Below are 72089 nucleotides of genomic sequence, written 5' to 3' on the forward strand. Positions count from 1 at the left end.
ATATATTCGCCAGTTCTTTTGGCATTCAGGGGTGTCAGTGTAATATACTTGGATAAAAAGACTGAAAAGTCATATCTGCTATCTCACAAATCAGAGTGTACTTCTAGGAATGAGAGCATTAGTGATAAACTGTCCCTGTGTTGCCAGCCACTATGAAAAACACATAACAGAAAAGGGCCCTGGAGCCTTTGAAGAATATCCTTGATAAATTTTGCAAGTTCTAATTTTCATCTTCTTGAGAAATAGTGCCATGTTCCCTCTGAATCACCGGGATAAGCTGTTACCAGTAAATTCAAGCAGCCATTTTATCTACTTGAGGCCAAAGGTTAAAAGGCAGGCATCCAAACTGCAAAATGGCTGTGTTTTTCTTCTGAGGCCATGCTGCTGAATTTTTGTTCCTGAAAACAGGATGCAAAGCTATAGAGAAAATGGCATTGGTTTATTCGTCCATGGTTCTCACCTTCAGGGAAAGCTGAGCTTTCCTGGGAGAGGCTTCCAGGGATTGAGGAGAAGCAGCAAGAAAGAAGGGGAACTGAGAGCCTTGGAATCCTGACACAGGACTTAAAACGTGTGCCCGTAAGAAATTGATTTATTTAATTTCTCTCTGCTTTGGTTTCACCCCCTTTAAAACCGGGATATTGGGCTTACCTTGAAGGTCAGTGTGTGATATAAAGCCTGTTGCCCGGCTCATAAAAAGCTCAGGGAATTTTGTTTTGTGGCTGAGTCATGGAGTCCCTGCAAAAACAGTGGTAGTGGTGTGGCAAAGGGGATCCTGTCTCATTCGGTCGGTAAGATGGACCGAGATGGCGTTGTTACTCCCCTTTAACAGAATTGGAAAGTGAGATCCAGAAACATTAAGTTATATACCTAAAATCACAACCCTACTACTTATAGGTAGATCTGAAAGCTTTCAGCCAAGTGTGCTGACTGACACCTAAGATGGAACTAAACTGTATACAGGTCACTGGACTTGGGTTTGATCAATTCACGTCTTACTGGTAGAGGTCTGGTTTTAACAGCAAGAAAAATGAAAAACTATGGTGTTTTCCAATTGGATAGTAAACACACACACGCAATACACACACATAATTTTGGACACATCGCTTAGCCACTCTGAGCCTCAAAGTTCGCACTTGTAAAATGGAGATAATAGCTTTTTACATGTAAAGATCTAGGTATGCATCTAGAATCAGAGCACAGGGCCCAGAACCTGCAGAAAATGCATGGCAGCCATCGGTTTTAAAGACAACATGGACAGAAACAACTAACCGTAGCAGTCACAGTTGCATCGTAATGGAAACCAGAAGAACAAGCACATAAGTAGGAAGCTGTGGAGGGGCTGGGAGTGAAGGAGCAACCAAAGTTACAGCAGCCATGGATATGGAGCCACAGCCAGCACAGCCGTCACTAGGTGCCCTCTCTGAAAGGCCACCTAAGCTTCTCTGCTCTTCTAAATTCTTTTCTCCAAAGCCCAGCTCTAAGCCATCTATTCCTTGAAGACTCTGGGTTGAATGATTTTTTTTTTAAACTCTATTTTTTTCCCCAAGAAGATACTATCATGTTTCATGCTCTCTGCCAAGGTGTTGGTTAAGCAGCGGTGCAGAAAGACCCACAGGCCCTTGCTTCTCTCCTGGATCTTACAATCTAGTAACCTTGACAGCATGTATCTTCCTTTGCCAGTTGAAACTCCTGTACTCCACTCCTATTCTGACTAATTCCTCCTTATTCTTTAAGAATCATCTTAGAGGCAAATTCTTCCACAAAACCTTTCTTGATGTCTTACTACCCCTCTCCTATTCCCAGTTAGGTGTTGGCTGTGATGGTCAGTTTTATGTGTCAGTGTGCTTTGGCTGTAGTCCTCCGTTATTCAGTCAAACACTATTCTAAGTGTCATCATGAAGGTATTTTGTAGATGTGATTAACGTCCACAATCAATTGACCTCCAGAAGATTATCCTAGATAATCTACGTGGGCCTGATTCATGTAGTTCTTTCAACCAATTGAAAGAACTAAACAGCAGAGCTGGGGCTTCCCTGTGAAAGAAGAAATGACACCTGTGGATAGCAGTGTCAGCCTGTGATTGAGAGTGTCAGCGAGTCCCTTCCTGGTAGCCTCCTCTGCAAATTTCAGATTCGCCTTGCCTGCCCTGACAATTGTTTGAGCCAATTCCTGTCAATACACACACACATACGTACATACGTACATACATACATACATACATACGTACATACATCCATCACTGAATCAATGAATGCGACAACCAATGAATCAATGAATATTAATAATTCTCTGGTTGAACACTGATTGATACAGATGTCTCTGGGTTATCTCTAACATAGTATTTAGTATTTATAATTGCCTCTATTACAATTACTTTTTTGGACGTATAATAGATAAACTCTCCTTGATAGGAGAACACCTGCCACGTAGTAAATACTCAATGTGGATTTGCCTAATTTAATTACTCAACTGTTAAGAGTAAATGTCTTCTAATGATTACGCCTTCAGGTATTAGACTTAGGTAGATGTGAATTTCGGTTCTGTCTCACTCACAGTGGGACTCTGGGTAAGTTATCTAATGCATTTAATTTTTAGTCAGAAGGCAGGAGTAAGGAGCTCTCTGAGATCTGTTTTATGAGAGCACTAATGCCATTCAGGAGGGCTCCATCTTCATGACCTAATCGTCTCCCAAAGACCCTATCTCCTAACACCATCACATCACCTTGGGCGTTAGGATTTCAACCTAAGAATTGGTGGGGGGAGGGCATAAACATTTAGCTCTTTACATTCACCTCCCATTCCGAGAAAAGGTACTGATCATAATAGTATCTGCCATATAGAGTTGTTTTAGGAGACAGAGGAGTAAGTATATAAAAGTACCTTAGCATACAGTCATGTATTAAAATTTAATAAATACTTGCTATTCTTGTTCTTGTTATCATCTGAAATTTAGAACAACTCTCTGTAGCCTTCCCTTGAGAATTATCCAATTAAATATCCAAAATCATTAGTCTTCACACCTTAACCTCATTCCTGATGCCGAATGCCTCAGGGAGTAGCAACTTCGCTTGGGTGTAGTGCCTACTGACCTAAACCTCTACAGTGGACAGCTGGTAAATAAAAGGTGCTGATCTCTCCTCCAGAACACTCTCACACACAGAGGCATATGGAGCCCAAAAAATCTCAAATGGGTACCTTCAACTTTTCATAACAATACCAAATCCATACAAGAATATGCAATATATGGCTAACTCAGTTCTTCCCTGCAAAAGTCAGGAATGACAAAACACTACCACCAAGGGCTCCCATATCAAGTGACCCTATCCCTTCAAAGCACTCTACTATAAAAGATCTTCCTTGATCCTCACAGAAATCCTATAAAGCACGTAGGGAATTTACAGTCTCCCTTAGACAACTGATGAAACTAATTATTTGTATATCACTATATCAAATATGTAAATAAATTTAGAATCCATGTAGCCTGGATAAGGTCTGGGACACACCTCCCACTTATAGACTTCGCTCCTGAGAACTAGATTTTACATATTCCAAAGGTTTTCTGGGAGCCCCAGAAACAGGAACAAAATATTTCCTTTTCTTTTCAAGTCCCAACTCCAACATTATGAGTTGCACATCTTGTGCAATTCACTTAACCTTTCTGAGCCTCAATTTCTTTAACTATAAGGTTGACAATAGTAATACCTCCCTTTGAGGATTGTGAGGAATGCAAGTAATAACACAGGAAGTAGCTCATAGAACACTTCCAGGAAATGTTAGAAACATTCATTCTCTTTCAAGAGGTCATCATTTCATGTAAGAACAGATTGACCCAAATACCTATTCCACAACTGAGTTCCATAGGGACATACAGGCTGACATATCAAGCAAAACAGCTCAATAGTGAATAAAGGATTGTGTCAACCTTCAACCTCCATGCTGTGAAAAGGGCATGATGGCTGAGTTTCATTTCACCCACTTTCATCCGTGATTAAGGAAAGCAAAATGTACCTTGTTTTTCTTCCGCCAATATCAGTCTCTACTCTTGGGGTCCAAATGCTGAATGTAGAGTAAGTAATCTGCCAGGAATATTATTAGCAAGAGAGTTTTAAGATAATAATAAAAATCATCAAATGTAAGAATTTTATTTATTTATTACATCTCCTAAATTATCTTTTTTTCTCAAAGAATAAAAGCTCTGATATAGTATTCATAGACATAAAAGCATATTTAACCCTTTTCATGCTAAAAATATAACCAGCAACTCCTCTTGCTGAATTTACTTCTCCATCTTACATCCGACCTGAAATCTGGGCTCTAAATGACCCAATAAAAAATGATTTAAAATTTAAGTTGATGTTATTAAAATTATAATATGCAGAGTTTCTTAAAGCCCAAATCTAATTAATGCTTTTCTTTATTCCCAGGAACTAAACACATTAGGGTCATTTTAACTTCTTTTACTCTTGTATTTATATGCTATTGTTATATATTTTATTTCTATGTGTCTTGAAAACATAAATGATAATTTTTATTAAATTATTATTTTAATAATTTAAAAGAAATATTTTTAAACATTAAAGAACAAGCAATACAGAACTGTGATTCCTTAGAGAGGGGACATGAGTGAGGTGAGACCTATAATAGCCCCGGCTTTCTGCCTATGGATACTTTCAGGACTGCAAGATAAAGAGAAGAAATCCAAACAGAGTATGGTTGATCTCACACAGTGAGGAAATAAAATCAGCATTTGGACAGACTGAGGTGACTCAGTTTGCACAGAAGAGTAGCGAAAAGAAGGAGGAAATTATGCAGAGATGGAGTTCTAGAAATCCAAAGAACCCATTGAATACGTTGATGAGTGCAAAGCTATATGCATAGGGAGAGAATCCATGGAGCTGGGGGGACAGGAGTTACTATAAAAGTGCTATAAATAAAATAACTTCCAGAAACACAGAGATTGAAATGTTCACATTCCATCTAACCAAAATATGTAGACATTATTGAACTCCTGACATATGGGCATACTTTCGTTGTAAGAATAAATTACCACCAACAGTATAGGAGGGTTCCTTTTTCTCCACAGCCTCTCCAACACTTGTTATTATTTTTCTTGTTGATGATAGCCATTCTAACTGGGGTGAGGTAATATCTCATTGTGGTTTTTATTTGCATTTTTCTGATGATTAGTGATGTTGAGCATCTTTTCATATGTTATGGAAGGCAGTGTGGAGGTTCCTCAAAAAGTTAAGAATAGAATTACCATATGACCCAGCAATCCCTCTCCTATTTACCCCAAAAATTTGAAAACATTTTTGCATAAAGATATATGTGCTCCAATGTTCATTGAAGCTTTATTTACATTGGCCAAGACATGGAAACAATCAAAATGTCCTCCGATAGATGATTGGATAAAGAAGATGTGGTATATATACACAATGGAATACTATTCCGCCATAAGAAAAGATAAAATTGTGCCATTTGCAACAACATGGATGGATCTTGAAATTATTATGCTAAGCGAAATATATTACACAGAAAAAGTCAAGAACCACATGATTTCACTGATATGTGGAATATAAAACTGAAAGCAACAAAGGAAGAAGACAAAGAAACAAAAACTCATAGACACAAACAATAGTTTAATGGTTACCAGAGGATACGGGGGGAGGGGGGTAGAAGATGAGGGTTAATGGGGTCAAATATATGGTGATGGAAGGAGAACTGACTCTGGGTGGTGAACACACAATGTGATATATAGATGATGTATTACAGAATTGTACACTTAAAACCTATGTAACTTTACTAACTATTGTCACCCCAATAAACTTTAATTTTTAAAAAAAAATAATAATAAATTAGCCCTAGAATAAAGGGTACTCTAGACCTCTCCAAACAAAAATTAAAAAACAAACCTCAAAAAAAAATCAACCTAATCCACATGTAATTTAGCTATTTATAGAACAAAATCCAACATCCTTTAAAGATAACAAAATAATAACAAACTGAATACAGATATACATATATTATAAAAATATTATATACTATATATATAGTAAAATACATGATTAAGTGAGGGGAATAGAAGGTTTATTTATTATATGAAACTGTAATTTATCATATTGACAGAATTGGGGGGGATGGATTGTGTCAATATATACAAAATAAGCATTTCAGGAACCAAAATGCCATTCTTATGCTCAATCCTTCAAATCTGGCCTTCTCCCTGGGAGCTATTAGTTTCTTCTCTTCAATGCTGGAACTTTAAATTTTCACAAGGATTTGCTTAAGCGTAAGTCTCTTTCATCCATGGTTGCAATCACTTACTGGACCCTTCCACTATAGAAACTCATATCCTTCAATTCTGGAAACTTTTGTACTACTCTTTCTTTGGTATATACCTCCTTCTTTAAATCTGTTCCACATTTATGAAACAATAGTTATTCTAACGCTGCCCTTTCTGGATGAATTTCCAATTTTCATAACATTCTCCCCCAACACCCATCTAATTTATCTACTTTTGACAAATATTCCTTGATTTTTATCTTCTAACACTTAAGGAATTTGTGGGAACAACAGGAATAAAGGAGACCCCAGGCTCAAGAGTGTCTTCTTATAAGAGGGACTCTTCTACAGAAATGATTTTTTAAAAGAACAGAATTTTTAAAAATTTAAGAGAAAGGATTTAGGAGAAATTAACATAAGTGGAATTGGATTCTCAGAAGAAAATGAAAGAAAGGGAAAGTACTAGAAGCATTACTTGATGTTTAGTGCCTTAGAATTTTCCAAAACTGATAAAAGCCGCTATTTCACAGATACAAAACCTCAGAAAACCCTGAGCAAGATAAATACAAAAAATGAAAAATATATTTTTTTAAAAAAAACATAGACATATTTTCAAACTGTTGAAAAAAAAACACAAAGAATTTTCAAAAGTAATAGAAACACATCACCTTCAAAGGGGCAAGGGAAAGACTGATATTTTTTAACAGAAACTACAAAGCCAACCAACAAGGTAATGGTATTTTTAAGAAATATAATTGGCATTTTGAAAGAACAATAATTGTCATAATAGAATCCTGTATCCTATAAAAATATCCATCAAGAAAATGAAGGTAAACTAAACATTTTCAAAGACACAGAATCCTAGAGAAATTGTCACTTAAATGCTTGAACTAAAAGTAATAATGCAGAGAATTCCTTAGGCTCAAGCAAAACGATGTCAGATGGATGCACAGAACTGTTAAAAGGGTAAATGTTGACACACTGCAATCTCCAACACATTTTAGATCTGTTTGTTCATTGATGATACATGATAGTTGTAAAACCAGAGCAGCCAAAGATTTTGACTCTTTGCTGTATTTCATAATAGTATATGACGAGACCTTCATGAGCTGTCCTTCCAAAAAAGCATGTGGCAGAAATGAAGTTGACTGTCACATGCTTTATTGTAACAAAGGCTCCATTACTGCATGGGGATGCAGCCTGCTTGTAAAAATCATCTGAGTAGCTGTCCCCACTCTTCCACCCCTCCTCCTTACGGCTGTCTCCTTCCCTGCCGCAGCGCCTTTTCTGCAGAAGTTAAGGAAGGACCATGAGAATGACTGCCAGAGATGCTGTGTTTCAATCTGGACACTGCCCCAGGGATAGGGACCCACTCAGTCACCCCCACCCAGTATAGGAAGATTTGGGCTCTCATCCAGGTTCCACTATCTCCTATGGGATGTGATATGTGGAAAATCACTTTACTCACTGAGCTTCAGACTTCCCCCTCTGTAAAATGAAGGTAATAAAAGTAGGTACAGCGCAAGATTATTGTAAAACACAGAGAAAGGGTTTGGTCTTTGCACATCCCAAAGCTCTGGGTCCCAGGTTCTGGACTTTCACAGTTTAGGGATACCCAAAGAAACAAGAAAGGGTATGCTTGAATTGACTCTTGTGAGGCCCTCACCCATCCCCCACCGTAGTTGTTAGACAGGGAACTGTAAAGAGGGCCATCCATGTTCAGGTGCATGACAGCACTGGGACCTTGGGGGACTTGGCAAGCACACAAGAGACCTAAGGTTTCCAGATGACTTGGTGGCTGGAATGGGAATTAATTGCTACACTGCGTCTGAAAAAAGACAACTGATAGAAATCAGATGTTCATTGGTGACAACACTGCCTTAACAATCACATCAGCTACCTCTACAAATGCTAACAAGATTCACGGTAGAAGAGGAAGTGGGGAACTATGGGAGTGCTGTATATATCAGTCACCCTGAAGGAGCGGGACAGAAACCTTATGAGGAAAGAGCTTTCTGTGCTCTCTGCAATAGAAGGGAGCTTCTTCGGAATCTGATATCCACATGCTTTTTCCTTTAAATGCTGCTTCTAGTCATTCATACAGACTGTGAAGTCTGACTCAACCCTAGATCCTATGGTCTTAGCTTTAAACTTCACCACTTGCCCTTAACAGACTAGCCATACCAATGGTTTTTGGACAGTTCCTCATTGTTGGCATTTGTTAATATTTGGCTCCTCATACATTTTTATGTATAATGTATTTCTAAAAAATTCTTTGATACTGAAATAAAATGAGAAATGGGATTTATTCTTCAGCACTATTGTCATCAACAAATATTTATCGGATACCCTCTCTGAGCCGAGAACTATAAGGAAAACAAAATATAAGGTATCCCTTTATATGCTTCTCTAGTTAGGGGCATAAAAGTTATAGTCTCATGTGTATGCTTTGGTACAAAGAAATAAACACTAACCGTAAGTGGGTGGAATAGATGAGTGGTTCCTGAACGTGACTGTTAATCGAATCATCTTGCTGGTTTAAATTTAAGAAGCCTGAGTCCAACCCCCAAAGACTGTGAACAGTAGGATTGAGCTGCTGCCTAGGCATTGGACTGTGTGTATAATTTTAATATAATTTTCGAATACATTATTTATACATGCAACGTAAAATTTAAAAATTAAAAGAGGATAATAAGATAGAAGGTTTTCTTGCAACCTGTTCCTTTGTTTGCCTTCTCAGAAGCAGCCACTCTTACAAGCTTTTTTATCCCTCTGGGAACACACACACACACACACACACACACACACACACACACTTTTTAAAGTGTTAGCATTATGTACACATTGTTATATATTTTGCTTTCTCACTTAATAGAACTTGAGATTGTTTTATATCCTCGGGGGGAAAAAGTCATCTGGACAAAGTGTGTCAATATTGAGACCATTCCTTTTATGTAAGTATTCAGGAACAGATTACCACGCTGAAACGATCGCTCTTAAAATACCAGACATACCAAAGTCCATCAATTTGCAATTTTCAACAACAACAAAATGCCATTGCCAATATGGATATAACCATTCTGTTATGGATATGAGACTGGATACAGATATGGAGGGAAGTATTGAGTAGACTTCCCTCAAAATGAGAAGTTATTTTCTACCTCTTTATTTCGTATTATGATTCCCATAATAAGACCCTTTCGTTAACTGTAACACTCTTGCTTATAGCCAAAACTGAAAGGATGCAAAAATATGGTTACATCTAAAGAAAAGGAAACCTGCAGTATTTGAAATAGAATATAAAATGAATCATAGCAGTATTTAGCCTGAAAAATTGGAAGATTGTGGGCTCTCCTACACTGAAGGCAGTGATCAATGAAAACTGAATTTCATTTCTTTCTAGTTGGCACAATATAGTTTTCTTAGTCTTTGAGTTTTGAAATAAAAGTCCATTTCATCTGAGAGGCAAATAATGATGTTTTCATTATTACTTTAGACTTTAGACACAATTCTTGCAGAGAATTGAAGAAAAGTAAGAGTTAGGGATCACATTAAGGGAATTGGCAGGAAATCCCACCTTGATTTATGTAAATTTACCAACAGAATCCTAACTGATAGAGAAAATGGTGCAAATGTAATGCTTTTAACAGGACAGACATATATGTGGCATGCAGAATAATTCATTTTTCTGCCATAGTTTTAGTTTTCTTTTCTAAAATTTTGAAAACTTGGACTAGATCACAAAACCATGGCTCATGATCCAAATCCAGCCTGCCACCTGCCTTTGTATATAAAGTTTTATTGGAACACAGCCACATTCATTTGTTAACATATTCTTTATGGCTGCTTTTATGCCACTATGTCAAAATTGAATAGTTGCCGCTAAGACCATATGGCCACAAAGCCAAAAATATTTACAGAAGTTGACAAACCCCTGAACTACATAATAATGACTAATAAAACTTCACATTTGTGGAGCTTCTACTGTATGCCATGTACTGTGCTAACAACTATACGCATTATTCATTTACATTTGTAAAAACATATAAAATAGGTACCAACTTTAGAGTGATCTCAAAACTCACCTTGAGGGAACAAATACAAACTGGGGTATGATGATGTTAGAGTCCCAGCTCTAACACCGTAAAGGTTCCATCTAGCTCTACAGACTAGATATATTTGTGGAATGTGTATAGCATATAAGATCCGAAGGACTTGAGAAGTAAAATCCATCAGAAAAATGCAGATCTGTTAAATAGGTTATCTGAGGACAGGCATGATGGCTTCCTTTTTGTTTCCCTAGTAATTATCACAGAACTGTAATACAGTTGGCACCTACTACAAATTGTATGAATGTGTGAAGTCTATAGGCTTAAAGAACCTTAATATTGTATGAGATTGGAAAAGACAAAATACAACCATGACAGAAGTCAGATATATTATGTATGGAGTACTCCCCTAAATTACATAAGAAAAGTAAAATGTGCTATTCGAGGAGGGAGCAATCAAACTTGATGCCACCCATGATGACTTTGACTGGGGGAATAAGTAAAAGTGGAAAGAAGCTTAAACTGAGCTGCAGAAACTGCCTTCCAGAGTACATCTTGCAATTCCAGTTTATTCTCTGAGGCATATAATACTTTCATACATCAAAACAGAACTGGGAATACAAGTTCTAACTACTCTTTCTGCAGACTTTCTCCTGTGAGGAGACCATCTAGACAAGCTGTTCCTTTTCTAACTAGAAAATAGTACGATTTATTCCTCTGGTCACACCTCATTCAAAAACACTTGTTTGAATAATTCCTAACTTCCGATATTAAGGCAATCTCAGAAAGATCAGTTTCTAACCCGCAAGGTAATTGAGTGATGTCACAGAGGCGTTGTGTATTAGAGCGAGAGATACCCAAAACAACTAACAGAATCCAAAGATTGTCAGGTTAACTGCCTCCTTTAGTGTGTTCTCTAGTTCTACACACCTTTCACTTGGAAACTGCTCAGAAATTGAAGGTATTTGACCCCATCTGCAACAGGAGCTCTTTAGTGACCTAAAAACTGTTTACCCTTTAACCCTGACCCAATTCAGCTCAACCCTTGTAGAGGCATATGTTGTGACCAAGGTGTTACAGAAAGACTCAGGTAAAGGCCACTTATTCTCCTCTGTCCAATCTCAAGAATTTACCTTTATATCAACTAGCCCATGTTGGAACAAAGGCCAGTTGTGATTAAACTACTATGAGTTATGGACGGAAGAACTATGATGAGGAGCCAACCATCCAGTGATGATATGCTGGGATCATCAAAGCCTATTGTCTTGAAGGCAGAATGGTCTGTTTTTCAACTATTATACATATGAACTGAAGATAAGGCAAAAACAAAAGAAAACAAAACAAAAAAAAACAGAGCCATGTAACTCAGAAGCCAAAATGCCAAGTGACAGACAATAACTTTCTACAAGACCATACATTTGAATAAGAATGCGGAAGACCTTCATTCCTAATATCCTGAGATAATAGAGGTCTTAGATTTCATAAAATAAAACACAGCCAGGTACATTATATATACTTTGGTTTAAAAAAATGCTTATTCAATAAAGTTCTAGGCTTATTTCAAATCTTTGCATGCTCCTGAAACATATTCAAAATTGACTTTCTTTCTAATTGATCTCTCTCAAACCCACATGCCACCCCAATGGCTCCAGAGTCCTGACAACAAAATGGCATTCTCCATCCTATGCATTTAATTGTGAGAACTGAGGCCACTTGAATCCACACAGCTTTAACTATTGGAATTGAGATCTGAAGCCACTTGTGTCAACCTGACTTCCTATTTATTCCAGGAGATTCTTGGCCAGGAATTAATGCTGTAAACTAACAAATAATCTCACTATTACTTTCAGAAATTTCCTAAAAGCCAATGAATTTAAATGAATAGTTTGTTCATCTGGACAAACAGCCCCTGCTCTGGGAACAATGAGTTGTTCACTTGGCCAAACATCACAATTATCAAGCAGCTATTTGTCTAAACTCCTTTCATGACTCCTCTTTCACTATGTTCACCAAACCAAAAATACTTCAGCATAAACTTTACCCAATTGGATAATCCCAATCAGATATGTGCATTGAAAGACCTGCCTTAAATGACTTGATCTCAGAGCCCAAACTCTTACAAATATCTGACCTCTCTTTTCTGAGACACTGCTAAGACCATCAAGATGATAGTTCTCTCTTACTGCAATAGGTTTAATGAACTGGTTTTTGTTGTTGTTGTTTTACTAACAGCCTATTCTAATAGTCTTTTGAGGAGTTGATAGTCAATTCTCCCCATCTATACCAGTCCACTGCACTCTTTCCTGATGGGTAAACCCTAATAATCACCGTGAGAATACAGAAGGACAAGCTACTGAGGAAGTACGAATGGAAAACTTAGTACACCTTCAGGCATTTGAAACTAGCTTGTCAAAAACAAATAGGCCTTTATCTTCCTAAGCTTTTTAGCGGAATATGTTGAACACTTCTGTTTCATGGTCAAGACAGGATCAGAGGCCATGGGTACTGACAACTGATGTGTCTGTTTTATTCTGTCTTTTTCCATGACAATAACAACTCCCTAGTCTTGATTTATAAGCAAAACATGAAAAACCTATAAAACTATGTTTTGTGGTTTTTCTAAGGATAATACAGAAAATATTGCTATTATTTTTGGTGAAGAAAATCAATTTTGTATAGTTTATTTCAACTGAAATAAAATGAATTTTGTTTAAAAAAATAAAACAATTTTATATATAATGTCTATAATCAAAAAATGGATTTTGTCATATATATGTGTATTCATAAATCACCAAGTACCTTAAAAAGGCAATGGTGAGAATTTCTGATTCACACTTCAGATTTTTTAAATAAGTGATAATATCTGAAGAGGAGAGACAAAAGCTATTCCAAGCACAACTTTGGAATGCACATTTTGTTGTTCCAAATGGCTCCTCAACCCTCATTCCCCTAACCCCTCCATTCCCTTTCTTCTTCTATTGGTAAATGACTTTAATCGACATTCAGGTGTCCAATAATGCTGCCCATGTTATTTGGGGATGTTCAATCCTCCTCATCACCCCAATGTTGGCTCAGTTTTATCAGCCAGAAATTTTCCTTCTTTCCTTGCTCCCTTCCTCCCTTCATTTCTTCCTTATTTCCTTCCTACCTTTCTTCCATCAGTCTTTTTCTTTTTTCTTTTCTTTCTTCCTTTTTCCTTTCTTTCTTTCTTCCTTCCTTCTTTCCTTCCTCCCTTTATTTCTGTTTGATCTGCCTCTTCAGTTGCCTACAATATATAAATACTTCTTATGATGCTATATTATCTTATATGAATGATTACCTGGAGATGTTATATAAAATATACAGCATTATAAATAGTACATTGATACAAAAAGCCATTTTTTTAATTTTCTGCTCATTTGTGCTTATGTCATTTGGTCTCACCATCTAATACCACCTATTCTCATGGTAGTCATATACTTTGAGTCTTTCTAAAGGTTTTCATTTATTACTGATTGATTGATTATTCATTTAAGTCTTCCTACCCAATCCAAACTGTGGAATTAACTATGATTTAATTGTAGTTGTTCAAAAGAATGACTCATATAAACATGTTGGCATTACAATTTTTGTTTGTGTTTTAAAATGTAGATTTTACTATTATTAAGGTTTTGTGAAGCTAACAGATCTATAGATTAATGACATTGAAAAGGTAGTTTGTTACTCACAGTTCCCTAGATAAGGGTGTGTGCCATGCCACACAGGGCCACCTGAGGAAGCACAAAGCTTCCTCAAAACCCATACGGAGTAAAGGGAAAGCCAAGTCAGGAGCTCTTCTTGTGGTTTCCATGGGAAAGGAGAGGCACAGCAGGGGTAAGCGGGCTGAGGAAGGGCTCAATGGAATAATTGCTGTGTACAGCCCCTCTGGGGTACAGGGGCTGTCTCTCTTGTCTGGTACCTGGCCCTGGGATGATTAGAGCAGAGGAATCTTGTCTCCTGGAGTATAAAAGCCAAATAAAAGACATGGTTCAGAGTACGGGCTCTGGAATGGTTAGTTTTCATATGACAGTCATACTCCTGCGCCAATCATTTGCTATCTCTAAGAACTAGAACAGTCTCTCTCCTGTCAGTGAGAGTTCAGGTGCTAGAGCATCAAAAACATAGAAAATAAGAAAATATAGTAAATGCACAACATATGTTTTATTGTTAGAACTTACAGTAAAATAAACAAATAGTAAGTGTACAGCATAATAAATTGTTTATATCTGTATAAACCCATATAATCACCACCCAAATTAATGTTAAAACATTGCCATTACTCCAAACAATTCCAAAAGATTTCCTTCAGGTTAATACCTGCCTCTCCCAGAAAGGTAAGCATTATTGTGACTTCTGTCTTCAGGAACTAGAATTGTCTGTCTTGAATTCCAAGTAAATGGAATTGTATATTACAAACCCTTTTATGTCTCTCTTATTCCACATTCTCTTTCTGGGATTCATCCCTGTGGTTGCACTTATCCAAACTGGTTACTTTTTATTGTTGTAAAGTATTCCTAATGTGAATGTATTGAAACATATTTACCCATTCTCTAACTGGGCTGCTGTGAGTATCCTTCTATGTGTCTTTCATGTACATATGCACTCATTTTTCTTGGGTGTATACCTAGAGATAGAATTGCTGAATAATAGAGTTGGTGTTATCTCTAGTTTCAGTGGGTGCTGCCAAAAATTTCTCCAAAGTGGTGAAAACAAAAAACCATCCCATTAATATATGAAAGTTTCTATTATTCTACATTCTAGGCAACATTTTTATTTAACAGTCTTTAATTTTACCATGTTGGTGGTATGTAGTGGTTTTTTAATCATGGTTTTGTGTCCATTTCCCTGTTGTGCAATGATGGTGAACACTTTTACTTATACTTGTTGATACTTCTTCAAGACTTTTTGCCATTGTTTTCATTGAATTCACTATAATCTTCTTATTTGATTTGTAGAATTTCTTTATCTATCCTGGATATTAGTGTTTTGTCAAATAAATATTTTGAAAATATTTTCTCCTACTCTGTAGCTTGCCTTTTACCTTTTTAACTAATGTCTTGTGATTAAGCAGAAGACCAATTTATCATTTTTAATTTTATGGTTAGTGCTTTTTGAATCATGTTTAGAAATTTTCACTAATCCTGAGGTTATGAAGATATTCTCATTTTCTTCTAAAAGTTTTATTCTTTTACCTTTCAGGTATAGATCTGTGATTCACATTGAATTAATATTTGTGAACGATGTGAAAGAGAGTTCTCAATATCACCCAAACTTTCTGCTTATGCTTATAGTATTAATGAATATCAAAAAAAGGTTGTAAACTTCTTTGTGCCACAGCTCCAATAGTTTTGATGGTTAGTGAAAGTCAAGTTTAAAATTTTATAATCACAATTTATGCATGCCATTCAGAATAAACCCAACAAATATGCTTAGGAAAATCAACCCCACACAACCTAAATGTAGGATTCAGATAAGCTGACACATCTAAACCACCAAGGCTAAACCCCGCTCTTTCTTAAAAGATCCGTTTGGAGTTCCTTAACATAGTTGTCTACATTAAGTCTAGGTTTTGTTTTGTTTTATTTTACATTTTGTTTAGACAAACTGCTATGTAAACCCCAAATCTATACACCTTCTTCAACATACTCAAAAGTTATGCATCTCATTCACTTCATGCCATTTAAGCCAAACAGTCCCACAAAGATGCCCACTTAACTGTCATGAGACAAACTTTGGAAAATCTACCCACATTGCCTTGTTAGTGTCGAAGAAAATAACGAAAGTAAAATTATGCTAATGGAAAAAATGCAAAGTTGTTTTTCATTACAGAACATGAGATTTACCCAGTCTTCTGAAATGGATGGTGATTCTTATAGTAAGTTCTCCCTGAAATCCAGAGGTGGATAGTATGACTTCTGAATTTTGTTATTAGACAGACTCTTTGGCAAGGACTAAATGTGGTTGATCCGAATAATATAATAACTGCAAAATAAACTCCACATCATTTTTTGATATATACAGAGGGTGCCAAAAAAATGTATATGCATTTAAAGAAAGGAAAAAACTATTAAAATTGTAATACTCAATATATACTGATAACAAAAGATGAATACAAGTCACGTTTGACTTCTGCAATTATAAGAAGTACTCAAAGTGGTTACCATCAGTTTCCAAACAATTCTGATTATGGCGAACTACTGTTTGAACAACAGTGATCAAAGTGTCCACTTATATACATTTTTTGGCCACCCCAGTGTATACCGGAGGGTGCCAAAAAAATGTATACACATGACTTGGATTCGTCTTTTGTTATAGGTATATATTATTACAATTTTAATACAGTTTTTTTTCCTTTTTAAAATGTGTATACATTTTTTTGCCACCTACTGTATATATTGAACACTTAATATGTAATTTTGGACTGTAAAGCTAAACAAGAAGTCATGGTCTTAGACTTCATTGACTTTCTATTGCAGTAGGATAAATATGTCAAACCACAAAAAAAATAACTGCAATTTATAATGAGCAGAATGAAGATAAAATGCTTTGATAGAGAAGAAAGGGGTCAGGCAGACCTTCAGATGATTATAGATTGAGCAGGGAAGGCCTCTGGCAAGGAAGTACAGAATGTCCAGAGAAACATTAAGCCAGCCCTAAAAACCACCCAGACACCTCACATGCAGATTGCTCACTGAGACAAGTGTGAGAGCAAACTGACATGAGTCGATTACTTAGTTGGCTTATTTATCTGTTTTTGGAAATTGTGCAGACAAAAGGTCACATGAGCAGATCCCTAAAATAATGCGAGTGAAACCCCAAGGTGACCTCACGCAGTGGTTCTCCATAGGATAAGCATGAATGCCAGTATCACCAGGAGTCCTCTAAGCCTGCTTGTACCTACTAACACTAATATATAAAATATAGTTTATTCCTAGTGGGCAACAGAGACCCAGCTCACACACTGAGAGAAAATGGCCAGTGATCAAGAGAGAATGCTTGGCCTTGCAGACTTTGATCTGGCTGACCTGGAATCATGGGACATAAACTATTCCATTTTCACTCTATTCTCTCTGGCTGAAGTTTATTTTAGCTTTTGACATTGATGTGGTTTATTATTTTTAACAGTGTTCCATGCAAGAGTACAACATATTCCTCAGACAGAGCCTCGGTTTACTCCACAAAGAAATTCTACTTCTTCAGGAGATTCTGAAACATTCTCAACTAATAAAAAGAGCTTTGATATCTGGCACATTGCATTATCATCTAAACAGTTCATATTCACAGTTTATAGGCATTTTCCTCTAGCAGAGAAAACACCAATTTTTTTCTTTCTCTTTTATTAGGTCTAAGATAGAAAAAAGAAAAAAAACTTCTAAGGAATATATTTTTATCTTCTTCGATTTTTTTTCTGTGAATATTCTATGTTTCTTCTCTCACAATTAAATAGAACACACAGCACATATATTTTCTGTGAAGGATCTGGATTCTTTTCATCAAGGATACTCTGAACTTGATGGGTTTCAGCAGGTTGAGATATATAAATTAGGATTTCTAGTGACAAGATCTTGTGCCTTTGTGATCAAAACACAACAAAAAATGTACACAACCTGTTTGGTAAGATGGTATCTTGGGGTCCAATATCCAGCTGTAACATATAGAAAGAATACTAGATATTTTTTCCTGTTCCCTTCCTCAAGGGTAAAACTAGAAGCATCGTCATTAAATAGATACTGTTCTTTCAAGATGACACGCTCAGCAAAGACTTGAAATCGCTCCTACAAAATGAAAAACAAGTGTCTCCAAGAACGCAAGAGGAGATATTGCAAAATGTGTATATGAGGCTAAAATCAAAATTTGAATTACTTAATCCTCTGCTTGTTGGAGAGATAGATGATAGATAGATAGATAGATAGATAGATAGATAGATAGATAGATAGATAGATAGATAGATAGACAGACAGATAGATAGGAGAGAGAGAGAGGAGTATGGGATGAATTGTTTTTTCCTCAAAATTCATATGCTGAAGTCCTAACCTCAGAATCTTTAAAAAGGTAATTAAGGTTACATGAGATAATTGGGTTACACCCTATTCCTACATGACTGGTATCCGTGTAAGAAGATGAGATTAAGACACAGACAAGTGCAGAGGAAAGACCATATGAAGAAACAGGGAGACGACAACCATTGGCAAGCCAAAAAGAGACAATTCAGAGGAAACCAATGCTGCCGACAACTTGATCTAGCCACTAGAACTGTGAGAAAATAGATTTGGGTTGTTTAAGCTACCAGTCTGTAGTATTTCTTATGGGAGCCCTAACAGATTAGATAGATGATAGATAGATGGATGGACGGACGGACGGACGGACGGATGGATGGATGGATGGATGGATAGATGATAGAGATAGATATAGATAGGTATCTTCAATACAAATATCTACAACCTATGCAATAGCTATAAAAATTGTCTTTTTTTTAATGGTGATGCTAGATGAACAAAATTTATGAGTAATATCAATTAAATATCTGTTACAGCATATGTGACAGCTACTATGGCATTCCAAATATAAACAAAGTGTGCGAAAAAAATGCATATACATTTTAAGAAAGGAAAAAACTGTATTAAAATTACACTGATGGTAACCACTTTGAGCACCTCCTGTAATTGCAGAAGTCAAATATGACTTGTAATCATCTTTTGTTATCGGCATATATTGAGTATTACAATTTTAATGCAGTTTTTTCCTTTCTTAAAATGTGTATACATTTTTTGGCACCGTATGTATGTGTGTGTGTGTGTGTGTGTGTGTGTGTATCTCCATTCCTTTCATAATGTTCAAGTTACTACATATTGTTTTGTAACAAACTACTTTGAAACTCAGTGACATAAACTACAATTTTGCTGTGTTCATGAATTCTGTGGGTCAGAGATTTGGACGGGGCACCGCAGGGGTGTTTTGCTTCTGTTTAACAATGCCTGAGGCCTCGGCTAAAAGGACTCTAATAGTCTAATAGTTGGGGGTGACTCCAAGGGATGGGAACTAGAACAATTGTGACTGAAAGGTCCACTTCTAAGAAGACTTCTTCACCCATGTGTCTGGAATCTGGCTGAGATGACATGAAGGCTGGTCTCAGCTGAGAATGTTGACAGGTGCTGCTATACACCAACTCTCCATGTAGCACAGGCTACTCACAGCATAACAGCATGTTTCCAAGAGAAAGCATCCTGAGAGGGAGTGTTCCAAGAGGATCTGACAGAAGTTGCAAAGCCCTTTATACGACCTCTCCTCAGAAGTCACAGGACTTCCCAGATTCAAGAAGAAGGGACATAGTCACCACTTACTGAGGGCAATAACATCAAAGATTTTGTATAGCATATTTCAACACCTCTACATTTGGCCTTCTGGCCACCAGTTATTTGCATTCCTTCCACATGAAGAACACACTCACCCTCTTTCAGTTGTGCTCAAAAGGATCATCTCATTATCATGTCAGTTTCAGGCTCAAAGTCAGGATTTTGTCACCTGCATTAAGTTCAATGTAGAGAAGAGTTATCAGACATGGTTCATCTTAATCTAAAAACTGGTAAACTGAAGAGACTGGCTATTTGCTATCCAACCACTCAACATGCAATGATAGGGTGGTCATAGGATAAACAGTATAGATTTTTGTGTTATAAATGGCTAATGAGAGGCACATAGCTATCTCTGGATCATAATAATTCTGAAATCCACGTAGGTATATGTTGCCAGTTCCTAGAATAAGTCCTATTCTAGCTTATGGTAGTTGTTCTCTATTGATCCGAGCTTCAACCTCTAGATTCTGGATTCTCCCTTTTAGTCACCCTTCCTTTTCCATAAAAATGATTATGTGAACTTTTCTAAGCTTCCTCACTGCCTACTGAAATATGGAGGTCCAAGAACTTTTTATTTTGTTCTGTGTCTCTCACTTTGAGTCCAAGTTGGTGATGTTTCTGACAATATAGTTATCTTAAAAACTTTGCCAGTTCTTATGTATCGATTTATAACCCAGTCCATTAAATAAAAGTCACATTCACAAATCTCTTCCTAAAAGAGATTTTCATATGAGCCTGCTGTGGGACAACTCCCTTAAGATTTCTGGAAGCCCTGCTATTGATTAGAGAGAGTCTGTGAGGTGTAACCATAAACACTGCTTTTGGACTGAGAAGAATTATGAAGCACCATCATTATTTCTGAGGTCCTAACAGAAGATTTTCTAATCCCACCTTTGGCTTCTTTACCCTAAGACCACATTTTCCGGACAGTGCCCTAAATTTTACCTCCTCTAGCAGAGCTTAGGGTGATAAATAATTGTATTTTCAAACACAGTAAGTCTTGGATATTTTACAGTTCTTCTAGATGCATTTAAAAACTGGATAGCTCATTTTTTGGCTCATTTTTCTATATGTTACCTTATAATCGGCAGCTAAAGAAACCCTGCTAACACTTTTAACATTATTTTGGAAAGTGTCCTTAGCTAGATTCATCAGTTCATTAAAAATGTTATCCATTTGTCACATTTTTCACAATATTTAAAATTTTTGAACTGTTATATTATAAAAGTCTCCTTTCCTTCAGGCTCCAATACCGTGTTTCCCAAAAAATAAGACCTAACTGGAAAACAATCCCTAACATGATTTTTCAGGATGACATCCCCTGAACATAAGTCCTAATGCATCTTTTGGAGTAAAAACTAATATAAGACTCGGTCTTATTTCCGGGGAAACATGGTAATGTTTTGCTCAATGTCCTTCAAGCCCTCACCAACAACTTCCTTGAGGACTTTCAGACATCATCTAACAAACTTGTCAAGGCCTTCCAGCATTCAACCATCACCAACTCAAAGCCACGTTTCAGGTTTTTGTTACAGCAGCATCATACTTCTGATACAAAATATTGTCCCTGTTACTACTTATACATTAAAAACCATCCCAAAACTTAGTGGAATAAAATAACTTTATCATGCTTATAGATTCTGTGGGTCAGTAACTTGACAGTATACAGTAGAAATATCTCCTCTAGATATTTGAGGCTTCAGATGGGAAGACATGAATAGTCAGGGATAACTCAAACAGCTGGAAGGTATAATAACTGGAACTGAAGAATTAATTTCCAGGCTGCCTTACTCATTCACATCTAAAATGATGTGAAGGCTTAGCTCAGCTCAGACTGTCAACTATAGTACCTATACACAACCTCTCTCTGTGACTGCAATTGATAAGGGAAGGAATTTCTGAAAAGAGAATGTTCAATAAGAACCAGGTAGGAGATTTCTGGTCACGATGGTGGGGTAGGTAAACACTGTGCTCACCTCCTTTCAGGACCACATCAATTACAGCTAAACCACAGAACAACCATTATTGAGAATCAACTGAAGTCAAGTTGAACCGAAGCCTTATAACTATAGACATACAGAAGAAACCTCCTCAAGACTGGTAGGAGGGGCAGAGATGCAGATCAGGCTGGTCCCACACCCATGTGTGACCATTGAAAATCCAGAGGGATATCTCGGCTGCAGAGGTATACCCCTGAGGAGTGAGAGCTCCCAGCCCCACCCAAGCCCAGAGTTTCAATGCTGAGGAAAGAAGTCCCCATAATTTCTGGCTGTGAAAACCAGCAGAGATTGTGGTTAAATGAGACACGGGGTGGCTGTACTCCCAGATGCTCCTTTTAAAGGGACCGTGCACAGACTTACTTGCTGACAGACTCACTCACTCTGAGCTCCAGCGCTGGGGCAGCAGCTTGAAAGTCACCAGGGACACGGGGAGGAACTGAATTGTCTAATTTCAGGGTGAGGGCTGAAGGGACAGCTTTCTCCCAGATGGAGGAGCTGGCAGAAGCCATTGGTTCTTTGTTGACCCCTCCCCTTCCCAGCATGCAGACACAGGGAGAGGCCCAGTCTGAGTCTCCGTCAAATGGGCTAGCACCTTTCCTCTGCCCTGCCCTAGTGATTCCCTGAGACCATGCCCACCAAATTCAAGAGAAGAGAACAAAGACCATTGTTCAGTGGAGGAATGACAAAAAGTTGGGGACATGTTTTAAAACTGCCACATAGTTTCTTACATCCCTTACAACCCAAGTCACTTTTTTTACTCATGTCTGTTTCATTAACTTAATTTCTGATATGGAGACTATGATTTTTTAAAAAATCTTCTTATGAACAGTTTGAAAAAGTACCCAGATAATCTATAATGACCACTAGTTAAACCATGGATCAATGCCTGCTTTGTAGGTGAGAAAAATGAAATCAAAAGAGAACATTGAAATGGTTTAATTGTGGTAGAATTATGGGTAGTGAGAATAGAAAGTAGGATTCCTAACTGGTCCCTTACTCCAAGATATCAAGAACTATGCCAGGTAGTTTGACTAATCATTCAACTCATTTCTGGTTCAATGGCTATTTTTTTAAAAAATATGCTGTAACTAATTGTTTCTTCCTCACACACAATACATTTAGAAATCTGAATAAATGTAAAAGTGTTGGCTCTAATAAGAGAATGGAACTGAATTCAAAACCCATTTCAAATTACCCTTGAGCATGTTACAAATTACTCTTAAACATGTTACACCGTATTTCACATGCTTAGTAGTTCCTCCATCTATAAAATAGGAATAATGATAATAATACCTCCCTTATAGTAATGATGTGGAAATTAGAAATAATATGTAAAACATTGAACAAATAGCAAATGCTTAGTAAATAATCATTTTCATTCTTGGACAAAAAATTGCTTTGAGGTGAAAAGTTTTGTGTTTATTTCTCTAAAGTGCATGAAAATATCATCACTAGCAAATTTACTTTATTTATTCATTCATCTTTTATTCCTTTGCTACAATGTAATGCAGTGATTAAAGTATGGCATTGTAATCAGACTGACCAGGGATGCCTCCCGACTCCTGGCTCCAATATTCATAGATTGTGTAACAAGTTACGTAATATCCCTGAGTCAGATTCTGTGTCAAAATGTTATGTTGAGAGTTAAATAAAATCATGTTTTAAATAGGGCATTATTACTTTTCAATAGTCCATAGCATTTATTGGCAAATTAACAAGACACGGTGTTGTTCTTGTTGAAGATACATGTATTTGTACTCTAATAAAAGGCCCCTGTCCTCTAAGAACACAATTCCCGGACATGTGTAAGACAGGTTGGCTAATCCAAGATAAAAATGCATGTGGAGACCATACATTTGGGAACTGGGGTTACTAAAAAGGGCACTGACTAAAAGGCTAGGAAATCAGAGCTTTTGTCTTGGTTCTGCTGCTTACAGACTCTCCAAACCTGAGTAAGACGGTTTACCACTACACTGGGCTTCAGTTTCTTCACCTGTAAAATGAGTCTCATAACATCACAGTGTTTACCTCACCAAAAATTGTGAGAATCAAATGAGACTGTGGATAGGAAGATGCTTTGAAATTTGGGAGGCACTGTAGAAATATCAATTATGATTTTTAAAATTATAGTTTGCGCCGAAATAGAGAAAACTAAACTCATAAAGGAAATGCATTGTTTTTATGATAAGGCATTTGCATTTTACTCAGAATGGGATCTTGTTTATAGCAAGAGCATTTTCACACTAGAGGGAGGATACTAATTAACAATCTGCAAAAGTGAAAGGGTAGCCTTTCTGTTTTATTTAGAAACACTGCAATTTAAACCTACACAAGTAAATTTGTGTTAAATTCCTACCAGCACTGCATTCTCTGATTTTCTGCTCACTGATTACAGATTGTAGTTATTCAATTAAGATAAATGTATGAATGCACATTGTTCGGAAATATTTTATATCTATTAAAGGCAGGGTGTTGCGTGACTTTTGTTTTCTTTTGGGTATAGCTGTTGAATTTGGATTATCTCTTATTTACTAAGAACAAAATATTTTTTAAAATATAAAGAGAGAGGCCTCTTAAGTTATAGGAAAATATAATGTGGCAGCATTTTCCAAATTCTTATTTTCCATTAATGTGGAATTAAATATAAAATATTTATTCATATAGAATTTACCTAGCATGTTATCTTTAAGGATACTGAGAGTGTCTCTACAAGTCCAAAATTCTCCAATTTAGGACAAATATCATGATTTATAAATACATAGAAAAAAATAAGCCCAGCTAATATTTTTGACAACTGATTATATGCCAGGCACTGTGTTAAGTGGTTTACGTGGTTTAACTCATTGAATCCTCAAAACAAAGCTATAAGTACATATTATTAAGCTCCTACTTTTACAAATAAGGAAATAGAGCTTAGGGTGTATCTGTCAGTGTCCATCAGAGGAAACAACATTTACTGCTTCTAGGAGAAAACATTTTTTAAATTCTGCTAAATCATTCACAGGTTGAAGGAGAAATCATAATGGACATTTTTAAAAGATAATGGCAAACACCATATATAAAAATATGTAGACTGCATAAAACAGTTTTTTGAAGAAATTTATAATTTTAAATATTTATATTAAAAATTTTTAAAGCCTCAAAATTAATGAGCTAAGTAGTCACACTAAGTTACGTGTTTCACCTTAAAAGATAAACAAACTTAATAGAAGGAAAAACATAATATAAAAACAGAAATTCATGAAATTTAAAATACAAACTAAAACTTTGTTCTTTCAATAAAAATTTTAACAAAATAAATGTACCCTTGTTAATTCTGTTTGAGAGAAGAGAGTAGAAGCAATGTTATGAATTAAAGGGAATATAATCACAGGTGATATAAAGAATAAACCAATGAGAATACTGTTAGCAACTCTGCCATTACTAGAAAAATATCTAACTTACCATGAAGAAATTAAAATTTTTAATAGTTTTATAACCATTAATGAAATTGAAGCAGTGGTTTAAAAAAAAAAATTTTTTTTTGTAAATGTAACACCAAGCCCTGTTGGTTTTAAAGGCAAGTGCTACCAAACTTTAAAAAAATTTCTGTACCTAGTATCCTAGACAACTAAAAAGGAGGGTTACTCCTCAAGTCAAACTATAAGCCTAATATAATGCTGATACCAAAACCAGAAAAATCATTCAAATCATTATAGGCCTATTTCACAAATCTAGAAAACATAATTAAAGAGAGCACTCCATTTAGAACTGTACCAAATGCATAAAAATAAATAAAATAAAAATAAAATAAAAACTTTTGTTCAATATCTGTGGAGAAAAAATTATAAAAGAGTATTAAAGATTACCCAAATAAAAAGAGATATAAGCCATATTTATGGATAGAAAGACTTAATATCATGAAAATGTCAGTTCTCCAAAAATTGATCTATAAAGTCAATACAATTTCAAAAAACTTATGGAACTTCATTACGATTATTCTAAGTCTGCAGGACAAATAAAGGGCCAAGCATACATACCCAGGACAGTTCTGATAAAAAGCAATAGGGAAAGATTCTTCTTACCATTTTTCAGGATTGATTATGAAATTACAGTCATCATGGACAGCTAATATGACCATGTATAATTGGATCATGACATGACAGATGCATTACGTAAGATCACCAAAGGAAGCAGAGATTGGCCAATAAGTAAAGCAGGAAAGAAATAATTATCCATATGGAAAAAGATAAAATTGGATCCCTACCTCAAACAATAATGCAAAAACCTATGTGAATTAGAATTTAAGTATCAAAAATAAAAATTAAATTTCTTTGAAAATAAAGGTTACAATGCTTTAGTCTTTGGGATGTGAAAAGATTTTTATCATGTTTACTCTAAAAAATTGATAAATTATTCTACATTACAATTAATTTTAATTAATTTTTCTTTTTCAGCAAAAAGAAAAAAGCTTAAAGTTTTTAAGAAAGTGAAATTACAGACTACATACTTGTACAATATGTTTATAATACACACAATGGTCAAAAGATCAATCTTAAGATACAATATAAATTAGTATCAAGAACAAATAAAATGATAGAATAATGGACAAAATAAATGTTAGAATCCTTCACAGAATAAGAAACATATGACTAATAAATATATAAACAGCCGTTCCCTATATCAGATATGTGAAAATAAGAACATAATACCGTTTTACATCCTCTCAATTCACAAAAATTAAAACGTCTGACCGTTCCACGTGTTAAAAAGAATCCACAGTGTTTCTACTATTTTGCTGGAAAAATATAAATGAGTACAATCACTTTGAAAAAGAATTTGCCTTTATAGTTTAATATTTCATATTACGTATCTGAAGGGTTAGCAATTCAACTCCTATTGCATACACAAGAGAATCCCATGCAAAAGTATAATACAGGTTATACTCAAGAATATTCATAACAGTACTATCCACAATAGCAAAAACCTGGAAATAACCCAATTTCCCATTGGAAACTAGATAAAGAAAATATGCTATATTCACATGATAGAACATTATATTGCAGTGAAAATGAATTAACTACAGTGTCATTGAATAACTAATTGAACCTTAGTTATATGTTAAGTGCAACTGTGAATCTCAAAGGATCACATGAAACATTATACCCTCTTTTGAAAGCTAAAAATAACTAAAATAGACACACTGCTTTAGGAATGATTCTAGAAGCAGCAATAATGAAAGCAAGAGAACGAACACAGAAATCAGAAGGGGTGAAACATACAGTTGAATATCGATTATATTCGAGGTCTTAGCTTCTGTTTTGAATGACAGGCTCACAGATGCTTATTGCACTATTAAAAATAACTAACTAAATACACAAGTAAATGTGGGGCATACATCGACCAAAGAAAAGAGTGTATCAAAGAACAAAGAAAGAAAAAAAAGAAAGAAAAATGTATGCACTCAGTCCCAAATACTCAGTAAAAACTCTCCTTTATTACACTGCCTGTGTGAACAACCAAGGTTGGAACAGTGCAGCAAATACCAATCACAAATTATTAATCATGATCTGGATCTGCTCAGAAGCTGTTTCAATTTCTAAATAATTTTGCCATCAAAGTTTTTCTTGCCTGGTGCAGCAGCCCCCTATAGCTACGTGCACTGCAAAGGAGCCCAGTTTATGACAATTTTAATAATTACCCACAAAAAGCAAAGCAATGCATGAAAATCTTAAGACATCTTAAATCATTTTTAAGGTTACACAAGCATAATAAAATAATTTAAGAAATATTTTCATGACACCGTGGGGGTGAAATGAAGTCTAGCTAATGAATTATGATGTCTATATCCTTTCTTAAATCTCCATCAATGAGTCTGCATTTTAGAAAGTTAAATAAAGGAGACTTTAAGCTAAGACCTCAGTAAAATTATCTTCTTGGGCAAATGGACTCGTTCCTGAATAGATGTATGACATATAACAAAAAGTAAAATTACATTTCTTGAGACATTTCTTTTTTCTTTTAGATAAAGAAAATGTCCCTGTTTATTTTATCAAAGTTCATCAGCATCTAAGAATGTGTTACAGAATGACAACAAAGCTGTCACTGAGAAAATAATGCCAGTGAATTTACTTCAGATGATTCAACCGATCATGTTTTCTTCTCCAAGAGAGTGAAATGGTAACACCACAGGAGCCTAAGCAGTAGTTTTATATGGAGGAAGACGATTATTTCAGTGGTGAAGGGAAATGACTTGAAGGGTCAGCAAGCAATTTAGAGCCTCCCTTTATCGCAGTATACTGATATGAGATAAGTTTAAACTGCCTTTCATATTAGACAATAGCACAGAACATTTAAGTATGCACTTAGTGGAGACGGCTCAGTGATTCATCCTGGGCTTGAGACGCAAATTAATGGCTTTAAGCCACACAAGTTGTATGGCTAGGAAAAGCAACTAAGTTTCTCTGAGGAAAATACAATAATCTGTCTCATATGGAAGCTTGATTCCTATGGCTATAAACCAATGTCATTGACAATGAAGAATCAGAAGAATATATAGGACGATTTGAGTCAAGACCAGCCATCTAAATATATAACTTAGTTGCTGTATTCGTTCCCTATGACTGCCATAACAAATCACACAAACTCAGTGGCTTGAAACAACAGAAATTTATTTTCTCACAGTTCTGGAGGCCATAAGTATGAAATCAAGGTGTCAGCAGGGTATGTTCCTCCTGGAGACTCTGAAGAAGAATCTGTTCCATGCTTCCCTCCTAGCTTCTGATGGTTGCTGGCAATCCTTGTTTCACCTTGGCTCGTACACTGATTACTTCACTCCCTGCCTCCACCTTCACGTGGAGTTCTCTCCCGGGTCCCATCATATAGCATTCTATTTCTGTGTCTGTTTCTGTTGTCTCTTTTTCACATAACACACCAGTCATGTTGGATTAGGGCATTGAATTAGGGTCCACTTTAATTAAATATGACTCCTCTGAACTTGATTATCTCCATAAAGACCCTATTTTCAAATAAGGTCACATTCACAGGTATCTTTTGGGGACACAATTCAACCCCCAACACTGATCAGTGAAAAACTTTGGGGAGAAGGAAGCATTAGTGTAAAAACGTAAAACCCTCCCAGGCCTTCTTGTCTGGGAATTAACTATCTGATTAAACATTCTGGGAATTAATAAATCTCCAACTGCAAGGACCAGCAACAAACTCATATGACTACAGGGCCTGGAAAGTTACTAACCCCGGGGAATGAAATGAACTGGTTAGTGTTAAGCTTATTTACTTATTTTATTCACTTAAAAAAAAAAAACCTTCATTGAAATTTCACTCTTCCCCTCCTTTTTTAAAATCATTAAACTTTTCATCATACACCTTTTTCATTTGCATTTTCCCACACAATTTTCATAAAGCTCATTATGGTTGGTTTTACACGGCCTCTTGCATTGAATTTTTGACAGAGACTCTTTATTTGGTTATTGAAAATGAAGAAATACTCTAAACTTCCACAGAGAAATACGCTTTCTCTCATTTTTCTTGAAACACACTTTTCGTCTAGCATATAATTTCCAACTTTCAACAGAGACATAGGCAGAAAAACATTTCTCTGTTAAAAGACACACTACAGTGAACACATAATGATGTGCAGTGACTGGCACATGACTTCAGTTATGGGTAGTAATAGGGATTATGGTATCTGTCCAAATGGTAAAGAAGCTACTCAGCTCCAAACAATCAGTGCCAGACAAGTGCACGAGAGAAGTCCTGCATACTGCAGGACCAGGTAAAAGAGTTCTGATTTTTCAAGAGAAGCCAGAAATTCAGATTTGCATGAGAAATGTCCCGATTATTTGAAAATGTTGGCTTATGAAAGCCAAATAAAACACAATTGAGATTTGAATTCAGCCACAAGTTGTTCATGTTTGACCACAGGATAACCCTTTGAATGAATAGACTTTCCTTTGGAAAGACTTACTTCCCCTTTCCTCTCATCATCTCACCTCTGGCACCTCCTTCACCTCTTTCTCCTGTCTTTTTCTTCTTCACCCACTGAGTTCTGACTCTCAAACTGCTCTTCCTCACCTAGAATTTGAAAATGCACTTCCTCGTGCAGGTGATCAGCTAATGAAATGAAATCTTAACTATCGTTGCCTAGTTTGTAAAAGCACAATATATCTATGGATAGGAAAATCTCAACCTGAAACTTTTCTTCCAACAACTAAGCACCGTTTATTACCATTCACAGGCTGCCCGACAAGAGGCCTGAGCATGTATAGTTTGACAAATGTTAGCTATCTGCACCCATGTTTATTGGAGGTAGTGATTTTCCATTGTATACATATAATATAGGTATACTTTTGTTATTTTTGCTACATATTTTGGCAGACATGCATCATTCTTTTTAGCTACCTAGTATGAAAATACCTCTTCCTTTTTCTTCTGAAACCCCAATTTCACAACACAAAGAAAAGGGGTTCTCTCACTAGGAAACTAAAAGAATGGCACATGTGCACCAACAGAAGTTGAAAATGCCAAATTCTCACTTTCCCAGTCTCCTTTAAAGTCAAGGTACAGCATATTCCCCATGTTTCACCAGTCAGATGCACCATCTCAGACTTTGAAACACAAAGCTTGGAACACAAAGAAGCAAGATCCATGCAAAGTCCTTTCTGGTGAGGCTGTCAGAAGGAGCCACCATTTTGTAGAGATCTATCATGCAGAGGCAGCTGGAGCGATAATGGTTCTAGTCATAATGCCTAACGCTCAGAATCTGAGGCTTGGTAATGCCAGCTCAGGTGTCTATGGCCAGTAGCAGTGCTCAGTGGCAATGCCAAGCCAGCCTTCTTGTTCTATGGCAAAACTCAGGCCTGTTCCTGGCTATGGAAGCTCCAACTGTCTGGGAGAGTTTTGTGGGCTATTCAGTAACTTAATCAATTCCCATTCTGTTTCAAATAACCAGGCTTGGTTTCTGTTGCTTGCAACCAAGTTTCTTGATTTACATAAAAATTCTATATGTCAACAGTTATAGTATTTTTCTCATGATGCCCAAGAGTCTTACCTCTTGACCAAGTTTATGAAGCACTGTTCTGAGACATGGAAGTAAAGCATAAGGATTACTACTGGGGTTTCCTGTTTAAATCCCAGCTCTGCTATTTCCAAGTGCTTTCATTACTCTATACCTCAGTTTTCCCCATATGAAAAAAGGGACAATAATAATTAGTGCTAAAAATAATAATAATAATTAGCACTTAACTCATGAGATTGTTGTGAGGATTAATTAAGTGCTTGAGATATAATGAGCACTAGGTAAATGTTGCCTATTGAAATTATTCCCCCACCCAAGTGGTATCACATAATTAGGTGAGACTCACTATTGGCATAGCCAGTCCATTTGGATGGGTGGTAAAAAAAAAAAAAAAAGCCAGAGAGGAGTTCCAAGACCCTATAGCTAGAGCACTTAGGGTACCAATCTCGTATGAAAGTGAGCAGTTGACACTAGAGTTGGATTACCCAAAAGTCTAAAGCCCTAAGAGAGAAACTGCAAATAATATCTGTCCCTTTCATGCTCCTTTCTAAATTCTTAAAAAAAAAAAATTCCTAGGAAGCATCACATTTCCATTCCTACAGTTTTTCTCAAGTCTACTGCCTTTGCAAGTCTCGTAGAATATATCACAAATAAAACTAAACAAGACCCGGCCCAGGGAGCTTATATTATAGACCAAAATATATAAATAAATTAATAATAAAATAATGGTTCAGTAAATCCTATGGTATGTTGCAGTGTGGTGTTAGGGGAAATAATAGAGCAAGATACTGTAAATCTAGAGTGTCCAGAGTAGGAAGTTCCAGCAGGTTACAATTTTAAAAGAAGGGTCAGGATAGGCCCTTTTAGAAAAGTGATATTTGAGTAGAATTAAAAGAGACCAGGGCATTAGCTGTGTGTGGATATCTGTGGGAAGAACATTCCAGGCAAAGGGAACAGCCATTGCAAAGGCCATAAGAAAGGTACATGACTACTATTTTGAAAGAACGAGGAGTTTAGTATAGAAAAAACAGAGAAGTAGAGGAAAGTTATCAGATGAGATCACAGAGACAACTAGAAAATATTTTGTGTAGGGCTTGTAGTTATTGCAATGACTTTGACTTTTATTCTTAGTGAGATGGTAAACCACTGGAGGGTTTTGAGGAGAGAAGCAACATAATATAATTTATTCTAAGAGTATCTTTCTGGCTACTATGTTGATAATAAACTAAAGAAGGATGTGAGGCAAGAACAGAAGCAGGAAGACCGGTTATAAAACAACTTCAGTAATCCAGGAAAGCAATGGTAATGGCTTTCTCCAAGATGGCCACAGTGTACAGGATAAGAATTGGTCACATTCTGTTTATAATTTGAAGGTAGAGTCACTAAGATTCTCTGATATTGATTTTCACACTCTTCCCTATGACTTGCCAATCCACCCTCTCTGTCTTGTCTTTTCTCACACCCTCAACCACCAACCTTCCCACTACATTGACGCCAGAGAGGTCTTTCCACACTTCAGATATTGTCATCCTACTTCCATGGCTCTCCATATATTTCACAATATGTATAAACTCCTTTACATAGTTCACAAGACCTTTCATGAACTGGCAACTGTCCGTGTTCCCAAACTCACCTCCCTCTGTTCCTCCAGGAGCACTCTTTGCTTCAGCAACAGGACATCAGATGACTGACTTGTACTGCCCTGAATTTTTCTTGCTACTTCACTCAAGTTCGTGGCTTCCAATATACTGTTCCTCTTCCCACAATGCCTCACTCTTTGTGTCATTTACTCCCTGAGTAACCTTTAATGGGTCACTGAAGCTTTCTCAAATTGTTTTTTCCATTGATAAAATAAACCATCTACCTATAACCTGCACCAAAGAGAAATTTGTAACAAGATCTGATCAAAGTTTAGGTGGGGGAGTGAAATAACCTGATTTATGTTTGTTGAGGTTGTACTGGTTCCTTTGCATAGAATGTTAAGGAAGCAGGATGTGAGGCAAGGAGACCACTTAAGAAGCTATTCCAGTAGTTCAGACAAGAAATAATGAAGCCTTAGATTAGGATTGTAGTTCTGAAGATGGTGAGAAACAGTCAGATTCAGGATCTATGTCAGAAGTAGGATAGATACATACCACTTGTGAAGGTTTGATCATGCTCAGATGTAAGAGTACAAGAGGAATCAAAGATAACTCTAAGCTTTCTTTGGAAACAACGACATAGGGACAGTGGTTTGTGTTGCACGGGGTGTTAGAAGATCTCGGTGAAGTCAAATACGTACTAATATACCTGAATATGAATGACTAGCATTTCCGTCTCTGCCTGACTCATTGGACAGCTCCATTACTTTGTCAGAACAAGTGTCTGCTACCTGTGGCTATAACATTTAACATTAGTTGTATTTGCCAGGTTAGACTTTCTCCCAACCTCTGAAATTTGTCCTCCTAAGCCCACTGTAGCCAGTAACTAGACTTAATTAGTCTCAGGGTATGGTCTCTCCTAATGTCCTAATGTGCCCAGTTATTATCTAGACTAGAGCAGTCTATAGCCTAACACGTAAAGGATATTAAGAGAAGAATTCAGAACATCAGAAACCATCCACAGATATTTCCCAAACTTGGATAATTATCAAAGTAACTTGTTTAAAATACAGATTATAGAATTTACCCGAGATCTACTCTGAGAAGAAACTATAAACTTACTCTTTTTCTTTTTTTAACAAGTTTCCAAGTTATATCAATGATGAGCTAAATTTGGCAAACACTAATCTAGACCCAAACCATTTTACAAAAGAGGGGGAAAAAACCCCAAAGGAGTTAAGTAATTTTCAAAAGGCATTTGCCTCCTGCAACGGAGAAAGAATTTTTCTATTTGCTGTCTTGTTTTAATTTTGCTCATTTCCCTCCCAATATATAGAAGTTACAGGGTTTTGATCAATTTCTGAGAGAACTGCTACACGTCCTAATCATGAGTCCAGGAGAAGTGACTTTGGAAACCTGAAACAGCCTTAGGAACTACTCTATCCTTTCCTCATGGAAAGCTCACCTTGAGACAGTGGCAGCCACTCTACTCTAGGAAAATTATTTCTCTTAATTGGGACCATCTAGAGAGGCTTGGAACCAAAGAGGCTCTCTTTGCCAAATTTAAAAAAAAAAAAAAAAAAAAAGGTGTCCCTTTGTCCTTATTATTTTCAAGATGATACATGTGCTCTGAGGGCTTTTGCACACCAGGAGGCTCTCATTGACATCAATAGGCATGATGCATGTGAAAGGGCAGCCGGAATGGCTCATTATCTCTAGCCCAAGCAGAGAGAAACGCAATCATCATTGTTCTCTGCTTGTCTTGAAGCTTTTAACTGGTGTGGGAAACCTAAGTAACTTTAATCCTTTGGGTTAGGTGAGTAACACCATTTTCAATTGGCAGATGGGGTTCAATCCTGCTTACAGAATAGAGTAAGGGGAAAACTAGTCTTACCTCTAAAACTGGGAGGATTGATTTGGCTTTGAGAAGAACGGTGACTCCCCAGGAACACTCCCCAAGAAAAATTTCCAGTAGTTTCCAATGCAAATACACTCCAACCCTTAAGTAAATGAGGATTGTTATGTGTCCATGGGAATCAAAAGTATCTGTGTCAAAAAGAAAAGCTGACCAGAGAAAATGGGATACCCACCACAATAGCATTATTAAGTCTGACCACTTTATCAAGTCTTTTCCTCTTCTCCCTGTCAGGGACAGTGCTGGGGAACTGATGAAGCTTTGGAACACAGATCTCACGAATCCAGTTAGGTCCTAATTATCTGTCCCAATAAGAGAACCGTGGAACATATTATTTAAAACAGAAAAGGCATATCCCTGGATCAAAGTGCTGGCTTTGCTTTCCTCTGACAGACAATATAATCATCACCGTGAGTCCTTTTTTCTGTTTTCATTCTGACACCACCAGGAGAAGAGAGTCATTCATCACATTGCCTTTGCTGAATTAAAAATGATAAGAAAAATACTATTTCCTTCTAATAACAATGGTTTCCTCTTCTCCACTTGTGTACTCTTCTCAACCTGCCTACTAAGCAGCCTTTTTTATTTTTCTCGGTTCTACCTCATTTCTTTCCCCAAAGGAAAGATCCTTTAAATATCACCTGGGCATCATCTTTTCAAAAAAAAGGCACTCTTTTAACTGAGAACTTGATTTCAGGAGTTGGGTTTATTATGAATACCTGTCCTGCACTGTTTCAGCCACCCACCAATTTATGTCAGCAGTATTCTTTTCAAAGCAAGCGGGACTGGTCCAATTGCTCCATCAAGCGCAATGAACAACAAAATATTATGAAAATAGAGATGATCAAGATTTCGTTTTGCCTATGTAATTCAGTGAGAAACAGAGCTCCAATTTTTTTGCCTTTGCTTTCTAAACCATGATGCATATTATGTTCCCTTTTCTTAAGTAAATGAAGATTGTTATGTGTTCATGGGAATCAAAAGTATCTGTGTCAAAAAGAAAAGCTGACCAGAGAAAAGCTACCAGTAAGAAAGCTTGTGATTTTTTGTTTTGTTGTGTTTTTTGTTTTGTTTTATTTTGTTCTGCTTTTTAGCTTCTGAAATATATTTTGGCCACAGCCTTTTCAAATGTAGTGAAAGAGGAGAGGAGGCCTGCCTGATCCTTGGTCTCCTAGAGCTATTTCCAGACCATTGAGTCATCACTGAGTCACCACCACGCCTACTGGTCTCTTAGGAGGTCCCGGCCACTCAGCTAGACACACCCACTCCATGTACTTACAGCTGACATCTCTCACCCCCTGCTGTAAATATACCTTTCCACCCCACTAACTCGCGATTATACACCTGTGAATGAAGGTAGAGCTAAAGCCAAGTATTCTGCTTTCTCATGTAGGTGGTAATGTGTGAGAATAGAAACCAAGAATGAATAAAAGCATTCTTTCCATGCTTTAGGCTGTGCTTCAAACATATTATTGTTATCAAACCACCTCTCTTTCTACCAAACCACACTGGCTCCCGAACTAGATTATTTCTCGAGGGCCAGGACCCTGACTGATATTTCTTTTCATCACTCTCAGCCCCTACCCCAATTCCAATCACATAATCACGATCAACAAATTCTTATTAATGGGCAAAAATTTTGATGGGGTTTTTTTAATCATATAAGTAAAGCCTTTATTTTACAAATAGTAAAACATTTTTAGAACAATGAAATGTGATCACTAATGTCATATGCATAACCAATTTATGCCTGGGGCAGGACTGGAATCCAGAAATCAAATCCATGAAAATCTAGGCTTTTCATATTCCAAGAACCTGTCCCTCTAAACTCAGAAAACTAGATCCTCGGGATGGTAAGGATGCAGAGGATGCAGCGTTCTGCAATTCCACACCCTTCAACCAATGGTTCAAAGAAGCAGGGCAGAAATTCAACTTAACAGTCATTTACTGAGTACCTTCTAAGTACAAAACTCAGTGTTAGGCATTTGGAAGCAAACACAGTTCAGTATGTTGGTTTACCTATAGCTCACAAATATGATGACACAATTTATAGATCAGATACATAATGGGTATAAGTGCTTAATATATTATATATAGATGCTTTTAAATTTCTTTTTATGAAAAATATGTAGTTCTTAAGGAAAAAAATTTGTTTTTATTCATTCACTCATTTATTCAAAAATATATATTGGGCATCAAATATCTTCCAGGAACTCTCCTAGAAAATAAGAATTCAAAATTGAATAAGTTCAGGTCCTTATGCTCTGTAACTTTACAGATAAACAGCAAGAGACAGACAAAAAAAAGGACCGTATTTCCCTGAAAATAAGACCTAGCCAGACAATCAGCTCTAATGTATCTTTTGGAGCAAAAATTAATATAAGACCCAGTCTTATATTATAGTAAAATAAGACCCGGTATTTATTATATTATATTATATTATATTATTATATTATATTATATTATATTACATTATACTATACTATATTAGACTTGGTCTTATAGTAAAATAAGATGTGGTATTATAATGTTATATTATATTATATTGTATTATATTAAAGACCCAGTCTTATAGTAAAAAAGACTGGGTCTTATATTAATTTTTGCTCCAAAAGCAAAATTAGAGCTGATCGTCCAGGTAGGTCTTATTTTGGGGGAAACACAGTAAGGACAATAGAGTGGAAAGATGTTATGGCAGATGCAGAAGTCTCTGTTCTGTGGGAGAACATCACATTAGCATGGAGATGGTAGTCAAAGACAAGGGAGAAGTCAGTGCAAAGGCCATTTTAACTTGAAAGACACTCAACATTGGAAAAAGAGATATGTTCCAGATGGACAGAAAAATGTAAATCAAGGCACTGAAACATGGCACAACCTAGATAAAAGATGTGGAAGAAGAAACACTAGAGTGGGGGAGAGCCACGGGAAAGGATAGGGGGAAAAAAGCAGATCAGAATCTTTAGGCGTTAAAAAAAAAAAAGAATCTTTAGGCATTGATAAGGGTTTTGAACATTATCCTGTGGGCAGTGGAAGCCACTGAAAGTTTTGTAGCAGAGAAAGGACTTGATAATATTGGGGGTGAGTTGGGGAGATGTAGCAAAGCAAGAATATCAACCTGAAAATACATTACCTTACATGGCAAAAGACAATTTTCTGGTGTTAATAAGGTTATGAACCTTAAAATAGAAAGAGTATACTGGATTATTCAAGTGGGCCCAATCTAATTGCATGAGTCCTTAAAAGAATAGAAAACACCCTAGCTTCCCTGCTAAGGTCAGAGAGGGATGAAATGGAAAGAGGAGAGATTAGAAGTGGGATTTTGGCTTTCAAGATGGAGGAAGGGGGTCATGAGCCATGGTGGCTTCTAGAAGCTGGGTAGGGGCCTCAGTTGATAGCTATCAAGGAACCAAGGATCTCAATCCTACAACCACAAGAAATTGAATTATGCCAAAAAGTGAATGAGTAAGGAAACAGATCCTCTTCTAGGGCTTTCAGGAAGAAACAGTCCTGCTGATACCTTAGTCTTAGCCTGGTGAGACCTATGTCAAACTTTTAACCTAGAGAACTATAAAATAATATATTTATGTTGTTGAAGCCACTAAGTTTGCAGTCATTTGTTACGGCAACTATAGAAAACTAATACAGACTTGTACAAACAAAGATGAGTAGATGTGATTCCCAGGTGGGAAGTGGGAGAAAGAAGAAGAATCCCCCAGAGATAATGCAAAGGAAGAATCAGAGCGGCAAAGAATAATCAGAAGTCATAGAACCAAGGGAGAAAAGATTTCCAAGAAGGAATGAATGATCCACATTCACAACAGCAAGAGATCAAGTAACACTGGACTAGTTGTCCTTGCCAAAGCTGCGAGCAGAGTCTTTAAAGGATTAAACCAGAAGGTAGGAATGATTCTTGCTTTCAACCCAGAAAGCCTGTGCTCAGCGGATTGGTGTCCAATAAATGAGTCAGTCATTTGCAAGAGATGATTAGGCCCTATTTTATATCGAGAAGGAAATGTCCACAGAACTAGTAAAGGAATGAAATGTGGTCTCTGTCTTCCTTCTGACTTCATGTTTCATGGACGTGTGCCCTAGTATGTAAAACTTATTTTAAAAGTACTTAAAAGACTATTTGCAAGGCTAGAGAGGATATCAATTTTCTTTATCCCCTGGGATCCTTCTGACACTAAGTGTGGCTGCTAAAGAGTTCAAAACCTCCAGTTGATCACTCTATTTTTCCTGAATGCATACAAATTTTTGAATAACCAGTTACCTCTTTATTCAAATGCAGCTGCTTTAGACATATGTTCTGCAAAACTATACCTGTGGAAACCTGTCTTATTCGTCTTTGTCACCCTAGCACCTAATCAATAATGGAAACATATTAGATCAGGAAGATTTCTTTCTTGACTTCATTGGTGAATAAATGAGGTTTGTAATAAATTGGTGAAGTCATCATAATATCCAAAATACAATTTGGTACATGACTTCTAAAGATTTCCAATACCACGCATAATATTCATAATATCTGAACTTAATTCTGTTAAAACTTGTACTGAAAAAAGAAAAATCCCTTACATTAGCATAAAGATGATATTCAAAGTACTACATGCTCCAGCATACCTCACAGAGCTTTGTTCTAGAAAAGAATTGTTCCCGGAAAGTACCTTATTCTGACAAGGTTGGCTTGGCACACAATTATGATGTATGTCCTTGACTATATTCAAGTTCACAGAACACATATTTTCTTTTCTGAAATAACAGGGCACTGTCATGCCTGAAGCATCCCTGGGAATACTTGGGTGTTATTTGAAAATCACTTTGAGATTCTCTAGGCAGCTTTTTGCGATATTTCCTCAAGTAGATCTTCAATTATCTCCTTTGTGCACATTATCTTTAGCTGGCTTCTTTCTTTAGAGCATGCCCCAGCTACAATCTCCAGGGCTCTCCCACAGCCCACCCAGACAAGAGCCTCAGCTCATCCACTCAGGTTTACGGGGTTTCTAGAATTCTCGGAGGTTTGGGAGACTATTTAATCTCACCAAGAGGATGGGAAAATTGAGTCCAAGGAAGTGAGATGAGTTGTTCAAAAGGTAAGCATGGTTGATGGCAAAGTAGGACTCCAATCCTTGTCTGCTGTCAATATTTCTTATAGAATGCAACCAAATTAGGCAAACCTTCTTTTCCTGGCCACTTTGGGGTAATGGGTTTTTTGTTTTGTTTTGTTTTGTTTTTGACTCTTTCTCAGAGTATTAGGCTGAGATGTGCAGATTATTAAATCAGTCACCCCCTGGAAATCAACCCATGATTTCCTCCACTTTCGGAGTTGTGACTTTTTTTTTAATTTATAAATTATTTCCCTCCCCAACTCACTTCTTTCCACCCATTCTAAAACATGCTGCCAAACATTTATTCTTTTATTTATTTATTCATCCATTTATTCATTTATTTATTCAACAAGCATGTATACATCATTTCATATGTTGCCAATTTGTCCCTAAACATGAAAAGTACAGAGATGAGATACAGATTCTTGTTTTTTTGCTTGGAGTCAGAGGAGGGGGTCACCTTTATGTGTTCTGTTTTTTAGTAGTGAGTTGGACAAGTTTAGAGGCTTATGCAAATAGAGAAAAGGGAGGACATTTTAAAATAGGAAAGTTTAAACAGGAACTTGAACCCCAAAAAGTTGCTTTCATTTTTTTAATGCAAGTGATTTACAAATAGTTTAATGTGATGACTGTCAGGTAAATCCCATTACTTCTTTGTAGTGATCAGAGTTTCCTTAGAGACTGGCAAAATTCAGGCTGGGAAACAGATTTTTAGACTGATAAAAAGCCACTTCCTTTTATTTCTATTCAAGCATAACATTTGGTCACCTCTTCGCAATAGATAACTACTTAAATATAAGAGACAGATGATTAGATAGATAGATAGATAGATAGATAGATAGATAGATAGATAGATAGATAGATAGATAGATAGACAGATAGATAGATGAGAGAGAGAGAGAAATAGAGATAACTGTTCCAGGAATTTCTGGTCAATGATCCAGGTAGACACCTTCCTATTTGCCATGCTCTAATTACTCACTTGGTTCTTTTTATATCATAGGAAAGATTCCTACAGTGTCCATCAAGGTACACTTCCCCGATCTCCCTTCAGTTGAACCTATGAAGAGCATGGGTAGCAGATAGCCTCCAGCTGCCATACGTGCCGACATGCCACAGCATTTATGTCTCAGCCATGTTCTCCTGGCAGGCGGTGGGGGTGTCTCTCTATCACTGACTGAGCACAGCAGGAGGACTAGAGCTGGATGATTACTTCCTGATGCAGCTTCCATAATGGGCAGACTCTGCTCTGAGACTTGTCAGCCTAGCCAAGACTCTCAGAGCTGCACAGCAGTCTGCAACTCCTTTTTCTTAACTATCCATTCTTCCCTCTCTCCTTTTGCAAAAGTCATGCCTGCACCATGGTCGAGAGTCTCTTCTATTCCTGTTCCTACTCATCTGCCCCACTTTACTGAGAAATCTAGGAGATAACTCTCAAAGGAGATTTTAAACAAAGAAAATATTAATAATCATCAATATCATCCTCACTGGTTTCTAAGACCTCTCTTAATCAGTTCTCTTTCTGAGCAACAAAGGACCCCTTCCTTACCCCACTCACCTTCGGAGAGAAGAGGGGAGACAAAATCATCTACAGCTCAGCACTGTGTGTATGATATGATTACCGCTTCCTGAGGCGGGAGGTATCTGGATGATGGACAGTGATTACATCCAATTACAACTTTTCTTGATTTGGGGGGGTTCTCAATGTTTCTGTTGTCTAATAGAAAGTTTACAAAGAGGCAAAGATGACTAATCTCTCTAAACAAAGAACACGATGTGAGTTTTCAAAATCTGTTCATGCTTTTTCTTCTTCCCCTTGTCATAATTACATGGATCATCTTTTGCAACGAAATGGCCAGGATCTTGCAAAAACCAGGAAACTCTTGTGATGCTCTAGGGACAAACTATGGACTGAATTATGCCCTCCAAAAATTCATATGTTGAAGCCTTAATCCTCCTCATGACTGTTGGAAATAAGGCCCTTAAAAAAGGGATTAAAGTTCAAGAAAGTCATAAGGGTGGGGCCCTAACCTGATAAGGTGGGTGCCCTTACAAGAAAAGGAAAAGATACCATAGCTCTTGCTGTCTCTCCACCATGTGAGGACACAGCAAGAAGGCAGTTATCTATAAGCCTAGAGAAGAAACCTCAGAATGAAACATACCTTGCCAGCACTTTAATCTCAGACTTCCCAGCCTCCAGAATTATAAGAAATAAATTTCTGTTGTTTATACCACCCAGTTTATGTTATTTTGTTATGGCAGCCCAAGCTCACTAATGCAGATATTAAAGACAATTATCAAATCTATCTCTTTTCAAGTATTGTCATAGGGCAGATGGCCAAGTGTTTCCTGATACAGTGACATACGAAGTTACCTTTAAAGAAAAAACATCTCTGCCTTTGGTTAATTTCCCATTAAATAAACTTTATTGCTGTTAGATATTATTTAAAACATATAACTAAGGATCATTTTTCTTAGATTAATTTAGAAACATCTACAAAGTTCTGTCAGAATAGAATCTCAAAGGAAAAATATTACAAAAGGAATTAAACATTCACATTCAATGCCAAGTTCAGTCCAAGAAAAAATGTGTGTTCGGGAACATAATGACAAGAGACAGAGCTATACAGATATACAGAAGAAAAGGGTATATCTTTAGAAATTCTACTAATTACCTGTTTATTTTCTTTTTAATAGAAAAATGTTGGAAAATAATGAGGACTGCAAAGTTGAGTGGAAGCCCCCTACACTTCCTAGCAGACATTTTCTCTTACAATCAGTTAAAGCAGTGCTTTTATCACTAATAAAGCAAGGTTATGTTTTATTTATTTTCTGCAGTAAGTCTGAATGGAGTTTCTTAGAAAATTGAGAATGGCAAGGCTGGATGACAGCTGCAAAGTAAACTGTTGGGAAGTCATGTAAGATACACTAAATGAAGGCTGGTGGTCAGATTCCTCTACATGGACTCTTAAGCAAGCATATATGCTAGGACCATTTTTCTCAAACTGCTCTTCAGAATTCTCGGATTTCCTAGAGAACTCTCAGGGGACTCCTGGAAGGGGATAGGAACCTTATTGGTGTTTAATGTTCCCCCCTCAGCCACTTTATATTTCTTTGAAATATTTTAAAACCATCTACAGTAGACAGTTTAATGGCTCCCCAAAGATGTGCACCTCCTATTCCCCACATCCTGTGAATATGTTGCCTTACATGGTAAAAGGGACTTTGCTGATGTGGTTAAGGCTTTTGAGACAAGGACGTTATCTTAGAAAATGTAATCACAAAGGTCTTCATAAGAGAAAGAGAGAAGCAGGAAAATCGGGGTCTGGGAAGATGTGATGGCAGAAACAGAGGGAGAAGTAAGGGAAGGGACCATAAGTCAAAGAATGTGGACCCCCTCGAGAAGCTGGAAAGGTGAGGAAACAGATTTCCCCTAGGACTCCAGAAGGAATGGAGCCCTACCTTGATTTCGTCCAGTCAAACAGATTTTGGATTTCTGACCTCTACTTCAGACTTCTGACCCGCAGGGTTACAAGATAATGAATATGGGTTGTTTTGAGTAGCTAAATTTGTGGTGACTTATTACAGCAGCAATAGGAAACTGATATCCTGATGGACAACACAAATATTTTTCTAACTTTGGTATGTTTGAACTTTATCTTGGATGTCTGTCAAATTTCAATTTCCAGACTCAACTTTTCCAAAATTCTGATGTGAGAGGTCGGCTGGTAATCCTAAGATCCTGCATTTTTAATGAACACATCCCCATCCTGCCCCACCCCCAATGATTCTGATTTCAAGGTTTCAATACTGAATAAAACCAGATTTACCATAAACAGTTTCATAAGATACAGGAAACCATGATGCTAACTGGAATAGTGTTGCCACAAATCTCGCCCCACACCTTCCTGGTATTTTCAGCAATCATCCCCAAGAAAGATGCATCAAACACTGAATTCTGCATCATGTTACACAGCAAGCTTCTGGGCCTGCACCAGAGTCCCTCCCAAGAGGCCCCAGGTTGTAGGTTGGCTTCAGACCACAGCAGAGCACCACCCAATTAGCTCCACAAGTGGCATACACAAAGGACAGTCTCAATAGGCACCAGAGTCCACTGGGGCAAATCCCACTCAGTGGAGTAAGCTCCTTTCCCCCGCACAACAGACTATAAGCTGTGGATGTGGCCAAACCCCACAGCCAATCAGATTGTGAGTCAATCCCACTCACTGACATACAAATAGCAACCAAGGCTCATCTATAACAGAACGGCACACACGACCCACACAAGGGACACTCCTGGAGCACCCAGAACAGCTGACTAGGGAGACTGTGCCAGGACCCCACAGGACAGCTGCTACATAAAGCCACCTGGCCAAGACTGGGAGACACAGCATATCTACCTAATATATAGAAACAAACAGAGAGGCAGCCAAAATGAGGAAATAAAGAAATGCGTCCCATGAACTTATCATGGTCATCACTTCTATAGGTAATATAAATGTTGAATAACTACGGTATACGCTTAAAACTAATCAACTCTAGTTGTTTGCTAAAGATATTTATGAAAGCAAGGTTTTCTTGGCCACTTTCATGTTATCACATGTCATCAAGAAGATTGTCACATAGGGTTAAGAACATGCACTCTGGAATCAGTAAACACATTAATTCAAATTCTGGCTCTGCCAACTTCTAGATATGCAGCCTTCGGAAAGCTACTCAACTTCTCTTTGCCCTTGGTTTCCTTACTGTAGAATGAGGGTGATAATACCTAACTCAGATCACTATGGATATTAAAGGTAATGTTTGTAAGATACCTAGCACCTCTTAAAAATTCAATATGATGGCTTTTGTTTTCATTATTATTCTTATCAGCCAACTACTATGACATATTCACAGAGGAAGGATCCAGGATGACTAGACCCAAAGTCACATCATATAAGAACTTGTATTATTCTGAATATTTGACATGGAGAAACATGCAGAAGACAGTAGAGTTGTCTTTTAATATAATATATGGGGGAAAATGATTGCACATGTTTTGTCTATTCACTGAGAACAGAGCAAAAGTCAACAGGAGAATTTCTTCTCAGCATAACAAACAATTTTTTGGCCACAAGTAGTGTGTTGAAATGCAATGGACTCTCTTGACAGGTAGTGAGTGTCCCATGGCTAAAGGATTTCAAGAGGAGCCTGGTTAGCTAGCCCTTTTGTGGAAAAGTATTATAAAAGAGTCAAGCATGGGATAAACTATTGGATTTTTATGACATTTAAAATACATTCTAAGATTGAAATTCTATGGTTCTGTGACTGTTACCAGCCCCAAAGAGGAGACAGAAGGATATTTTAAAAGGTAAAGAAAAACCAATCAATTTGGCTCCCTGTAAGCCATTCTTGAGAGAGAGAGAGAGATGGGCTAAAAATGTTTGTGGTATTAGTAAAACCAAGATTGAGAATTGAAACATTCTGTCTCTTCCCATTTACCATGGCTTTTAAATGTGCTTTTCTCAGCCACAGTCCTGTAATGCCAAATTCATTATATAAACTTGAGTGAATGGGTAGATTGTGAGAGACTCTTTAAGTGTAAATTCAGTGGCAAATGCCATTACCTGGAATTATGCTTACTTAATTAGCTAAAAGTTTAAAGGTAGTTAAACAGATAAACCATCTTTTATCTAGCTGTGAGGTCGTAAAAAAGGGTATGAAGAATGAATGATAACAGGTATCTAAGAATTTGTAAAAGGTCAAGACCAGTAACTTACTGAGTTTTAAGGAAGTGTACATACAAATGTTTTGAAGTCTTATTAAATATTAATATATTGCTCTCTCACTAAATTGCTTCTCTCTTTCCTTCTCTATTTCTCTCTCCTTCTCCTTCTCCCTCTCCCTCTCTCTCACCTTCCTTCCCTCCCTCAAAATGATTCAAGAACATCTCATGGAAACTGAAACAAGAAATCAGCAGTCTCATAATTGAAAATAAATTATGGCATGCACTTTGGAAAACATTATTTATGAGAAAAATTAAATAACAGCATTTTAAAAAACCTGATTTTACATGCATGCCCACGCTCTTGTGTGAAAGACATTTCTCTCTCACACACACACACACACACACACACACACAAACACGCACTCATTACAGACTAATAGCTACGGTACAGACTGGTAAAGCTAGGTGTTGGGTTTAGGTCCAATGCTAGGATGGACTTTTCATTATGTAATTCAAATTGCTTTTTAAAAAGTAGCATTGCACAGTTTCAAAGGGCTTTCAGAACTATCTTACTTTATCTGCACTCCAGCCCCAGTGGAACCACTCAGGGCAATATCTGAGGATTGACTGTATTCTTTGTACCATTCATGGCATCTCTAATCAACACATACATGACAACATGCAACACTGAGAAAACATTCAAAGTCTAATCATCCAAATATGCTGGAGACTTTTTGTTTCAGACAATGATTATGTCTAAGTGCTATACTTAGAATATTTATTAAAAGGCATTTGATAGGTCATGATTCCAGAATATCGAGCAATAGCCACTCAAAGGCTTTTACCTCACTCAAGAATGTTCATATACTTTCGAAGGAAGAATGTGATTCTTAGCAGGTTCTAGTTAAGCAAATGAAAATAACTCCAGCATTATGCTTCGGTGTTAAGTTGTACATTTAGTTTCTAAAAGCCTTTAAAAAGAATGTGTATGTAATCAACACGAAATAAAAATCTGTCGATTATCCCCTGATTCTATCTGTAAATGGAACTATAAGTAGTATCTAATAAAAGGACCTGAACAAAGCCCTCTGGCCAGCAAACAGTTGAGCTGGGCCCCAAATCATCTGAATTCTATTTAGGAGATTAGAGTGAAACCAGTTTAATCCTTAAGCAAAGGGACTAACATTGGACCTTAACAGAGATAACAAGATACAGTGATAAATGGCATCAGAGGTGACCAGTAAACGTAAGAGGACTGGAAAAGTCTAAGAATTGTTCAATTTGCTGCTTTTCCAAGTAAATCACTAACAGCCACAAGCTGGCTCTACCAGAGCTGTGTTTGGTTTGACTCATGACTGAACCCATGAAGCGGAACAGCATAATTAATGGAGCCTGGGAAGGATATAGCACTGCCCATCACCGACTGCATGCTCACAGAATGAGCTGAGATCTAAATCGTACATTTTTCTCAAAAATGCTTTGCCTTTCAAACTAGAATTTTGTATACCATAGGATCAAACCTTTACTACTCATGAAAATAGTAATAATATCTAATATTTATTGAGCACATACCATGCGTCAGAATCAAAATTCAGTACACCGTGAAAAGAATTTAAGATTTTGGCAGGTGTCTTGGGTTATAAAAAGGCAAAAATGGCAAAGCATGAACAACAAAGAGAAGAGAAGTGTTTTTTTTTTTTTTTTTTTTTTTTTTTTAGAATTAAACTAAAAAACAGTACTGAAAGCAGAACTGAATCCAGGAGAGCTGTGAGAAGCAGCTGTATGTCAAAGCAGCTGAATGCCTGGAAAAGCCAGGACCACACAGGAAAGCAGGCTGCCTACTAATAGTCAGAACGCTCCAGAATACTTTTTGTTTGTGTGAAGGAATTTACAATCCAGTGATTCACACTGCAAAGCTTATATTTATCTCTCGGCAATGCATGCCAGCTCCTGGTGTTTTCCCATTCCCAGCTCACGTGTCAAGAGAGAGGGGGAGGAAAGGTCCAATAATAAAAACTTTGAAGACAAACCGCTATCTTTGGATATAGATATAATCTCTGTCTATATAAGTAGTGTCCGTGAGGCACAAAGCTGCCTAATCTTTCTCCTTTTGTATGCTTCCAAAGCCCATCGCATTTTGCATCCAGCGTGCTTTGTGCAAATGCCAATCCCCTCCGATTCAGCCCTGATGTCAAGTGACAAAAGGAAATACTCCCACTTGAACTCTCTCCCTTTCAGCCTTTTCACTTCAAGTCTCTTTCGAACAAAGACTTTGTCTCTAATTCCTGGCTTGAGTTCCCGGCTTGAGACTACTTTCTTACATGACACTTAGCCTGGTGTGGCCAAACAGTTTTTCTTTCTTTCTTTTTTTTTTTTAAAGGCACTGCCTAGATTCCTTCCATGATGTAAATTAGAGTTGCAGCCACATCAGTTTCCTCCAATGAAGCCGCCCACTGAGTAAGGGACTATTGGATTTCCATCTCATACCATTGGTGCTATTGTTTAAATAAACATTACTCTGTATTGCTTTTTTTAAAAAAATTCAATACATGTTGATGCCTGGTTAAAAGGAAAGAAAATTGCAGTATTAAAAGACTAGTATTTTCAGAGTCTTGTGATGTAAATTGCTAATTTAAAACCCAAAATATTGTTAAAGTGTCTTTATTTAATAGCAGGTGATTGCAAGCTGTAATTTGCAAGCTGTAGCTGCAGATGGTAATGTTTTTCCTCCCTTTTCAGCAGTGCAGTACAGTATTTACTGCAGATCTATGCAGACACGAAACAGCCAACTGTGAAGAAAACACTCTGGAAGATGAACCACAAGGTTCGAAGACGAAGACGGCTTTTGAGAGCTGTTCATGTTTCAGCCAAGACAGGGTCCTCTCCTGCTGAGCCTAGAGGGGGCTTCTTCACCAAAAGAAGTTAAAAGTGCTCTCTATTGTTCTGCCAGCTTACCACTAAGGTTAAAACATGTGAGTGAGTGATACTTAATTTAGGCTTCATTTATTTATTCTTTGGCTGGAGAGGACCCAAGGAAGAGATGGAGTGTGGGGAGAGGGTTGCCAGAAAAAAAATGCAGGACACCTAGTTAAATTTGAAGTTCAGATGAACAACAAATAATCTGTTGGTGTCATACAGGGACACAGCTCCCGTTCCCCGCACAAGAACTCAGGATATGGTGAGGCCAAAAAGGAACAACAACGGAGCCATAGATAGGGCAGTCATACCACTATATTCTCACTGGCGGCTGGGTTGGAGACACAGGAAGCAGGAGCCACACGATCCGCAATCCGCAGTCCGCTTGCTAACCACACTTGTCAACCACAATCCACCATCTGCTTCTCTGCCAACCAACCAACCAACCCCACTTGCTAGCTACAATCCACCATCCGCTTCTCTGCCAACCAACTAACCACCTAGCCTAGCAACGGCAGTTATACTAGTGGCTGTTACTAACTGGTAACAGCTGATGGCCAACTAGTCACAGCTGATGGCCATCTACTACCTGAGCCAGCACCTTCCTATGTGAGGCCGAGAGCCTGGAAACTGCTCTCTGGGACTCTGTCCCCACAGTTAGTAGAAGTATATCTAAGTGGATGGGACATACTTATACTACTAACAAATTATTTGTTGTTTATCTCAACTTCAAATTTAGCTAACTAGGAATCCTGTGTTTTTATTTGCCAAATCTTGCAATCCTATGTGAGGAGAAAGGTTAAGTAAATAAATAACACTGTGTAGTTCAGGCAAAGGAGATGGTACTTGGCATATACTGAGCACTATGCTAGGACGTTTCCTTCTGCTCCCCCATATAATCATGGCAACAATTTGCCAGGTGGATATTGTTGTTAACCATATTTCAAAGAGGTATAATTGTGCCTCAGAGATCTTTGGTGACTTTCACAAGGCCATATAGTTTACAACAAGTCTGGATTTGGTGACTAAGATCTTTATGAAGTCAAAGCCTGAGTTCTCTCCATAAAATGATGCTGATGCCTCACCTATGTTAATTCTCTCCCATGACACTTAGGAAACCTGAAAGAAATCCAATGTCCTTCTCTAACTTCAGGTAGCCTCCCAAAACCGCCACTTCAAACCAACAACAAACCCATTTATTCTCACCAATTATCTCCCTCCTAGCCTCACCTTGATGGCAAATAAAAGTATTACAGTTGACCCTTGAACAATGCAGGGGTTTGGGGCACCAACACTCCACACAGTCAAAAATCCTTATATAACTTTTAACCCCAAAAAAACTTAACTACTAATAGTCTAATGTTGACTGGAAGTCTTTCTGATAAAATAAACAGCAATCGACATATACTTTGTATGTTATACTGTACTCTTACAGTAAAGTAAACTAGAGAAAAAAATTATTAAGAAAATCATAGAAGAGATCCAAGATGGTGGAGTAGATAGACACTGTGCCTGCTTCCTTCCATGAACAAATTAAAATTACAGCTAAATTACAGAACAGTCAACCTAGAGAACCATATGAAGTCTGGCTGAACAAAAGTTTTCTAGCTAGTGATATAAGAGGAAGCCATGTCGAGACTAGTAGAAGGGGTGGAGATGCGGAACTGGCTAACCCAAAACCTCCATGTGGTGGTTGAGAACCAGGAGGGATATCTCAGCCCAGAGGAGCGAGGGACCCCAGCTCCATACCCGCTTCCCCAGCCGAGAGTACTGGTGTCAGGAAGAGGAGCCCCCACAATAACTGGCTGTGAAAAACAGTGGGGATTCCAACTATCTGGGGTGGGATGGAAGTCAGGGGAAAACCCAGGTATCCTAGTAAGTGTCCACGCACAGACTCTCACGCCCAGGTACTCACCTTGGGCTCCAGCAGAGGGACAGTAACTCATGAGGTGTTGAAGACATATGACAAGCAGACTGAGTAGCGTTGCTTCGTGTTGAAGGCTGGAGGACAGTCAACATTTCCCTTTGAGGAGGTCCTCTTCCTGTGTGACTGGCAGGCGGGAGCCATTTTTCCTGTGTTAAGCCTGCCCCCATACGGCCAAATCTCAATATGATTGGTCTGGTGAGCTCCACTGCTCCGCTCTACTGACTCCCTGGGACCCCGCCCCATCCAACTCCCCCAAGGCTGGAGGCACTTTCTCCAAGAGCAATCAGCCCCACCCACACTGCAATCTTTGTTGAAAAACTAAGGGTTAGCACAGGCAACAAACAACCAAGGATCACTTTGTAGCTCTTACCAGGTAGTCCCTTGGGGGTCACAGGCAATGGGTGACCAGGGGCGGCACCGGAGCCCCTCCCAAGAGGCCCCAGAGTCCGACAGAACCCAGGAGCGTGGCGACTGGCCTCAGTGTGCTCTAAAACTTTCACTGAGTAGCTCCACGTTCAGCACTGGTATCACACCAGTACATTAACCTGATAACCACAACTCTTCCCACTCTAGTGAATCCCTGAGACCCCTGCCTCACCCAATTTGTGTACCACATAAGCCTTTATCAGTGGCAGAACCTGAAGGGAGCTGGCACGTGGCAGCAGGCCTCAGGGTGTCCTGGCATTTTGCAGAGCTACGCCAGGCCTGGTACTGGTGGCAGATATCCCTGTTTCCCAGTGCTACCTCTCCCACACACCTCCAGGGTTAGCACAGGCAATGAACAACTTCAGATCACTTTGTAGCTCTTACCAGGTAGTCCCCTGCTGGTCACAGGCAGTGGATGACACGGGCCTGCACTGGAGCCCCTCCCAAGAGGTTCCAGAAGCAACATACTTGGAGGTTGTCTTTAGACCACAGCAGAGCACCACCCAATTAGCCCCACAAGTGACACACCCAAAGGGCAGTCTCAAGAGGCACCAGAGCCCACTGGGGCAAATCCCACTCAGTGGGGTAAGCGCCCTCGTACAGCAGCCCACAAGCTGTGGATGTGGCCAAACCCCACAGTCAATCAGCCTGAAGGTCAATCCCACCCACATGCCAATAGCAACCAAAAGACCTGGGGAGTGTGGACTTCTTTGAGCTCTTGGTCTTCTGCTATCTGTGCAGAATTCTAGAACTGGTAACACAGGACCCACGCAGGAGCAGGGAGAAGTGGGCTGTTAATTGTTTACTCAATGGTCACTCCTCCCTCCTTTCCTGTTGCCAGAGTCCTAATGGGTTCAGTGGTCCATTCCTGTGTCTCAGTAGCAACTCCTGATTGGGCTTCAGGGTTTCTCAACCAAGATAACATTGTCACTTAAGGACTGACCTGAATATTGCAGGACACTTCTTGTTCCTGTGTCCTGGGTCATAAATACCTCACACAGGCATTTAGTAACCTTGTAAACCAAGAACATCCTTGCACATTTCCATATCCTTCCAGTGGGGGAAAGGCACCTCACCCAACTGAGAGCTGCCAGGCAGTCTGGGTCGTCCCTTCATTTTGGTTGTCATTGGTTTAGTGGACAGGGTCACTCAGTTCTAGCCAATCAGACATGAGGTAAAGTTTGCTGGAGGCTTCTGAGAAAGGTTTCCTCACACTATAAAAGAGACCCAGAGAAGAAACAGTTCTTTCACCAATGTGTGTGCTTATATGATGACAGCTATTTTTCAGCCATGGGGGCGAAAATGGAAAATGAAAAGATGGCAGAGTGCAAAGATGGAAAATCTTGGGGCTGTGATGGTATCATTGAACTGCAAATTAGCAAACCCTGGAGCTGTGCCACTTCACATTTCTTGTTAGGAAGGAATAGAATTGCCTTATTGCTTAAGCCTCTTGAGTTGGGATCACTGAAGCCACTTGCATCTTAGAGCTCCCAAACTGTCATGAGGTATTAGGACACTAGACTTCTGACAGGAGGACCAGGAAAGAACAATGGGAGGGGATGAGGTGCTGGAGACAACTCTGGCACATACAGTGCCATTAAAAGGGGAAGAGAATGGAGTCAAGGAAATGGAATTTGAGCCCCAATGTTATCACTAAATAACTCTGTGACTTTGGGTAAGGCATACTATCTCAGCCTTAGATTTCTGGCCTAACCTCTATCAGGAATAGATTTACAAAAGTTGTCAGCTCACAGCCTGTGGACCATACTGGACCTGCAGGTGTGCTGATTTTTGCTGGCACATGTACTTAGTAGCTGTGTAGTTCTGACACAGATGGCACCACATCTCACTGTCTTACATCCCTGCCTCTTCACTCATCTCACCTGCCTATTTCCTGGGCCATTTGAGTTTATGGCCCCCATTTAAACCCACCCCCTCTTATCCTAGGAGATGCTGATACTGTGTTGTTATATGGCTTTGATATAAACATCATTTGGGTCAACCATCAGCCGCAGGATCTCTGCTGTTTCTACAAGTCTTTTTGTCTGCACCAAATGAATTTTACTCTAATTAAAATACCAAAAACCAATTCTGAGCTATCCACAGTTAACATGACCAACTTTCACTTTCAAGGAGCATCTAGTATATCTTTTAAATACAGAATCCATGAACGCTAAACTTGCACATTATATCCCATCCTGTTCAACTTCTAATTAACATTTATTTGCAGAAAAATAAAAATTACTTTCCCTCATCTACTTATGGGTATTATATAAACCATTTAAATATAGTATTCTCTACTGCCATCTAGGGGATTTCAGACCAAGAAAAAAAAATCGTCAGCTTAGCTGCAAAAGAAAAACAAGCCCTGAGAAATCAGCTGTGACTTGCAAAGTAATTTCTTATCCATATCCGGTAGTGTTTGGGTAATCTTTTATTTTACAGTTTGGATAGCTGAGCAAGGTCACACATGGTGCTGCATCTGGGGAATGAATTCATGAGTAAAATGTATGACATTACGCCCAGGCTTGGTAGCCTAATACTTCACAAACATAACCTTGGGAGAAAAAAAAAATCGTCCCCTTTTACATCAATCCTCTTTCTAAAACCAAATCAAGCAGGATTTGTTAATATTTCTTAACTGTGCTTTCTGGATACCTGGTGCCTACATATTAATCATGCACATGTAAGAATTCCAGCAAGTACCCTTTGAAGCTGGAAAAAAAAAACGTGACTGACACTTTGCAAGGTCCTTGGTCTCCATCCCCGGTCCCTAGCACAATGCCCAGCAGGGAGAAGACAAACCCCCAAGTATTCATTTTACTGAACTGAGCTCAGTAGCTTCTGGATGTTTTTGCTTGATGTGTAAGGTCCCCCTTTTCGTACTGAACTATTAATATATGTGACCTGATTGCAGTCGTCTGTGTTCATCTAAATAAGCACATTCTGGAAAGGTTTATTTGTGTGATGACTTTATGCTGGGCGTGGTTCCCACAGATTACTGCATTTAATCTTGCCCCCAAAGCCTGTGATTTCTATAAATGTTTATTTCCCATTTTACAAATAAGAAAACTGAGGCATAAACAGATTATGCTCCAGCTTCCAGCAGTGTGCTTTCTCCACTAAAGTGAAATTTCAAATGCAGCATTTAAATATGACTACTAAATATCTTATAAACTATTTCAACCAAAGAGAAATATACACATTAGACTGAACCACATGAAATTCCTGATACTCAGCCAGGTTGGACCTACAGAAAGAGCACTTATGTGTGATTCAACACAATAAATTCAAGGCCACTTCCCTTTAAGACTGGTTAAAGGAAAAAGTAGCTTTTGTTATGTACATTGCATTTACCTTGAGTTTGTCATGGTCTCTTAGTGACTACAGACATCAACTAATTAAACTGGATTGCCTCCAATAATACAACTTCCTCATGTATAATTATGTGCCTATCAAGGCCAAGGTTCCTAAGCATCACTTTCAGGAAGTATTGATCTTATTTATCCCACAAGTATTTTGTGACAGTAGGCACTAGCACAGCAGTTCCAACACCATTTGTTCGGAGCCACTTTGTTCATGACTGGCTTGAATAAATGTTCCTTCTTCGCTGGTTCATTTGGCTAGAGTAAGTCTCCATGCCAGAGTGAATATAGCACGTTGAGGGGTGATGGGTGGTCAGGAATAGGTGATGGGTTGGCTGGTAGATATTTTAGAATGTACCGAACAATGAGGCGTAGCACCTTATTATTTTACAAGAATAAAAAGCATTGGGTGTTTAACAACTGCACTCAAGCAACGGCGCTGTAACCTTCAGCAGACCTTGCAAAGGCCATGTACCTGAAAGTGAAGGTGATCAAGGCTTACAGGTTCTCACTCCAATAAAGCTAATGACTTCTCAATACACAGTCAAAGTCTATTTGGTTTTAAACAAAGATTTTACAATTTACTTACATTTTTGTCACAAAATATTTTCTCTCCATTCCTGCCTTTCTTATATAACAAAGGCAAACAAAATTCATGCATGAGGAGATATATGCATGTATGTATATCTGGTGTGATCAAACAATACAGTGAATGTTTAAATTAAAAAACGTATTACAGTAGAAGACACATTGCCATTAATCCCCCTCAAAATACCCCCCCCCTCTCTTGAAACACACTTATTCCATCATTCGCACCACTTTCTGAAGCATTTCTGGAAGTCTTCTTTCGTGAGTGTCTTAAGTTGCGCTGTGTGGCTGCCTCCATGTCCTGAATTATTTTGACTTTGGGAAAGACAGTGAAGTTGCCTGGTGCCAGATCCAATGAATAAGGTGGATGAGGACACACTGTAATGTTTTTATTTGACAGAAATTTCCTTATACCAGAAGCGATGTGTAACACAGAACATTGTCATGATGAAGGATGATTTACTGCACACTTTAAAACACACCTTCTCACAATCGTAGCTCACACCCGACTGACTGCACCGAACACATTGAAACTTGTCACACACTGTTACTAAGGTTTGACGTGTCACTTCTCATATTGAAGACCCCCGCTCTTCCATTGGATGGCACTCAGCAGCAGCATTCACCGGATTTTGTGATCACACCTCGTGTATATACATTGATATGAGGTTGGACAATTGAGCTCAAGAACTCATCCTAGGAAAAGTGCTACATACCTCATTGCTGAATATCACTACTGTCACCTTCAAAGTACTGGCCTTCGGAAGCTATGCACCGACGCCAGTGCCTAGTCCACCCTTCAAAGCAATTTTGGGACTCTTTTTTTGAAATGGCCATCAGAGCTGTCATCATATTACCCTTGATGTCCTGAATGTCATCAAAATGTCTTCCTTTCAATATTTCCTTTATTTTCGGGTAAAGAAAGAAATCATTGGGGGCCAGATCAGGTGAGTAGGGAGGGTGTTCCATTACAGTTATTTGTTCACTGGCTAAAAACTCCCTTCCAGACAGTGCTGGGTGAGCTGGTGCATTGTCGTGATGCAAGAGCCATGAATTCTTGGCAAAAAGTTCAGGTCATCTAAGTTTTTCACACAGCCTTTTCAGCATTTCCAAATAGTAAACTTGGTTAACTGTTTGTCCAGTTGGTACAAATTCATAATGAATAATCCCTCTGATATCAGAAAAGGTTAGCAACATCATTGCAACAAGTTCACGAACTTAATTGTCAGACCTCATATGTAGACAGACGCTGTGGCAGGCAAGTAGGAGAATGAGAGGTATAGGGGAAAGAATTAAAGAAATACTGTCATGTGTGATGAAGTAGAGCACCTCTGATACTATTCAAAAATAGCACATAAAATTATAATTATTTTTATTATTTCAGAATGCTGGACTAGGGTCATTTAACTGACCCTGCAGTGAGACAGGGCTACGTGGAATCCCAAGATTTATTCAGCTCATGCTAATATGGTGTACAATAAGAAAGATTAGTAACACAAAATGTTTTGTGTTAAATTAGCCTGCCCCATTTCTACTAGAGCCCCGGGAGTTATTGCATAACATGGTCTCTGATTTTTACTGCTAGCTCTACACAGCATCCTGACAATCCATGTCTCCACTGTTTCAGTATACCCCTTGCCTGAATTACTCCCCGCTCAAAATTTCCTCACAGTATCAATTCTGAGTTCCTTCAAACAAGAGGACGTTTGTAGGACCCAAATGGACAGAGGCAAATAGCAATTGAGATTAGATTTTTAGCAGGAATCTACTCAACAGAAGGTAATTACTATTTAACAGCAGCGCCACATGTCGACAAACCATCAAATGGTTCACTCCACCCCAAATGCCAGAATTTCCTCTTTACAAATGGTGAATCCAGACATTCAGCAGTTGAAGACCCCGTGATTTTCTTGATTATCCTATTTTTAATCTAAGGATGTCCTCTTCGTTGATTTCTTTGTTGAGTGTTTCTTCTTTTGTCCATCTTCCATGGAGAGGACCTGAAAGAGAGGTACTAAAGATAATCTGAAGAACTCATTCTTATTTTTCACAATACCTTATATTATTTGATTCTCATAATCTGTATCAGTATTTTTGGAAATCAACTGACTTCACCAAGCCCCAGTTTTACCAGTCTAAAAAATTAGGTGTATTGCAGCATTTCTTCTTCCAGTATGATTTCCGATATCATACTGGATAGTTTGAGACATTAACCACTCCTTAACATAAAAGACTTATTACGTCTTAGGTATTCTGTTTAGTTTATCTCTGTTTTAATATACTGTGCTCAGTGATATCTGAGATATATTGAAAAGTACATTGGCACTGGAATTAAAATAACTAGGTTGATTCAACTTCTAGATGGTCTCCCACTAGTAGTTTCTGACACAGTGAGCTTGAGTTAGTAACTTACCTTCTCTGACCTTCATTATTTCATCAATAGTGGAATATAAAACAATTACGTTAACAAAGGTAGGGTAGTGACTGAAACAAACGCATTAAAACCTCAGTGACTCAACACAATACAAGGTTACTCCTTGTTTCACACATAGCTATTTGGTAGGAGTGTTTAGCCTTCAGCCTTCACACACTGATTCAAGGACTCAGCTTCCTCCTGTTTTGTGGCTCTGTCATCTGTTTACTATCTGTAAAGGACCAGAAAGCAAATATATTGGACTTTATAGGCCATAGATTATAATTACTCAACTCTGACATGGTAGTGCAAAAGCATCCATTGAAAATATGTTAGCAAATCCATGTGGTTGAGTTTCCATAAAACTTTTTATATAATAGCAGGTGGCAAGAGAGTTTTGATGCACTGGCCATAGTTTTTTGACCACTGCTATAGACTATTGAAGTCGTCTTCTGGATTATTTGAAACCAACTGGTAAACAGGGGGACAACCAGGGTAGGAGGAATGGGCAGGAGTTTTTAATGGGCCGGGCTTGAAAATAGTATGTATCATTTCTGCCCATTGCACTGGCCACAGCATGGGCATACCTAACTCCAAGGAAGCCTGGGAAATATCTTGTTTGCCCAGGAGGAAAAGAAAATAGGGTGTTATGAAGTCATCATATTCCCTGCCAAAAACCCTTTTTCAATGGTTGCACAAAGGGTCATATGAGATACTGAATATGCAAAACTACTTTGTAAATTATAATCTGCTATGCAAATGTAGAGTGCTATTTTTATTATAATTACTATATGTAATGTCTCTATGAATACCTTACCACCAGGGAGTGGTAGCCCCCCTTAGAAAGAAGAGAGCATATGGATATAAAAAGCGCTTAAACTTTTTGGATGAAGCAGACTCTGCAAATTATGCTTTATGAGCCAGGGTAATCAGGACCCTTTCCTCCAACTTGGGGGCCTTGAAAGGCCCCAAAATTTCTTCTTCCTCCATGGTAGCAACAGGGTTGGTATACCATAGAGGCAAGTACTGAAGCAATTTTTAGGTTATCTCAATAGTCAGATTATTTGCTGTAAAACTGAAGTTTATTTACGATACCCTTGAATGCCAGAAACAATGAGTTGGAAATATAAATATGCAGCTATCCATAGTGTTAACTAATTAACTAGAAATCCATGCTTAATATTCTCCAAGAGTAAAGTGCTGTGCTGGGGAGATAGGACACATCAGGAAGCATATAAGCCAAGATAAAAACCATTCTCAATGTGATCCCTTCAATCAGCTTTTGAAGGTTTCACTTCTAAACCATTTCATGTTTGCGATCGGGTCACGGTATTTTTTTCAACAGCCTTTTCACAGAGTGGCATCAGCAGCACAATTATTCCACCAATTTTAAAAAGGGTTCTCTTCTGTTTGTGTCTTTTAAATGATGGAATTAAACATGGAGAAAATGAAAATGCAAAAGATTAGAATTAATTATATCGAAAAGGGAATAAAGCAGGGATGATTCATTTACTTATCTAATATTTAGCAAAGTAACAAATCGAAAGGACTTCCTATGAGGCAACTAGCCTTGTAACATTTATGATTCAAATAAAGCAAATGAATCAGACATTTCACAGGGTTTGTAAAGACCTCACAGAGTGTGGGTGGTGGAACACAGGGACAGACTGCTGCCTTGGCTGGTGGGGACAATGGTGACTTGCTGGGAGTTGTGACCTGGGTACGTATCTATGGCTCCATACCATACACAATCTCCTCCCATCTAAAGAGCTGGTGCTCAGTGGATAAGGTATGCATAAGACCAAGTTTATTCAAGCCAGTCCAGGTTACCCTACACCCCAGTGCCCTCATTCACTCTCCAGAGTGTCCCCAGTTTGGACAATACATTTTATGGACTTGCTGTCAATGGATATGTATTCATGGCTCCATGAGCAGAACTTGGGCAGATGGCACTTATGCCATCTCTTAACAGCCACACTCAAGAGGCTCATAATAGCAAAATGCACAAAGAACTGAGTATAGAGAAAGTAGTAAGATCCATGGGCCCGTAGCTGAAGTACTTACTAGTTGTAGCCTTTTCTCTCCCCGAAACCTGGCAGGAAAACTCCTCAGCAACAAGAAAACCGCCAATCAGCACTGATATGTGAGCTGCCTGAAAGAAGAGGTAAATGGTTATTTGAGAATCTGTATGAGTTTTGGTCACCATTGCTAAAAGCCTGGACTTTGGCACCCAAAATAACTTCTCCAAATTTATAAAACTCCAGTGTTCCTCATCTTAATGAGTAAAACGAATGTCTCTAACTATTTATCAATTCAATTCTTTCCTTCTATTTGTCTACGGTGAATTTTGGGGGTATTTGTTAATAATAAAAGTTCAGATTGATTCTGAACTTTTCTGATCATAATGATAAAATTTCATATGGCAAGAGGTCAGAAGGAGCTTCGGCAACATGCAATCCTACACTCTTTAAGGAGTAATACCCAGAGAGAACCAACGATTTAACTCAAAGCATTAGCTGGCTGGAAGCCTATGAGGGCTCTGTCCTAGGCCCTAACTCCTCACCTGGTGTTCCTACATCCTACAGCCACGTCATTACAAACACCAGCAGTAGTTGCCTCCTGCTTGTCTCCAGTTCCTGCATTTGTTTGCTTGCATTAATATTGGAGAGGTATGCTTCTCTCCACAAAATTTAGGAAAGAGGAAGTGAGGTTAGCATTCAACTAGAGAAATGACTGCTCACCTAAGCCATTCTTTCTGACTGTAGGGATAATTAGAAAACTCTTGGTTCCTCTAGGCAGTATCAGTCAAGTACAAACGATATACTTCCCTTTCTCTTCAACTTTTTCAGAACCCATCCTCTCCCATGATTGGCCAGAGAGTCTTTCCATTTGTTCACTGTTGTATCCCCAGAGCCGGACCTAGCATCTACCCATGTAGCTATTCTCTGTATATTAGTAAATTAATAAGTTAATGAAACAATGATTAAATCCACCAAGATAACACGCAGCCAAAATATAAGAGTCTGTTGGGCAATAAACAGCCATGTATCTTCCTGACTTCCAGGACTCCCACTGATTTGAGGAACCACGAGGGTGCCTGAAGGGAACAAGAACTGCCTTAGAAATGGAGACACACTAAGCAAAGTAGGAAAGAGGTTTGCAGGAAAGTCACTGACACTACACAAAGAAGAGCCTCCTTCCTGGATGAGAATATTAGCATTGCAGAGGAATAGCGTAGAAAAAAGATACAAGAGGTAAATGGTGTGTTGGGAGAGCAATAGCAGTTGGCATATGTAAGAGTGAAGATGGATGCGAATGGCTGCATGTAACAAATATTAATTTAAGCTCTACTAAATAATGTAATAATGTATTTTCTGATATAATGTGTTGTCTAGGCTAGGTAGGCTTCTGGGTTGGGTGATTCAGAGACTCAAAAGGTCACCATGGGCCCATGTTCCATTCAACCCTCATCTCTGCAGAATCCTCAGTATCAATATGACCTCTGAATGGCAGCGCAATGACAAAAGCAAGTGTCACATCCAGATAATAACGCCCACAGAAGGAAGAGGAATGATCACTCCCAATGGCTCTCTCCCTATATTTTATTTATGCATGTGTTGTTCATTTATTTTTGAAGAATGCATGCTCTTTATTACTATTAATGAGGCTTGTAATCCCCCGACTATAGTTTTCTCCCTGAACCTGAGCAAACATAATTCTTAGAGTCAGAGCCTGCAGTTCTTCTTTACCAGCAATGAAACTTTTCCAAGAAGCTCTCAGAATATTTTTTTCCCTCACATCTCATTGTTGGATTCCGTGTCTTTCCCTAAGATGTTACTCATAAAGCAAATGCAAATCCCCTCACTACCCTTAGAGGAGTGGGATCAGCTTACCCTGCGGCATACGGCTACATGGGAAAAAGTGAACACCTGAAAAAAAAAAAAGTTATACTAGGGAGGGTGAAAAGGAGGGAACTGAGGCATGGATAACCATCAGTGCTCTAGAGTAAGAGCACCAATGATTAATTAGCCACCCAGGTTAGCTCTGCAACATATGAAGATTATAGTAATCATAGGAGAAATAGCTTTCGTGGTCACAGTACTTACGAGTTTATAAAGTCTTCCAAATCCCTGATGCAGATAAACACTATTATCCCATCTACCAGATAAGAAAAAAAGTTCAACTAACTGATGTACAAAGTTATATAGTTAGAAAGTGACCATCGCATGTGGGGAGTAAAACAGTTAGTGAAAATTTGTCTGGTTCCCTGAAATAAAATTCCAAGTCACAGAGTTTCAAAAAAAAAAAAAAAAAAAAATCTAAGCAAATCTCCAATACTCTACGAAGCCATAAGTTAAATACATTTCATTTATCATAATCACATTGTTTTTGATACATTGTTTATTCATTCATCTATTCCATAGCTGATAATGTGCAAGAAAAATAGCCAAGTACTTAAGATCAAAAAGATGAGAAAATATTCCACCTCTGCCTGCACTCCTGAGCTGACAACACACCACACCAGATTAAAAGGTAAGCATTGACCATATTTACTAATTGTAAGATGTTATTGTTGGAAAACATGTAAATGACATTGAGAGAGGTGAGGGGAGAAAAAAGAGATACAAAATTAGACGCATACATTCATTGTAAAACACATGCAAATTTCAGAACTGTTCTAACCTGGAGGCGAAGATGGTCAGAAGAGGAGACAGCAGCCATCCACAGCACAAGTGTTACAGTAACATGAACACACAATGCCTTACGCAGGCACCAAATGAGTGGTCAATTCATTCTCCAAGGAAGACATGGCGGATGATGTAATAGAGGAGGTAACATTTTAAAAGGAGCACTGAAAAATGAGTTGGGCCTTTCCAGACAGAGGAGAATCCAGGAAGAAAAAAACAACACAAAGAGACATGGGGCAGGAAGCAACAGCAAAGAATCATTTCGTTGTGGGTTGAGGGCAGGATCTTCTTCATGGAGGTGACAGAGAGAGACAGAGGAAGCTGGGTAAACATACCACATTGTGATCTCCCAGATGAAATGTTCAGCTTCTCAATTATTTATTCAACTGTTGGAACCAGGTTCCTCAGCATAAGAGTCGCAGGCCCACCACTAAACTGGCCTGGTCGTGTCACATACCTTTTCTAAGCCTCATGCTCATCCTCAAAAAGCAGAATACCCACGCCTACTTCTTAGGAGGAGTCTCAGGATTTAACGTCATGCTGCTGATGAGGCACAGAGCTCAATGCTTGGTGTGTGGCAAGCAACCCATACATAGTAGCAGAATAAGAAAAATGAGAAATGGACTCCATTCCTCAGTCTTGACATTGAAGGAAGTACCTTTCTCAGGTGCCAAACACACCCCTTAAGGCAGAGAAGGTGGGATACACAGAGCGACTGTCATCCCGAATGTAGAAACAGTTCAGCGTACCTCATTTCTGCAACCACTCCTGGACAAAAAGCAGAGGCAGAAGAAGAGAATGATATGCTGCACTACCAGGTAATTCCCAGAGGTGTGGGGACAGCAACAGACTCTCCCCTATAGTGTGAGGGTAATTTCAAAATAAGGAAATTGGCATTCGCTTCTCGTTTAAAGATGTCTCAAAATGGGAAGCTCACAAATGAATCCCCCTCAGTGGGGTGTGAGGAGACCAGATTGAAGTGACCCCATCCCATTTCCTGTACCATGGAGGCACTAAAGGGCATTCAATGTGTGTTTCTGGGCCCCAAAGGGAGAGGCCTGGAGGCTAGTGGAGGCATCTGCTGGCTCACTGCTCCAGGCAGCAGTCAGAAGGCAGGCAGGCCCTCAGGCCTCGCAGAGCCCAAGGCGGGAAGTGACAGCCCCTCCTCCCAGGAAGCAGAGGTCAAGCTGAATGCTAATGCAGAATGGGTGGGGATGTGAGGGCCATGCGTGTATCACATAAGCCAAGACCACCATCCAGCTATGAGTCCCACCATTAAGCCCAGGTAGAGATGGCGAACACCCCCAGTCTCTTGCCAGCTCCCATTCTTGCTGCCACCAGCCTGAACAACACTCACAGTAGAGACCAATGCAGTGATGATCTGGAAAGTAGCAGCCAGCTGAAATCCAGGAAAGGAACCACACAGGCAAACTTCCTTCCCACGAACCTGGATGCCGTGCTGGGGAGGAGGAAGAAAGGCAGGAGGAGAGGAGTCTCTTGCTTCTCACTGAATATCAACCCTAAGGACACGAAACTTTAAACCAGTAGAAATTTGTAGCCCGGGATTGTTTTCCGATGTGTCTTACTTAGTCTCTGTGGGCTGTTGTAACAGAATACCTAAACTGGGTGGCTTGTAAACAACAGAAACTTATTTCTCATGGTTCCAGAAGCTGAGAAGCCCAAGATCAAGAGCGGATCTGGTGTCTGGTAAACTCCAGCTTCCTGGCTTGCAGAAGGCTGTCTTCTTGCTGTAACCTTACCTGGTGGGGAGGAGAGTGAGCATACTAGCTCTCACCTTTTCTTATAAGGGCACGAATCCCGTTCCTGAGGGCTCCACCCTCATGATCTACTCTCCTCCCAAAGGCCTCACCTCCAAACACCATCACATTGCAGGTTAGCATTTCAACATACGAATTTTGGGGTGACTGATAGTATGCCAGAAGGGGCAATGGAAGGATTCACGAGCTTCAGTGAATTCAATCACAGAAACCCCAAGTTCTGTGCACTCTAATTGTTCTCAGTAGTTGAGAATATCAGAGTAGTAACAACTAATATTTGTCGAACCCTTGATTTCCTCAGGTTAAACATGTACATGGATTACCAAATTTAATCCTCCTGAGTATTTAGTACTACTGTTATTTATTTATACCGTATTTCCCCGAAAATAAGACCTAGCTGGACAATCAGCTCTAATGTGTCTTTTGGAGCAAAAATTAATATAAGACCCGGTCTTATATTATAGTAAAATAAAACCGGGTCTTATGTTAATTGTAATAGATGCTTGTCTTATTTTCGGGGAAACATGGTATTTCATAGATGAGAAAACTGAAGTACAAATTCTGTGTTCTTACTATATGTATTCAGAGTTAAAGGAGGAGGAGTAAGTAACAAGCTATTTTATCCTGTTTCTTGAGTGAAGCAGTCAATGCCACCATGATGAGGGATGAGGACTAATACCACCTAATTAATACCCTGTGAAATGCTATCTGGTAAAAACGTGCATTTCCCAGTCCACAGGAACTACCGCCTAAATCCGATAAGAACAGCAGTGCTCCCAGGTGAACTTGGGACGGAGGTGTGGTCAATCCCTGTCTTCCTCCCTTCTTGGTGGAAGGCTCTCCTCTCCCTAAGATGCTACCTTGGATCCCAGCTTCTAGACTTACAGTTACAGACTCTTACAACTACGGAAACTGCATGAGTTAACTTCCCTGTGCCTCCATTTTCCCTACGTGCACCAAGGACTAACAATGCCAACATTCCAATGATAATGACTGGGGACAAGATGTGCAGAAAGTAGGTTGTTATTTTCCCATCCTTATAGCCTCTCTCTCTCAGCTACCAGTTCAGTTAGTAAGCAAAATGTCCCTCTCTGGCACATAAAAGGTACAGGCAAACATTTCCATGTTTTCTCCTCCCAGGACATTTTACTAGCAGAATCTTGAAAACCAGAGCACTTTAAAGACACAAAGGAATCAATTCCAATAGAAAGATATAAAATTCCTTACCACAATGGGTTATTATCCTAATTAAGGTAGCCTATGGATCAAATCCCTTTCCTAAAACAATGAAAACAGCATTTTACCTTTTTATTTCCATCCTATTCCTTTTCACACAGAATGTGAGGTTATCGATAAACAAAGGCAACATACACACGTATTGTGAGATCAATAAAAAAAAAAAGACACAGAAAATTGGAGATCAGTAAAGGAAATGGAACCAACTTGCTCTTCAAAAGATTATCCGGGGCTATGGGCCTAAACATCAGACCTGCATCTGAGTGTCTCATCAGCTAAAATAAAGTATTTGTATTGTTTCTGGGAATTTATATTGTCTATAGTTCGCATACATTTTCTATTTGTGCCTCAAAGAAATTTCATGAGGAAGGTATCCCACCTCTCATTTCATTTCATTATACAAAGAAGAAAACAGCCTTGAAAAGCAAAACCATCAGACCCAGGTGTCTTAAATCTTTGTTCAATGTTCTTCTATTATATCACAGCCCCCTACCTCCCAGTACGGGATAGAATTTTGAAGCAGAAAAGGACTTTGGAGGTTATCCAGCCCATTTTTTCAGAGAGCTGTTTTAAATAATGCATGCACGTCAATACTCACATCAACAATATTAAATTTAATAAAATAATATTGAAATTTATTATTACCACTGGTACATGCTTGACAACACAGCTGACCACTTTCCTTCAGGTTCGAGATAAGCCTTTTCCTGACACAAAAGTAACTGGAAGGTCGAATTACGTATTAGGGCATGACCCAGGTCCCGTTGGGTTTGCTCATTTCAGTCATCAAGAGTCTAACAAGACTCACATTATTGTCACTGATAAGTCATGAATTAGGCAATTTTTTTAAAACTCTCCATGGTTAAATAATGCTTAGCAACATCATCTTCCAGAAGCACTTCTTTTTCAGTCATGATTAGCTTTTTCTAATGATTCTGCTCAGCTAGGATTTTTTAGTGTTTTTTAATTGCGTATTTTATGATATTTTAATTTTATGTTTATTCATTATTAATCACCTTTATTATATTTTAATTGTTGATGCCGCATCCTAAGCACGAAGAGGGAACACTTCACAAATATGAATATTAATTTATACGCCCTAAAATAATAATTAGGATTTAAATAAAATCACTCCCCTTAATAGGTCTCTATGGAAAGTAATTCCCCCACCCTTTAATGGACTAGTGAGATATGAGGTGAATATCATTAAGTACTCTGCTCACATCTAACCAAAAATTATAAGCAATAGTAAACCTTCAAAATATTTACCTAAAGGCAAGTTGCTGATTCTTTCTAAAAAGCAGTCTGAGAGCTGCATACAGAGAATAAAATCTAAACCGATCTTCTCTCGTGGAGCCTATCAGGGGCATGAACATTTGGCACTGCCCATCTCACTGTGGTTTCCCAAACTGTTTTGTACTTGACTTGCTCTGCATCAGGAAAGGGCTACCTGTCAGCACACAACTCCAGAAAGCATCCTGACTTCAGGGCCATTCAAGATGCTCACCTGGAAGTAAGAATACTCACCATTGGTGATGGTGTCTTGCATCCGAAGATGTCTGTTATAGGGCTCTAACAAACATCAAGAAAGCCTCACGGGTTCCCATCACAAGGACAGGACAGCTGTTTGGGTTCTATAAATGGGGGGAATTGAAGCCACTAGTGTCATGCTTCCCATGTGGAGGACCACATGGAGAAAGAAGGAGGCCACAAGGAAATTGAGCATGCGTGGCCCTTCATTAAATACACACGGCCTTAGCAGCTCTTGGATTTGTCATTGAGTTCCAAACACAGGAAAAAAGTTGTGTGTGCTGTTTTGAATGAATATACTGTTTTGTATTGCTCTCAAGGTTAGCTTTCAATACCACTCATTGATGTAGCTTTCTTGTAACTTGACAATTTAAATTATCTGCTTCCATGTTGTTGTAATCAGTGGCATTTCCTACTCTGGGCAGAGGATGCTACAACAATTATGGAATTCACTTAATATTCTTAGGGCATCATCTTAAAATAGTGCTATCATAATGGCTTCCTGGGCATATCTGTTACTATAGGGGTTCAATGTGTTCCTGTAAATCTTGTTAATTTTCTGAAAGCAGAAACTGTAAAAATCCTTCAATAGAAAAGAAATACAAAAGTCATTAAATCTTCCCAGGTATGTGGGATTTTTTAAAATTTATCTTGTTTTATTTTGCTCTGTTTTAATTAACCATTAAAACAATTCCTTTCACATTACTTTAGAGTAATCCTTTGGGGTCTCTGAGAACAAACCAACTCACTTCAATAAAATCACTGTTATCATTCTATTTACCAGACCAAAATTTATTGGAGCATGACTACTAAAAGCAGCCTATCAGAAAAAGGAAAAGTATCTCCCATGAACTCTCAATAAACGGTATGTCTTGTACCAACCCCCAACTCCAATACACAGACTCACACATACACACTCATCTGTTACCGTGTAGATGCAGCCCCAGACATTTTTAGAAAAGCATTTGTAACTGAGGATGAGAATGAGTCCCTCTTATTCTCTAAATGACCCATTAAAATATCGTTGTAAAACCTTCTATTCTAAAGTCTGGTCCCCATCATGTCATGAAACCCAGCCAAGGGAAGAACCATGGAAACATGACATGTTGAGACTAGAAGAAAAATCTTCTCAGATCCCTTAGCTCCCAATTCTCAAGTTACTAATCAAGAATCAAAGCCTAACAAGGATGTCATGGGTCCAAAGGTGATTTTAGCACTATAGCAACCTAAGGAACAACTCTGGCAGCAGCAGAATCTACCTCAAAGAGCAGGGGGTGAACATGGGATGTAAAACCTTAGGAAAGTGGCAGCAGGGAGCAACAGTTCTAAAACACATATAGTTGTTTTTCTTTTTTTCTTTCCATATGTGAATCATGAACTCAGAATGGTCGATCAAAATTTCTTTACAAGTAACAGAAGTAGACAGGGATGAGAGCAACATATAGCGTGAATGCTGAGAATTAAACTACAAAGTCAACACAATTTAAGAGATGGAAAATATGGAAAAGATGACTTAGAGACAAAATGATTTGGAGTAAATAAGCAAGAGAATCAAAATAAATGTTACATAATAAAAAGGTACTAGTAGCTTATCTGAAGAATGAGCCAAGGAGAAGGGATGGAGAAGGAGCCCCTTACAGCTTAAGAAAACAGAGACAGAGAGCCTGTGTTGGTAGAATAGAGGGACGCTGGCCGTGACCTTGAGTCTTCCAATCCCTGTGTATCTCTCTTATGGAGAAGATACCCTGGACTATCTTAGCCCATTGCCATTAAACATTTATGTCCTAAAATGAACTCCCTTTGTTCTAGTGCTGTGCTCACCAGGCAACCTTCTAATTTTAAATTCACTTCCAGAATAGATTTGCCAGCATTCTAGTCTAGTTATACTGGTGGTTAAATTTAGCTTAGTAAATTACTCAAATTAGCATACCAGTTGATACTTCCTTGATTTTTGAGTTTGCTTATGTAAGTATATTTGTCTGAATCTAGTTTATAGAAACAATTGGGAAAATAATAAAGTACATCTGAATAGTTTAAGCCCGAAATTGCCGAAGCATCATTTTTACCCCTATGCTGTGCCTCTCCCTTAGTTCCCGTGGTCTGCCCACCTGCTCCACACCTTGCTTCCCACTATCCCCCTAATCCCCTCCAGTTCATAGGTTTTAGATCTCCAGTATACAATTACAATCAAGACCCCCGACATCAGTGTCCCATTCAGGATGAGCCCTCACCTTGCTTTAGTCCAATAAGAAGAATAGATCAGAGAATGGTGGACTCAATCTTTAGGCAAGAGGTAGTGAAGGTAACGAATTAGAACGAGATCCTAACGTCTTGCCATTTTGTCTATTTTTCTTCACCACCTCTCCCTCAGACTTAGCCAAAATACTTTCTGTCAACCCCAGAGAGAAATTTCCTGACCTTAGCCCCTACTGAGACTCACCCGCAGTCTTCTTCTTATTCATAACTGGAAAGAGTGCCTGGGATTTTGTGTCTTATATGGGTTTGAAAACCAGAAGGTCTGGGTGACAGTGTAAAATGTTTTCATTAACTAGCCATGATCCCCTTGGATCATGTCACCTTGCATAGAGTCATGGACCTTGACAGCTGGAAAGGACCTGAGGGATCGTCTAATAGGAACCACCCATTATGATCCCATTTATAGAGCAAGACTTCTCCAAAGTCACACATAGAAGAAATGAGACTTACAACTATTGTGACCCCCAAATTCAGATTTTTTTTCACTCCACCAGCCCTCATCTTCCTTTCCTAATTTCATCAGCCGCAGACAAAAGAGTTGTACGTAAAGGGATTGTTCTAAATGAATTCTCAGAACATAACCACCTCAACCAAACTTCCAGTATTAGATCCCTACCCCTTATTTCAACTGAAATTGTGTGGGGAAAGGAACTATTAAAACAACTTGAATTTGCAGCAAGTTTTGCTAGCATTGCTCATCTGCCACCTATGGAGAATATCCTGCCTGAGAATGAAGCTAACACAGAGGAAGGTGAATCTGAGAAGCTGGAGACAGCATCCTGACAGTTTCTTTCGGACGCCTGGAAACAGGTAAGGCTAAAAACTAGGCCTGGTTTAACACCTGGACATTTTGGTTATATAAGTTGAAGGAAAAAAATCTCACTTTTACTTAGTTTGGGCTATGTGTGTTTCACCTGAAACCAGAAAAAGGCCTAACACAACATTGTTTTTATACTGCTTGGCGGGGAAATGATGGTCAGTTATGAGGTCCTGGAGTGAGAACTGCAGAGTAAAGTATAAAAAGTGGGCTTTGTATTCAAGGAGCATTGAGCTAGAGTTATTATTTGGAAAGGGAACAAGTGTCCTCTCGATGATCCAGTTTTCTTCTCTGTACAATGGAGATAGTACCTCACTCCCAGGGCTATTGTGAGGACTGAATTAGTGTATAAATGTAAAACGATGAGATCAGTGACTGGTACTCTAATATCTATATAATCACGTGTATTTTATATTAGACATTAATTAGAAATGGAACTTAAAATATAATTTATGGCAGCCTTCATTTGGGCTACACATTCATGTTGGAGACCTCATTACTCCTGGCCCAGCACACAGGAAACTGGGGGAGTCCCGGAGCATGGGGGTTGATAAAAGGGTTCACTTCCTCAACTCTGAGAATCACATATAGATTCCAGCAGTTACCCCACTAGGTGAATGCCTCATGAATTTGTGTGTATTTGTGTGTACATTTTAGCTTCTTCTTTTCTTTTTCTTTTTTTTTTTTTTTTTTTTTTTTTTACATTCAAGAGTAATCAAGATATTTTCTGCCAGGGCAGCCACAGTAGTAACACTGCAAATTCAGTTCTTCAACCCTTGGTCCAAAAAGATGGTGGCCTGTCTCTCTCATAATTTCTAGCACAATGATCTTGCCAAGCTTTTAGTTGCTGAGAAATTCCCTTGCCCATCTCATTCCCAGGCACAACACAAGTCATAAAAACGGAGTAACAAACTTCTCTCCTTAAATACTCACTTATGGCAATGAATGAACTTCCATCATTCTTTTGACGCTGCCTCTTCCGTGTTTGTCCTGTGAACAGACGTTGCAATTAATTGTCAACATGGATAATATATGACTGTGAGCCCAAGAAATAAGTCAAAGGTTCTAAAGAGTTTTAGACCCAGTCTCATACACGGTGCTCTTGCAACACTCTTTCCATTTAAACATGTCAGCACATTTGGGGATAGAAACTTTTTGGCGCTGGCTCTCTTGCAGTTGGCTCATTAGTGAACAGCTCGTGCAATCAGTAAGTTACTGACCGAGACACTAAGAGTTTCTTATCTCTGCCTTTGCATGTTCAAATGTCTCAGAAACTACATTCCCCAATCTCTCTCTCTCTCTCCCTCTCTGCCTCTCCTATTATAATAATTGGCAGGAAAAGAATAGAGTTTTGCTAATGTGTAATGCTTTCCAAGCCCAGAATGGGTCCTTTGGTCACTGCATTTCTTGTCCTTCTCACCACCAGCTAAAGTTTCTCATTTCAGTGACAGACATTTTTAATAATAGGTTGAAGCTTTGCAGCAATTTCAAGATTTTGGGTAGGATGTCTGATATGAAAATGACCAGTGAAGGATACAGTTCAAAGTTCATAAGAGAAATCAATTAGGCTAAAACAATGGACATTATTTATAACAACATCTGTGCTGAGTTGAAATGGTGATTCTCTCTTTTATTTTTGGCATGATTTCTGGGTATCCAATTTTTTTCAATTTTTTTTTTCAATTCATGATTGAGAAAGCCAATGTGGCAGATAGAATGCTTAGACTAATCTGCCTGATCAGCTGAATCAAATGGACTCTTAGTGAATTACCAGCAGTCCTGTAGATATGCATGAATTATTTTGGTTGATATCCATAACATTCCGATCCACACTCTTGCTAGTCTGCGTGGCCTGAGGGCAGAGTGCCAAGGAAGGTACAATTCTTCGTCCCTCTTCAATAGCAGACAAGCAGAGCTCAACCTGCAGTGGCAGAGACCTAGGTTTCACTTCCCACCTGACCAGATACTAGCTCTGGGGACTTTAGCAAATCATTTCAATTCTGTGCTACTCAGTTCCTCATCTACAAAATGGACTTGATAATGTTCGCCTTTCAGAGTTCTTGGGAGAATTTTATGCCAAGTGACTGATAGCAAGTAAGAGCCTAGGAAATAATAGTTATTGGTAAAAACTTCAAAGACAGCAAAACTTAAGAAATAGAAGAACTCAAGAAGAAACGTAAAATATTAATATCATCAAGGTAACAAAACACCCATAGTACTACTATTATTATTGTTAAACTATCTCTTAGTAGGGTCGAAATGTGGCGTCTGTAGACAGTCCTATGTGCTGTTATAATCAGGATTGTGTAAAACTGAACAATGTGCTAGCTAGCACTGGGGCTCAGCCTATCTCCCAGCAGGAAGAGCCTCCCCATAATTTAGCTGCCTATGGGATAAGGGGATTCCTCCTCCAGCAGGAGGGCATGCAATGACCCCCAAATCTCTAGGTAGTGGGAAGCTAGTTTTCCCAGACAACCAGTAGACAGCAGCCCCCAAATCCAGAGCGTCTGGATTCCAAGGAGTACATTTGTCTTCTCCCTCCACACCCCATCCACTTGACAAAGCCACTTTTCCATGTTAGATTTTCTGTCTTACTCTGTTTGGGCTGCTATAACAAAATACCACAGACGTAGTAGGTTATAAACAATAAAAAGTTATTTCTCACAGTTCTGGAGACTGGATATCTAAAATCAAGGCACCAGCACAGCCAGGTTTTGGGGAGAGCCATCTCCCTGGTACATGTGTGTCTTCACATAGTGGAAGGGGTGAAGGATCTCTGTGGGGCCACTTTTAAAGAGCACTAATCCCATTTATTAGGGTTCCACCCTCAGTACTAAGCACCTCCGAAAGGTCTCACCTCCTAATACCATCGTTTTGAGGGTTAGGATTTCAACGTGAATTTTAGGAGGACATAAACATTCATACCATAGCACCCGATAAAAATGCATAGTAATAGGGGACTAGGGTATTTCCTGCCCTGAAATTTATACCCACAATTTGTTCAGCAGAGTCCTAATCTAAAGATTGCCTGTCCTTGGGGACAAGGAGAGATTTCAAGACTGTGTATTTTCTTTTCTTGTTAACCTTTGTTTTATAAATTTCCCAAATGTTTCTTAACCATACC

This window comes from Rhinolophus ferrumequinum, chromosome 5 (genome assembly GCF_004115265.2).
Source record: "Rhinolophus ferrumequinum isolate MPI-CBG mRhiFer1 chromosome 5, mRhiFer1_v1.p, whole genome shotgun sequence".
Lineage (NCBI taxonomy): Eukaryota > Metazoa > Chordata > Mammalia > Chiroptera > Rhinolophidae > Rhinolophus > Rhinolophus ferrumequinum.